Source organism: Indicator indicator, chromosome 22, assembly GCF_027791375.1.
Source record: "Indicator indicator isolate 239-I01 chromosome 22, UM_Iind_1.1, whole genome shotgun sequence".
NCBI classification, from domain to species: Eukaryota; Metazoa; Chordata; class Aves; order Piciformes; family Indicatoridae; genus Indicator; species Indicator indicator.
In genome coordinates, this window is record NC_072031.1 from 14,752,353 (window position 1) to 14,822,437 (window position 70,085).

Sequence of the window (70,085 nt, forward strand, 5' to 3'; positions counted from 1 at the left end):
AAAATTGCAGAGGTTGGGTTCAGTCTCACCCACCCAGGCTCCAACAATTTTTTTTTTTGCCATTAATATGTAATAAATGCAGACTTGTTCTGTGGCTTGAGGAGGTGGGGCAAAGGAAAGGGGGGTGAAAATGAAGTGAAACAAACTGGATCCAGGGAGAGCTGTTCTTTGAAGAGCTTTTCTCTTTCACTTCTAGCAGTGGTTACTGTTACTGCAAGGAAGAGATTAAAACCCATCAGATGCAAAGGTGACCTTTCGAGCAAAGTACTTCCCTTACTCATATTGCAAAATAAAAACAGCTTCTTGGACAGGGCAGGGATGAATCACTCTCTGTTGACATCATTAAACTGGGCTTAGTTAAGCGGGGAAAAGCGTGAAACATGATCAGCTCTTTATAAGAGAGTGATGTCAGATGGCTGGGGCTCTGCGGAGAGCGGCATGCCAATGCCCAGCGTGTGGCAGGGCTGGCAGCATCGTCACTCAGTGTTGGTGACATGAGGAAAGAGCCTTGGCTCAGTGACCTGTTTGAGTAACTGCCTCTGCCTTGGGGTCCCTCGTTGCCCCGTGTGGCAAGAAACTGGCTGCTTGCAGAGTCGGAAACCTTTGCACTGGGAGTCGGGGAGAATGGGGTAATAAAGGGATCCAGTCAAGAGGCCACTCGTAGGACTGGGGAGCTGGGCTCAGGTCTGGGTTTGAGAGTATTTGGTTTTGCTGAGGAAGCAAAGGCCAACCCACAGGTCTTGGTTTAAAAAGATTTTTATTAATTTGTAGAAAAAATAAAACATCAAAGTTTCACCCACTGTAGAAACACTTGAAGATTTTTGTTTTGTTCATGTCAGTGACAAACAAATACCTACATAAAGTGCCTATTATTGTCTTATTTAAAAAAACCCTTCCCACTCTCCCCCCCCCACCCTCCCCCAAATCTTGCAAATCAGACAAGACAAATGTAAACAAGAGTTAAGGTTTTTCTTTTTTTGGTCCATCAGGGCTGTAACTCAGCAACGTCTTTGCAACAGCTCAGGAGTGTCTTCTGCACGTGCTTTGCAGACACAGACAAACACAGGACACAGCGCCAGAGTCCGTGTACAGCTTCTCAAGTGAAAAAAAACACAACCAAAATGACGGAAAAACCAAACCCAAAGCCCCAAGCAGGTGCTAGCAGGACTCTGCCCTCCCTCCTGAAGGCAGTGCCCAAGGCTGGATGGTGGTTTGGGAGGGGAAGAACCACCAAGGTCCATGCCCTCCACACTCATCCTGCCACCAACCTGCCCAGTAGCTCACTCTTTCCCTGTCTCTCTGCCCAGAGGAGGCTGGTCCCAGTGGCACCCCCTTCCTGCCCTCCAAAGCCTCCTTCTTGCTCCCAACATTCCACCCTGGGGGAAGGAGGTGATGAAAGCAATCCCTTGGGAGGAGGGAGGCTGGGGAAGAGGTGACCCTCCCTTTCTGCCTGGGTGGGCACCTGCCCACCCTTCTTGCCTGCCCAAAGTCAATTCAGAAATGAGCATCTTTCCCCCTCCCTTCTTTCTTTCTTTCTTTCCTTCCTTCCTTCCTTCCTGGTGAGCGGATGGCTCCTAGCTGATCACGCAGCGGTCCTTCTCCTTGCTGTGCCCCCCGCCGATGGCTTTCTCCCGGATGTACATGAGGTCGCTGTGGACACTGGGTCGCCGGGCAAAGGGGGCCACGATGCCGTACGCCTCCTCGCTGCTGCCCCGGCCCCCTTCTTTCAGCAGCTTTTTGCCCTTCAGTGCCTTCTTGTGCAGGATGTCGCAGTACTGGACCGAGACCTTGCGGTGCAGGTCAGGGCTCATCTCGCTGGGCAGCTTGGCCATGGCGAAGAGGGCCTGGAACATCTGGTCCAAGCTGCTGTTCTTCTTGGCTGAGATCTCAAAGTAGGCACATTTTTTGGGGTCCCCTCCCACCAGCTGCTCGATCTCCCGGGGTTCTACCTCCCGGTAAAAGTCCCGGTCCCCCTTGTTGCCACAGATGACCAGGGGCACCTCTATGTTCTCCTTGGTTTTGTTCTTCAGGCATGACTTGGTCTCCAGGATTTGCTGCTTCAGGCGCTGCACCTCCTCAAAGGAGTCTCGATTGTCCAGACTGAAAACGAGGATGAAGACATCTCCTGGGGACAAAGAGGAATCATGAGATGGCTGCAGGGACAGCAGCACACCAAGACCCACTGACTAAGCCATGTAGAGACTTAGGGAGGGCACAGCACCTGAGTCCTACATCCTTCTGCCCACCCAGTGCTGAGAGCAAAGTTGCCCACTCCGTGCACATACCAAATCCCACCTCCCTCCTCCTGGGACTGGAGAACATCCCCAGACTGGGTGAGAACACCTGAAAACTGTCACAAGACACCCACCCCACCCCGCTTCCTCCCTCCTGGCACTCAAGAACCAAGTACCTGTGAGGATGGAGAGCCGGCGCATAGCTGGGAAGGGGTGGTTGCCCGACGTGTCCAGGATGTCGAGCTGGTAGACCTCCCCACGGATGCTGTAGAACTTGCGGTGGAAGTCCTCGATGGTCGGTGTGTACTGCTCCTCGAAGCGGCCGGTGAGGAAGCGTGAGACGATGGCCGTCTTGCCCACCTTGGAGGAGCCCAGGATGACCATGCGGTAGCAGTTCTTGGCGGGGATGCTCAGCTCGGCCTCGCTGGGACACATCTTCTTGATCATCGCTGCCAGTTTCATTGAAGCCGGCGAAGGGGCAGCTCGTGCCCAGAGGAAGGAGAACGAGGATTAGTTTGAGGAAGGCAGTGTCAGCCCGGCTCTCAGCCCCTCTACCCTCGCAGGAAAGGCCGGTGTGAGCTCTGCACGGCCGCCGCCGCGTTATATGGAGGCGGCAGCGACCGCCCCTCGGCGCGTCACGGCCCCGGGGCTGAGTCAGTGCCCGCTCCCAGTCACCGCCCCGGACGGGGTCTGGGTGCTGCACAGCACAGCTCCGTTCGCAGCCCGGGCTGGGCTCCCGCTCCTTTCGCAGCCCGGTTTGCACTGCTGGCGCTCGGCACGCTAGTACCGTCGGCAGCCCGGTTTGTGCTCCCGATGCTGCGCAGCCCAGCCCCGTTCTCACTCCCGGTGCTGCACAGCCCTGTCCCGTTCGCAGCCTCATTCGCACTCCCGGTGCTTGGCAGATTAGTCCTGTTCACAGGACTCGGTACGGGCTCTCAGTTTCGTTCGCAGCCCGGTTTGTACTCCTGCTACTGCACAGTCCCGTCCCCTTTGCAGCTCGGTTCGCACTCTCGGGGCTTGGCAGCCTAGTCCAAGTCGCAGCCCGGTCCGGGCTCCCAGTCTCGTTCACCGCCCAGTTTGCACTCCCGGTGCTGCCCAGCTCGGTCCCGTTCACAACCCAGTTCTCATTCCCTACGCTTGGCAGCCTAGTCCGGTTCGCAGCCCGGTCCGGGCTCCCACTCCCGTTCGCCACCTGGTTTGTACTCCCGGTGCTGCGCTGCCTGGTCCCGTTCGCAGCCGGGGCCGGGCTCCCTATCCCGTTTCCAACCCGGCCCCCTAGCTTAGCCCGAGACCCCGGTGCTTTGTATGTGCCCCTTTCGCAGCCCGCCGCGGGCTCCCCGTCCCGTTCGCAGCCCGGTGATGGCTTCGGTGCCCTGCAGCCAGGTTCGGGGCTCCCGGCAACCTTTTACCAGCATCGCTGCCCCGGGAGTAGAGACCCAAGACGGAAGGTCCCGGGGGGCCCTGGGCCCAGAGCGAGGGGTAGCGAAAGGGGATCCCCAGACCCGGGGCGCGGGGTACTAGGGCAGGGAGTTCCGGGGGGGACCCAGACCCCGGGTACAGAGCGCGGTGCCGCTGCAGCACCGACTCCTCCCGCTAGTGGGCAGCGCGGGCAGGGCCGGGCCGGGACCTGCGGTGCAACCCCGGGCAGCGCTGGACAAGCTTGGACTGGGGACAGGCAGGGACGGGGTCCTGCAGCCCCTATGGGGCCGTGGGAGGCTGCCCGAAGGAGGAGGATGATGAAGGAATGCAAGTGCAGAGCAGGCAGCAGCTCCTGCGATGGGCAGGGGGTGTGGTGCTGCTTCGTACCAGAGTTCTGGGCTTGTTGGTGGCTGAGTTGCTGAATATCCCTGGAGGTGACCTAGGCAGCTCCCCCAGCCCCAGACACAGCAGGGCTGCACCCGGGCCATGGTCCTGGGGCTTATGGGAGAGCTGCTGTGCTGAGGGGTCTCTAGGCCATCAGTGATGGAGAGACATGTCCCAAGGAAAGCCAAACTTCTCTTTTATGACAAAGTTTGAATCAAAAAAAGACCTTGAGAAGACCAATTAGGAAAAATAAAAGCAAAAAGTAATGCTTAAATAAGGTTCAGGCTAGGAGAAGGCTCACCTCCAACACCAAGAGGGACCTCAGGGACAGCAGGAACACAAACATTTGTGGAGCACGGTGCCTTTCATCAGCACTGCTCAGGAAATGGATGCTGCTGAGCTTTTCATCTCCCCCGAGTGTGGTCTCATCCTTCATTTAAGCCCAGCAGCAGAGGCACAAGGATGCTGTGGGCAGAGAAAGTGGGGCAGTTTCACATGCTTTATCGATCTGTGTGTGAGACAGCAAAGAAGTTTAATAGCTGATTACAAAGCACAAATGTATCACCTCAAAATAACAGAAAGATCACTTTATTGAGGTAGCTGTTGGGAAACAATGGGGGCAGTAGGAAGTGTCATTGTCTGGGGGACAGACACATCAAATATCTTGATTGGTGTTTGTTGTTAACGGTAAAAGTATTAATAGTGCTAAGAACAGGTAAAAATAGCCTGCTCAAAGCTTCCTCTTGGGTTAACAGTCTTCAGCAATGGAAAATCCATTTGCTTCCTTTAAAAGGCTCTTTGGGCACAGCAGAGGCAGAGCACAGCACTAAGCAGATGTGCCACCAAACCCCATGGGCTCGGCTCAGGGGTGCAGAGTGCAACAGGAGCCATCCTGCCAGGACTCTGGGAACAAGGACAGGGATCCCGTGTGGGTGGAGGAGAGCTGATGGCTGCAGGAGCTCCTAGGGAGAGGATGTGGGTGCTGCCAGCTGCTATTCCAGTGCCCAGCTCCTCGCAGAGTCACGCAGAGCCTGAGGAGAGGAGTATTATGAAGCATTAGGCTGAGTCCCCCAAGACTGTCTAGAAATTCATCTCATGGTGAAAGCAGAGCACATTTGCTGGGAGCTGGCTGCTGGTGACTGATGATAAAAGATCCACCTCGCTGCGAGGCAAAATCTTCCCACGGTTGTGACTGTTCAAAATCACCACCTCTCTCTGACCTGCCTGCAAATAGCCCAAGTCCTAGGCGGGGGCAGGTAAAATACCATTTCCCCCACGGCTGCAGTACAGCTAGCACAGAGTTTGACCCTGCCATCTGTGGGGTGTTTTGCTACTCACCCTGTTTTGGGGAGGATTCAGGCTTTTTGCTCACTCATGCAGCTGCTTGAGCACAAACCCCAGACGCTGCAGACACCTTTAATGGAATCGAACATCTTCAGCACAGATCAATCCCTGGCTTCTTGTTATTTTTCTCCTCACTGCACCCTCCTGGGCTTACCAGCTCTGTGCTGTGAACAGAACCTGCCCAGCAGCCATGAGCAAGTGGCTGAGGAAAGGAAATTCCACAAAAGCCAGACAAACATCCTGATGACAGAACACCAGGCTCCCCAGGGCCCAGCTTGGACGAACTGTGCAGGCAGCAAAATAGAACTTGGAGCAGCAGCACCAGCCTCTGCAAAATGTAGGAAGCAAAATGTACCCAGGGGCAGGAGCATGCATCAGGCTGCCTGAGCCAGGGGCAGGCGATCAGGAAGATACTTGGAAATTACATCAGAACATGACTTTGAATTCAGAGCCTGCTGCGGAGCTATGGCCACTCCAGGGCTGAGCCAGGTCGCAGCTCCCAGCTGGGTCCTCTGGGTCCAAGTGGTGAAAACGCCACAACTGGAAGAGCCATTCTGTGAGTTTCCTATCTTGGCACACACAGACACCACCCCTCCCCCCCCCCCCCAGCCTTTCCTGGGCCCTGGAGAAGAGCACATCCAACATGAGCTCATTATTGTGGCTGTTAAGATGCTTCATGTCCAAGGGCTTGTGCCCTGTGCAGCAGCACATGGCGTTCCCTGGCTCTGGACAGGGGCTTTGCACACAGAGCCAAACTCATTCCCCAGCCCAGCTTTCCTGGCTCCCCAGTTCCCACTTTCCTGCCCCAGGACAGGGACCTGTGCTTCAGATATGGACTCTCTCCCTGTCTGGTGTACTGCACCCCAGTGTGCTGCTCATCACCCTCCTCACAAATAACCAGCATGGGCTGCATGCTTCCCCACACTGCTGGTGAGCATCAGAGGCTTATGAGACCCCAAATCCTGTCCTGCCTGCTCTCCTGGGATGGGAGAAGGAGTGAGGGGTTGGAGGAAGAGGGGAGCAGCTGGCTAAGGAAGGGAGGTTTAGCTATAGCTCTTGCTTTTTGCCCTGGGGAAAAGCATCTGATTAAATCAAGATGCAGCATGCAAGGTTGCTATTCATTCCCTATATTATTAGTTTGTCTCATTTTATTAAATCTCCTTTAAGGCTTTTCAAAAGCAGAATGGAATTCACAACATATAATTTTTCCCAGATGAGATAGGCTGCAGAAGTGGGCTGCTGTCACTGGGGACCGGGGAAGGGTGGGTTTATTTGTTTCCTTCCCCCACCCCTTACTTCTTTAGCAACACTTTTCATGTCTCTTGACTCCTTTTAGCATTTGGGATTTGATTAACAGAGAATCTGAAAGCCTGAGACGTGTCTCAAATCCCCAGTTCCTTGAGTCATCCAGACAAGGAATGATGAGAGCTCCATTGGAGATGCCATTCCTGTGCCCAGGAGCAGGATCGTGCCATGCTGTGGCCTCCACACTCTCTGTGCCCATTCTCCTTCTCTCACCTTTGGGGCTGTGTTTGCTGTGACAAACCCACCCACACCCACGGCAGGAGCTGGCTGCCCTCAGCCAGCCAAGGACATGGTGAGAGATGGGGTTTGGTGGCACCACTCCGCAGGGGCTTGGTTTTGCTTGCCAGCCACACTGGGGATGGTTCCCCACTCTCCCAGCATGGAAACGTCTCCAAGCAGCGTGCTGAAGTGACATTAATCCATCACAGAATCACAGCCTGGTTTGGACTGGAAGGGACAACCACAATTCATCCAGTCCAACCCCCTTGCAGTCAGCAGGGACATCTGAGCAGCTTGCTCACAGCACCAAACAGCCTGACCTGGAATGATTCCTGGGATGGGACATCTACCACCTCTCTGGGCAGCCTGGGACAGGGTCTCAGCACCCTCAGTGTGCAAAATCTCTTCCTTCTCTCTAATCTGAATCTCCCTCTTTCAGTTTAAACCATCACCCCTCGTCTTCTCACAACAGGCTCTGCTGAAAAGTCTCTCCTCATCTTTCTTATCAGTCCCTTTAAGTACACAGGCCATAAGAAGGTCTCCCTGGAGCTTGCTCTTCTCCAGGCTGAACAACCCCAACTCTCTCAGCCTGGACTCACAGCAGAGGGCTCCCAGCCCTCCCATCGTTACTGTGGCATGCTCTGTCCCCACTCCCACAGGTCCCTGTCTCTCCTGTGCTGAGGACTCCAGAGCTGGACACACAGCCCATCACCATGGGGCACAATTGGGTCAGGAGCTCCCTACAAAGCCAAATTGGAGTTCGAACCCTGGGAACACCCTGCTCCCAGTCCCTGCCATCTTATGCCATTCTCTCACCTGTGGTTCACTCAGAGCCAGCAGCATCCTGCCAGCATCTGTCATGGACAAAGGTGTTTGCATGTCCCCAAACTCCAGCACCTTCTGCTCTGTTCCAAAGAGCAGCAGCTTCCCTGGGATTAGAGGGAAATGTCACCTGTAACCTGAGATGGGCAACGGCTGAGCTTGGAATATAGGGCATGGGGGGAAAGGGAGGCTTGGTGACCCCGGTGGACATGTTGCTGCAGGTTTCAGGAGGGTTCCCATGGAAATAACAGTGGCTGCCAGGGTTATAGGACAAGAAGAAAAAGCCCAGGAGGAGGCAGGGAGCCAGGCAGCAGCAGGCTGGAGCTGGAAGAAGGATGCTCAGCTGGTGCTGAGTGCTCAGAGCCTGGAGGTGTTTCATGTCTAGGTCCCATACCTGACCCTGCTGCTTTGGCTGTGGAGTCTGAAGGGTTTGAGGCTGTGACTGGAGGTGTTTGGCTGTGAGCTGGACAAGAGCTGAGCCTTGCTGGGTGCCGATGCCCAAACCAAGGAGTCTTGAGGCTCCTACAGATGCTCAGTGCCGGTGCAGCATCAAAGCAGAGCTGCAGGCAGAGAACTGCCAACATCTTGCTGGGGGGCTCTGACTGCTTTGCCTCCCTCCTGCAACCCCAGTTTGGAAAGGAGCTGTGCTCCATAAACAGTTCCCCTCTGAAGAGCAGGCAGCACGGAAAAAGCAGCACATTCCTAAGATTTTTTTGGAAATAAGATCCAAGGAGGACGCAGCAGAGCGTGGCCAGCTCCCCACGCTGTCCTGAGGCAGCTCTGCTCTGCAAGTTAAAGCAAACAGCCTCAGAATGCATCCTGGCACATGGCAGGGGCTCCGTGCGTAAGGGCCCACGAGGTGGAGGGTGGAGATGGGCCAGGTTGGGTTGGAGGGTGCCACTGTGCTGTCCCTGGCAGGGGTGATGTGAAGGGCATGGGGTGCTGCTGCCCTCCTGGCACTGGGCCACATTTTGCTGCATCCCCTGGGAACCCATGGAATGGGTGCTGCCTGCATTCATCTGCAGATCCCAAAGCAGGAGCTTGCCAGTGGTGCCCATATGGCTCAAGCCCGGCTCTGCTGAGGCAGGGTGGTTCTGGTCAATGGATGGCAGACAAATCCATCTTCCCTGCCCACCCACTGCCTGCGTGGAGCTTCAGCCCCAGCACTGGGATGGGTGCAGGAGGCACCACAGAATCACAGAATTGTCAGGGTTGGAAGGGACCCCAAGGGTCATCCAGTTCCATCCCCCCTGCCATGGGCAGGGACACCCTAATGGGGAACCTGTTCCCGTGTCTCACCACCCTCATGATGAAGAATTTCTTTCTAACACCCAATCTGAATCTATCCATTTCTAGTTTTGCTCCATTCCCCCCCAGTCCTATCACTTCCTGACACCCTAGAAAGTCCCTCCCCAGCTTTCTTGTAGCCCCCTTCAGATACTGGAAGGCTACAATAAGGTCTCCTCAGAGCCTTCTCCCCTCCAGACTGAACAGCCCCAACTCTCTCATTCTGTCCTCATAGCAGAGGAGCTCCAGCCCTCTGCTCGTCCTTGTGGACACATTCCAGATCCTTTTTGTGATAGAGGCTCCAGCACTGGACACAGTACTCCAGGTGGTGTCTCACCAGAGTGGAGCAGAGTGGAGCAGAGGGGAAGAATCACCTCCCTTGCCCTGCTGACCATGCCTCTCTTGATGCAGCCCAGGCTCTGGTCAGCTCTCTGGGCTGCAGGTGCACACTGAGCTCATGTTGAGCTGCTTATCCACCAGAGCCCTGAGCCCCCATTTCCCCAACGAGCAGAAGTGCAGCCTCAGCACGCTGGGCCTGGCCAGAGCCCAGGGGGAATGGTGATTTCTCCATGGCCCTGCCGAGGTGACACGAGCAGCCCGGATTGCGCCATGTGTTTATGCCCTGCTCCTGGTTTGTTTGCCACGTAAGGGCTGGGGGCTGTCCCTCCCTGGGGTGAAGGCAGTGCAGCAAACATGGGTGCAGGGTTATGGATGGTCACAAAGCAGGGTAAGGCCTTTGGGATGTGTCCTCAGTTCTGGATGTCCACAGCATCCCATTGCCTTCAGGGAGGGGACTGCAGTATGCACCCTCCTCCGTGTCCCAGACTGTCCCTGGATGAAGCAGCCCGTGCTGGATCTGCAACACCTGCTCCTTGCTGGGGTGGTTTGGGTTTGTATGGGTGATCTTCCCCCCCCCAAATAAATGTCTCACAGCATCATAGAGTTGTTTGGCTGGCAAAGCCCTGTAAGATCCTCGAGTCCAACCATTCTCTGACTCTACCAAGTCTGGTGCTAAACCATGGCCCTCAGCACATCTCTGCCTCTTCTAAACACCTCCAGGTATGGGGATTCAACCACCCCCCCCGGGGAGCCTGGTCTAGTGTTTGAGAACCCTTTCAGTGAAGAAGTTTTTTCTAATCCCCAATCTAAACCTCCCCTGGTACAACTCGAGGCCATTTTCTCTCATCATGCTGTTTCAGGGAGGGGGGAAGAAAGTGCTGGGGAGCTGTGGCTGAGCAGAAAAAAAAACAGGTGGAGCATGAGGGTGGGCACAGCTGGGAGCTGCACAGCTGGGACAGGGTGACTGAGGCAGTGTGGTGTGATGGGCTTGGTGACCTGGTCAGCCCTGCCAGGCAGGGTTGAGATTTAACCAGTTTCTCCCTTCCTGGTGTTTGTTCTGGAGAAATGCTCCCAAACATCAAGGGAGGTGTGACCTGCAGCATCTGCACACAGCCTCACATGAGGCAGCTCCCAAGGCTGCAAACAAACGCCCCTGCCAACCTCAGATGGGCCCAACAAGCCCCACACTGGATTCTGAAGCCATGGAACTCTGAAAAGAGAGGCATGACCACGTTTCCAGGAATCCTGCTTGGTGCTCAATGCATCCCAGAAAGCCAGAGGGACACAGGGACCCCCCTTGGTGCTCGACACCTCCTCAAGAGCATGGTGTTGGAGCTGTAGCTGGCTGGTTCTGGGGGTCCACGGTGAAGGTCTCTCCTTTGGAAGCAGCAGGAGTTCCTCAATGTGACCTCGATGCTGTAGGGTCCAGTGCAGGATATGGCCCAGCCACAGCCAGGCAGTGGCCCTGGAGATGGGAAGGGGGAAAATAGCTCTGACACCACCAGCACTTCATGTTCATGCTGAAGGTTTCATCCCCACCCTCTGTAATCTCAAATTCTTGGAAATATTATGTAATTGGAGAAGAATCTATGTTTTTTTTTCTTTAAAACCAGGGAGGAAGAGTCCCTTAATCTCTTGTTGTTAAATACTAGAAAACAATATGAGTAAAGCTCTCTCTGTGCTTTCCTCCCCACAGTACCAGGAATGGCAACAAGTAAGGGCCGAGCCCTCCACTCAAAGGAGAAAGATAGGCTTGGATCCTGCAAAACATCACCTCCCAGCTCTTGGTTTTACTTCAGGGAACAGCAGATGCCTCTGAAACGTCAAACTCCAGCTTAAGAGCAGCCAGAACCAGTTCTGCGAACGCAGAGACACGTTAATCTGCACTGGCTGCTGCAGGAAGAGCTACCAAGAACAAGGATGTATCTGGCTCCACTCCAGCAAAACCCTTGTGCAATATAAAGCTGACACGGAGTGGCTGGGCAGTGGGAAAGGTTGGGTGGAGCAAGGGATCAAGAAGGGTTTGAAATGATGGATGGAGCTGGGAGCAGTCCATGAAGCTAGTGCAGCACCAAACTCCTGTGCTTTTGGGCTGCTGTGGGCACAGGAGGGGAAGCAGCTCTGTCACTGGGCTTTATGGTGACACTCATCTGAGGAAGCTGATCCAGGCTGGGATCTGGGAGAGGTTGGGTTTGAAATGGTGGAGCAAGGGATCAAGAAGGATTTGAAATGGTGGATGGAGCTGGGAGCAGTCCATGAAGCTAGTGCAGCACCAAACTCCTGTGCTTTTGGGCTGCTGTGGGCACAGGAGGGGAAGCAGCTCTGTCACTGGGCTTTATGGTGACACTCATCTGAGGAAGCTGATCCAGGCTGGGATCTGGGAAAGGTTGGGTTTGAAATGGTGGAGCAAGGGATCAAGAAGGATTTGAAATGGTGGATCGAGAGTTAAGGAGTCCATGAAGCTGGTGCAGCTTTTGGGATGCTGTGGTCACAGGAGGTGAAGCAGCTCTATCCCTGAGGTTTATGGTGACACTCATGGGAGGGACATGAGCCTGGCTGTGGGGACAGGGCAAGGCATATATGGTCCTCAGGCTGGGAATGAGCCAGCAGGACCCCAGCCCTTGCTGCACTCTCCTGAAGAGCAAGCCTTCCTGAGCAGGCACGTGTCTCTTCAGCAAATGCTGATTCCACCTATCAACACACCTGAATTTATTTACATCAGAGACTTTGAGCTGGGACTGGCAACTCTGACATAAATTGTCTGAATAATGCAACGTCTCCTCTCCTTGCTGGTTGCTATGGGTACGGGGCTGTTTTAGCCTCTGTCTATAAACATTAACCATGAAGGGGATGTGGAAACATAGCTAAAAATAAAATACTATGCCCAAGTCTTTTAAAAGGAAGGTCGTTGGGATGGTGATAAAAGAAGAGCACAACACATCCTCGTGTGAAGGCTATGAAAGGGTGAAACACAAACGCAGCATCCAGAGCCCGGCAGAAGAAAACGAAGGCTGGACTGAAAAGAAACCAACTTTTAATTCCTGCTGAGTGATGCCCAAAGGGTGAATTACAACATGCAAAAGCAAAAGGAAACCAAACTGTTCTGTGGAGGTGATGCTGAGAAAAAGGACCCTCTGCAGAGGGGACGATGTGATGCTCAGCTGTGGCACTGCATCCTGACACCAGCAGAGGAGCTGGCAGCAGTGCAGTTCCCTTCTCTCCAGCGCCGCTACTGGAGGCTTTATGGTGGTTTTTGTTTGGTCATTTACAGCTTATTTCCCAAACTGTTCTGGGAACCTGTAAACACTAAGCCTAGGTCTGGAGCATCACCCCCTGGCAGCTTCCTTTTCAGGGCAGGATCCAGCACTGGGCTCTACAGGACTTGTCACGGCTGGTGGCAGGGGCAGAGGGGATAATCTCTACCTGTCTGCTGCCCGGTGCAGAAGGCAGGGGCAGCACTTTCCCTCCCTCCCACCCACTGCCCCTTCAAGGCAGTGAAAATAGCTGGAAGGCACTGACTGGGTCATGGGGAAGGTGGGCAGGACCCACACATGCCCCTGGGGAAAGGGAGGGGCTGTGTGTGTGCAGAGGGGACCAGGGATGGGATACCTGCACAGTCTGGATAGGGATTGACTCTTCCCCTTGGTCCTCTCTATGCTGGGGTTTCCCCACAAGACAACTACCATTCCTCCATCCCCCTTGAACAGTGGTTTAGGTCATACATTCACATCTGAGTGCTTTTCAATGACCTTTCTTGGGGCCTTTTCAAATGGTGTAGAGATGCTACAGGGCTCTGCATGGGTGGAAAATGGCAGTGGTGGACAGGGAGGTTTGCCTCTCCCAGAAAAGAGGTTTTACTGTTGGGTTCACAGCAATTTCACCTCTTCCTTCTCCAGCCCTTTCTGAATGTCCCAGAACTTCCCAAACATTCTTTATTGCCTGCTTCCCGAGGCTCTTGCACAGCATCTTCAGATGATCTTCAGGATCAGATGGAGCTGGAGCTTATGCTCAGAGCTTGCTTACAGAAGGCCCCTGGTGCCTCCATTGTTACTCTGCTTGTTCTCCAGTCCAGGGCTGGAGCTGGGTTGCTTTTTGCCCTGCAGATCTCCAATGTGTAGGAGGAGTGGTCAGGAGGTCCCACACCATGTGGCTCCTGGGAGAGCATTGCCTTTGTGGCAGGAGCTGCAGTGATCCAACAATGGGGACAGAGACCTGGGGACAGGGACCTCCTGCTCCCGTGGGCTGCAGTGAGGAGGTGCTGCCATGCTCAGGCTGTTCCTCTGATGGCTTCCAGAACTGCAGGGTGCTCAGTGGGCTCATTAAGGGTTGCTGGGATAATTAGCGGGACACATCTCAGTAGGAAAACAGGCAAACTGGACAGTGTGGGGACCACAGAAGCACGTTGTGCCGAGGTATCCGAGACACTGCTTTCTGAAAGGCAGAGACAAAAGCCTGCTAGGGACCACAGTGGTGTCACAGCATCTCTGCTTGGGGGGAGACTACAGGGATGCCAAAAACCTCCCCACCTGCCAGTGGGCAGAGTATTCCAGGGGGACACTGAACCCCAGGGAAAGGAGCTTTGGCAGGAACTTAAGCTTTGGCCCGCCCAAGCCCAAGTTTCTGGGTTGAGCTGGTGCAGCCCATGTGCAGCATGCTCCCAGCTCAGGCCTGGAGCAGGGGTGTCTGATTTCCCTGCAGGGTGGTGGGGCACACACGCCCTCTTGCACCATCCCTGCTGCTCTCTGGAGGACTTGCCATGGCCATTATCTGGTTTTTCCTGCCTGATTTAGACTAAACCTGGAGCCTCAAAGCTCCCCAGCAGTTTTCCCTCACGCTGACTCTCAAGTATGAAATCAAACCAATATGGGGCCTGCTGGCTGGGTGCCAAGAGGCAGACAGGACCACCATGGTGTAAAACCTTCCCACCTGGGTTTTTGTGGAGGTTTGAACCTCAAATCCTTTGAAAAGTGCAGGAAGGGCTCTGGAGCAGCTGGGCAGGGCAGGAATGAGCTGGGAGGGTGGGTGGTGCTCCTGTCCCCATCTAATGTGCTGGCAGGTTGGGGAGCCTGGCAAAGCATCTCCTCTTGCTGAGACACCCATCAGCAAACATACCTCTTGCTACTTGTTCTTTGTTCCCTTCTGCTTCTGTCGATATATTTCCTCTGTGAAAGGCCTGTGGTTGGGAGAATGGGGATTTGGGGAGAGAGAGAGAGCAGAGACACAAGAATGGGGAAGAGAATGGAGGAATAATTACTATTAAGACTGGTGCATGCTCTCCTTTGGGCCCAGAAACTCTGCCCTTCAAGGCCTGGCACAACCCAACTATTCCTGTGCCATGGTAATCCTCAGCTCACTCTCTCTGGGCCATGCAGCAGCTCCAAGCTACTCCCACCTGGGACCATCCTTGAGTGGGATGAGGCTCAGTACACCACACATGCACTGGCCTCATCTTTGCATCTCTTCCTCCCTTGCAAACACAAAAGACCTTTCACTGATGAAGTACAACTGCTGCTTATGGGAATTGTTGTGGGCCACTCTGTCTTGGGCTGCTGAGCTATTGTGGTGCAAAATATCAGAGAAGCCCATCCAAGGAACTATAAAATGCAAGCTTTTCTGCAGGGTCTCTTCAGACCACACAATGAGTCCTCTCAGTGCCTTCCTTATTGTTCTTGTAAAGGCAGAAACAGGCCCCCAAAAGAAAGAAAAGATCTCATTTTGGATAAAAATAAACAAGAGCATCAATGTTCCTAGAACTCAGCAAATAGTTTCAGAGAAGAATGTGCCCATTATCAAAACAATTGAAAAACAATCCTCTGTTTTCCTGCTTCCCAACTGAATTAATTGAAAAAAAAAAAAATCTCTATTCCAGCAGTTCCCTGAAACCTGGGGAGTTAAACCTGTTAGAAATAATTAGAAGCTCTCCAGCTCTGCAGAGCTACTCACCCCTCGTACAGCACGGCGATTGTGTAGGAAATTGCCACTACAGCTGTCAGCAAAAGGCCAGCTGGGCTTGCATGCCTGGTTTGAAAGAGGAGGAAAAGCTCAGGTAAGTGCTTGGGCTTATGCAAGGCCTGGCTGAGAAAGTGAAATGAGACGCTGGGCTCGGTGAGAGCTCCCTCCTGCTCGTTAAACAGAAGCGAAGGGAAGGGTGGGGTTTGTTGGTTACTTAACTGTCTTGGACAGATGTTACTTGGCAAAGACTCTCCCCCAGCCTACTTCGGCAGCTTCTTTTAACTCTGCTCCCTGCATGTCCCTTCTAAGGGAGCTTCGGCTTTGATGCTAAATCCTGAGATTAGCTGGCTGTTCAACAGCTGAGCAGCTGCTGACGTACAGCTGTGGCTCCCAGCCAGAGCTATAAGGGGAATGCCTGATGTGCATGGCAAGGAAGGGCCACCCAGGGTGCAGGAGACACCTGGCAGAGGCAGTGGCATACGGCACCGGAGCCATTGACACAGCGGCTGAGCCACGGCAGGGCCAGGGAGGGAGAGACAGGGGAAGGTCCAGGTGTGACCTGCAAAGGGTGCTGGCTGTGTTCAAGTTTAAACCCATCTCAAGATGAGTCACAGATGACATCGGGTTGGAAAGGACCCTTAAAGGTCATCTTGTCCAACATCTCCGCAGTCAGCAGGGACACCTCCAACTAGATCAGGATGCCCAGGGCCACATCAAATCTGATCTTGAGTGTCTCCAGGGATGGGCCCTCAACCACATCCTTGGGCAACCTGTTCCAGTATTTCACCACTCTCATTGTAAAGCACTTCCTCCTTATGTCCAGCCTAAATATACCCTGCTCTGGTTTAAATGTCCAATCACCTGGCCAAGCTCAGCTGAACGGTGTCCTTCAGCAAGGGGACTGATGCTGCCCATCACACTGCACTGTCTGGTTACACGCAGAGATGCTTAAGGTGCTGTAGATCAGAGAATTGTTTTGGTTGGAAGAGACTTTTAAGATCATCGAGTCCAATCATTAACCTAGCACTGCCAGGTCAGGCCATCACTAAACCTCAGCACCACATCTACACAGCTTTTCAATCCCTCCATCAACAGGGATTCCACCACTGCCTTGGGCAGCCTGTTCCAGGCCTTGACAACACTTTCCATGAAGAAATTGTTCCTCATGTCCAACCTGGCACAACTCAAACCTGTTTTCTTTTGTCCTGTCACTTGTTCCTTGGGAGAAGAGACTGATCCCCACCTACCTCTGACCTCCTTTCAGGGAACTGTAGAGAGGAAGAAGACCTCCCATGGGCCTCCTTTTTTCCAGGCTAAACAACTTGAGTTCTCTCAACCTCTCCTCACCAGAGTTCTGCTCTAGACCCTTCACCAGCTTTGTTGCTCTTCTTTGGACATGCTCCAACAATGTCCTTTTGTAGTGAGGGCCCCACTACTACAACTATGCAATGGGAGTGACTGTTCCTTTTAGCATCAAAGAATCAGGACCCAAACATCTCCATCTCCTCCTGCTCCAAAGAGAGATGTCAGCATAGGCTGCAAACCTGCATCACCCACACGAAGACACTTCTTTGATGCTCGGCCCAAAAGTGTCTGAGGCAGATTCTAGTGAAGGCAGCGAGGGCTTTGCTAAGGCACCAGGACTTCAGACCATGGCTTACAGTCCCCAAACCAGGGATGTTGACACCATCCTGTGGTGACAGCAGCCACACCAACAGACATTCCTCACTTGCCAGCCCAGCAGCCATGAGGGTCCTGGTTCCATCTTTTCCCAGCAAGGAACTGGAGCAGGCACTAGCCCCTCCAAAACACCCTTTCTGCATCCTGTGCCTCCTGCTAATGGCTGCAGGTGTTGCCCTTAATTAGGATACTGCTGATTGCCTTTAATTGCTGGTCACAGCTCAGCTCTGAGAGGGAGGAGAGCTGGCTGTCAGCAAGGAAAAAAAGGACTTAGCTGGCCCTTGTTGAAGGAAAGCATTCTGCAAGACTTGTGCCTGCTGGGAAAACAGAAGGAGAAACCAAACTATCTAAACCTCATACTGGACCCAATTTCAGGTACCACCTGGCCTAATGAGTTCCTGGAGAGGCCCACACAAATCTTCACCTTTTCTCTCTTTCCCTTTTGCAGAAAGTTTTTCCCTCATTAGGAAGCATCAGGCAACTTCTTCCTCTCCCAACCCCCTGCTATTACATGCTTAGTCATGTCTCCTCCTTGATTCCTATCAAAGAGAACAAATTTGCATGATTGTTTGTTGACAGCAAGACCTCTAATTGCATCATTTGGCTGCGGCTGCAGCTCTGATTTACACAGCCTGTTGCCATGAGTTGAAACACTTCCCTACCAGAGATACACAAAGCTGTCCCCAAACAGCTAATGCTCCATTTGTCTTCTGGGAGAAATGAGGCTGCTTGAAGTGGGTGATGAGAAGCATGGGACGAGTCGTTTCTCTCCTAAGAGCTCGACCTACTTATTAGGCAATGGCTCATGTTGTAGCACAGTCAACTGAGTCTCAGGCAGGAAGGTTTTGTGCTCTTGCTAGGACTTTTCTTAGGTAGAAATCTGTCCATCCCCAACCCTTGCTGCAGCTCCCCGTGGCTGTGGGTTGTCTGCCAGAGCAAGCTTGCACCATTCCCTGCTGGTCTGGCTGGTGCTGCGTGCTGGATGTGGGACACCTGCTTTGCCCTTTCCTCCTGCTGCTCCTGGTTTTGGGGTGATAAGCAGAGGTGCCTTCTCCAGTGTATCTTCCAGAGCTGGGGAGAGCTGCAACATCCTGCAAGGGGGAAAAGAGTGGCTCTTGCCCCACACCATGTTTTTGAGGCTGGACTGCAGTCAGAGGCTGCCTGGTGTGCTGCCAGGCTCACTTAGTGGTGTGGTATGTGCCCTTACAGATGGAAACCCATCAGTCCTTTGGGCTCAGATGCTGTGATTTGGAGACTGCTACAAGGGAGGACAAACAATGCTCCTGGGTCTGTGCAAAACTAGACAGCAAACACATTCCTCCAGCTGCTACAGAGTCAGGATGTTAGTTCTGGCCTCTGAGGGCAGACACCTAACATCTTCTGAAAGCCCTGAGACCTCAGAAGAGACTCCTCACGCCTGCTGAGCAATCTGAGCTGAGATGCCAGAGGAAAGAAAGAGTCCAAACCACCACGTGAAGGGCTGTGCAGAGCTTCCCCAGGGCAGGCAGGTGGTGTCTTGGTGCCACTTCACACAGCTCCAGCAATTTGTTAACAGCAATTATTTGTCATGCCTTGCTGCCCTTTATGGTGGCAGCCTTTTAATGAGAAAAAGGAGGTGACCACACTGTTGTCTCAAGCTGCTTTTGCCCGGGATTGCAGTGGAAGACCAAACAACATGCACCTGGTACAAGGTATGAGCATGCAAAAGGGACAGAAGCAGCTCAGGAGGGTTGCCTGAGGTTCTAGTAAAGACCTTGATATTGATTTTAAACAAATAAAAATGTCCTTACAATTCCTCCTGGTGAAATTCCTTGGTTTGTGGAATGAGGGGTGGTAATGTTAGTCATCTCTGGTTGTGGTGTGGGACAGAGGGAATTCATCCTGACCCAGTTCTGCCCCACTCCTCCCAGCAATATCCACACTGCCATCACGCTGCTGCTGACTCCACAGCCAACTCTAACACCGAACAACGCCCCAGGCCCATTTGGACCCAATCCAGTGCCATAGGTCTGCCAGGAAGGCAAACAGCCTTCTGTAGCCAGCCCTGACAGCACCAGGCAGGGAATTTCAAGTGCAGAAGGAAGAGCAGCAAGGCTCAGTGGAGACAGGAGAGAAACCATCAGTTTACTTATCACCAGGGGCAGAAAGAACAGAACATATGGCTATAAAGGTGACCAGAAAGTGGCAAAGCACTTCTTTTCTCCCACCAAAGCAGGAGAGAGGTGGTCACACTCAGGAGCACCAATGGAAAATATCTAGTGATATCATCCCCCAAGGCTTGACAGGCTCCTGATGGGACACAGCCGGGGTTTTTCCTCCCGAGCAAATAAATAAAATGTGATATTAAATGAAAACCACATCAAACTTGTTACAGAGAATAGAGAATATTGCTCATTTGCTGCTAAATTACAGCCTATTCATTTCCTGCTAAGTAGGCTATTAAGCTCTGTTGTATCCCGGGAGGAGCCTTCTGGAAGTGTCGCCACCATTCAGCAGGGGGGGAAAGGGTGCCTTGGCTTGTTTTGTTTACTTCAGAGGTAATTCCAGGGTCACACTGATCCCCAGTATCAGTGCCCTGCCCCTGCTGAGTGACACCTGGTGTGAATTCCGCCCAAATGTTGATTTTTCCACGTGCAGAGCCTGCCAAGGACCTCACTCAGCTGTAGAGCATTTTGCTGATTCTTCCTTTCCCCCAGTGCTTGGCCACGACTTATTTTGCTACAATCAATGCTGCAAGTGTTTTATGGCAGCAGCAGATTCTGCACATACAAAAAGAGTGGGGAAGTGAGGAGGAGTCAGGGCGTGTTGCACTCTCCTTGCCATTTTATTGCTGACTGCCATCCCCGGGAGGTTGTTTTGCCCCCTGATGCAGCCTGTGCCCAGCACAGACCCCGAGTTTACCCTACTGGTGCTGTTTTGCAGGGGCAGGTACTCACATCAGGGACCAGCCCAAGTAGACAGCCGTGCTGCCCCAGTACATGGGATTATCCAGGACATTGAAGGGGAAGCTGGTCACTTTTGCATCCATCAAGATGCCAAAGTAATCACCTGAAAAGCAAAGAAGAAGAACTGCTGGTTAGGCTCCGTGAAGCTGGGAGCTGTGAGGGGCTTTGGCAGGCTGATGTTCATTCTCCCTGTGTCACATCCCTGCTAGGGGTGAGGAAGGAAGGTGAATGAGGTGGTTTCACTGCTGGTTTCCAGGCTAAGAAAACAGCAGCAAAGAGGTTGGCTGTTTACTCAGTGTCTATCAGCCTTTCCCAGAATGGCTCTTTGCCCATGAGGAAGGTTTCTGCATTGCAATGAGGCTACAGCAGCCATGTCCCTCATCAGCAGACAGCTCTCCAGGTCCCAACTGGTTGATTCTGGCTTTCTCATTTGAGAGCTGCCCACCTGATGCCACTGGATGAGGAAACAAGCACACAGGATCAAATCCATTAAATGGGGAAATAAGCCCAGCACCCTGTAATGGTGTTTTGAGATGTTGTAATCATGCCCTCCACCAGCAAATGCCCTCATTCAGTGTCACCCTTATCTCCTGGTTCAGAGAATTTCTCAGAATTTGAGAAAATAGCAGCCCTGCCTACAAAATGCTCAATTATCAGCATGATGATGATGATGAGAAAAGATGATTGTCATCTGTAACCAGGAAAGCTTTCAGAACAGTCAGCAACCAACCAGCTTCCTACTACCTCAGAGAAATCCTTCTACCCTCCTGAAAGGAGCCTAGAAAAGAAATGACAGGCAAGGAGACGTTGTGCAGCTTGTGAGTGGCATTTCAAGGGGGGAGAAAACGTTGGCATGCAGATCTCTGACTTCTCTTGGTCTTACAAGTGAGACCACAAAGCCCAGCAAGGACTGAGAAGGGCCTGGGAGTACTGGTTGAGAGCCACTTGAACATGAGCCAGCAGTGTGCCCAGGTGGCATGGAAGTCCAACAGCATCTTGGCCTGGATCTGGAATAGTGTGGCCAGCAGCAGCAGTGATGGAATTCTGCCCTGTACTGGGCACTGGTGAGGCCTCACCTCGAGCACTGTGTGCAGCTCTGGGCCCCTCACTTCAGGAAGGATCTTGAGGTGCTGGAGCAGGTCCAGAGGAGAGCAACCAGACTGGGGAGGGGGCTGGAGGGAAAGTCATATGAGGAGAGGCTGAGGGAGCTGGGGGTGTTCAGCCTGGAGAAGAGGAGACTCAGAGGGGACCTTAGCACTCTCTACAACTACCTAAAAGGAAGCTGTAGTCAGGTGGGGGTCAGGCTCTTCTTCCAGGCAACCAGTGACAGGACAAGAGAGCACGGCCTGAAGCTGTGCCAGGGGAGGTTTAGGTTGGATATTAGGAAGCACTTCCTCACAGAAAGGCTGATCAGGCACTGGGATGGATTGCCCAGGGAGGTGGTGGAGTTGCCATCACTGGAGGTCTTTAAGAAAAGATTGGATGTGGCACTTGGTGGCAGGGTTTAGCTGATGTGGTGGTGTTGGGTCATAGGCTGGGCTTGATGATCACAGAGGTCTTTTCCAGCCTCAAGAATTCTGTGATTATAATTTTGCTTCATGTCCTCTGCCCAAGACCTGTGTCAGTAATAAGCGAGGAGCAGTGCTGGTCCATCAGCCCAAGAAGCTGCCACAGCCCTGGGCCATGTTGCCAGCTTTGCTGCCAGCACTTTCCCTAACCTTGGGCAAGTACTCCTCCGTCCCTCCCGGTGCTATTGTGCACCGATCATGAGATCAGTCTTTCTTATAGCCCAGAGGGTGATGAGGATTAATGTATGGTGAGAAAGTACTCAGAAATCCAGATAAAAGGCATTACAGGAGTGCAAACCATTCAAGGTTATTATTATTACCTAGATCGTGGTGTAATTTCTTTGACCTCACTGGGTGCAAAAACATTTATTTCTAAGGATAAACAGCGCCTGCCCAATTAGACAATGCTTTGGGGCTTTAACTGCAGGCCTCTAAGTGAGATAATTGCCCGGTATTCATACTATATGTTCTCACAGTTACTTGGCAATGCATCTCTCAGATTGTTCCGCTAGAAAGAACACATCACCCCCTGCCACAGCCCATTTCCCTGCATTCTTATGTGTCAGAATGCTTCATTATACCCTGCCCGCCCTCGCCGCTGGGCTGAACACCTTCGCTTCCCCTGCTTGCACAAAGCCCTGGGTTCGTGGGGCTGGCAGGGGTTTATCTGAGCCTGGCACTGGTGGGGCAGTAGGACCCTCTGGGTGGGCTTCTGCAAGCTAGCAGGGGGGAGCACGCTGTCCCCCAGGGCATGAGCTTTTCTGAAGTAAACTCTGCCTCGGAACCCACACAATTAAACGAACGTGAGCACCAGAGAACACCTGCAGTGTTTTTATAGTCAGGCAGGTGCCAAGAGAAAGGACTCTGCTTTGGTTTGCACAGCATCATCCTGGGCATCTCCTGTGCCTTCACGAAGCCCTCAAATCAAGAATCATAGAATCATAGAATTGTTAGGGTTGGAAGGGACCTCAAGGATCATCCAGTTCCATCCCCCTGCCATGGGCAGGGACACCTCACACTAGAGCAGGCTGCTCAGAGCCACATCCAGCCTGGCCTTAGAAACCTCCAGGGATGAGGTTTCTGAGAATCAGCTCCTTGTCAGGCTGAGGAACTCTGGCATCTATCTGGGTTATAATCAGCTCCTTGTCAGCCTAAGGGACTCTGGCATCTAATTTGGGTTATCTTTTGCTGGAGGTCAGTGTAACTGACAGCAGACACTTCAGATGGCAGCAGTGAAAAGCCATTTGATGCACTCCACAAGCTCCCCCATGGTCCCTGGAACTTGACCTGGGCTGAAGCACCACCTCTGCTGCCCTCTGGAAAGCCACTGGCTTCACTGTCACCCAGTGTCAGACTTGGGTCAAATCAGGTTTGCTTGAAATCTTGGTCAGTGCTGGAAGGCACCACTCCTGGGCACGAGCCAGATGGGCTCAGACAGGCAGAGCTGCCTCTCCGTGCCCTGGGCCTCTGGGAAGCCAAGGCCTTGCTAGGAAATAGGACAAATGGCCAGTGCTGAACTGATCCCAGATCCCTGTGAGGGCATGGTGTGGAGACTGGATGCTGGGAGGAGATGGCTCTGCAACGCAGAAGTCCGCCTGGGCACAGAGCTGCATCCAGCTGCTACTTACAGAGGCTGGGGTGGGTGCAGGAGGTTGGGGTTGTTGCAGAACCATTGAATTGTCACTCAGGTGGCTCCTGCTGCACTGTTCAGCTCCCACTTCAGAGACAAAGTGCTCTGCAGCCACTCCAAAGCTGAAATATGCTGTTAAAAAGGAATCTAATGGGCAGCCCTGGTGCAGGCTCCATGCTCTTCCTAGTTCAGCCCTCACTGCTGCAGGAAAACCCAAAAGGGAAATGTCAAACGCTGTTCCGAGAAGTTTTTTAAGTGCTTGGGTGTCAGAGGCTGTCTCAAAGCTTCTCCAGAGCTCATGTATTGATTCTAAGAAGAAGCTGGATGATGTGACATCCCCTTCTTGCCAAAGCAGCATTGCCCTTTGCTACCTGCAGTCAGAAGTGCTGTTGTTTCTGTGGGGTCCTGCTCCTCCTGCAGTACCAGCACATCACTGAACCCTGTATGAAGAAGGATGTTGGGAATACCACTTCCAGGTGAGTCCCAAGCAAGAGAACACCTCAGGTGAGATTCTCAGAGACTTGGCCCTTGTCTTCCCCATTGCTGGGTAAGAAGCCATGCTGAACAGCATTCTCCATGGAGAGTTTGCTGACTTGGACTCACAGAGGCTTGCAATGGAGCTGAGAATCTGCTATCAGTCCAAGGATGGATGATGTTCTGCAGGGCTCCAGCTGGGCCATGATTCTGTGGCACAGAGATTCCCAGCCAGGCTGGCTGCACCAGAACATGGTCTTGGCTTCTCCTCATCCTGACTCAGTTCTGCCCCAGCTAGCAGAAAGAGCTGGCTTCACTCCCTGCTGCTTCATGCAAGGCTTGGAGGCACAAAGCCTCAACTTGGTGGCAGGGAGAGCCTCCACCAGCAGAGAGGATGAAGCAGAAATGCCCCATATGGGCCACCAGTGCCTGTCTGTTCCCTGCCCTGGGGCATACAGGAGCCAATGGCCATACAGAGCAGAGGGAACAGGGCCAGTCTCAGCGCTTACGCTGAGCCTGACTCACTTGTTTGTTTTTCCCCAGTGGTTCAAGTCCAGTGGATCCTCCTGGTCAGATGAATCAGGCTTTACGTAAACAACCCCAGACCTGGCTGAACTTCAGGAGCATTCAAGCAGCTCTTGCTGGCAAGGTACTCCTGTGCTCAGCCTCCCTGGACATGACTCTGCAGGCACAGCACCACTCCTGGGGTCTGTGGGCGACTCTGGAGGATGCTTGGTGCCTGGAGCTGGGGGACGGGAGTGTAACACAGGGCCAGGAGCAGGGTTACACAGCTGAAGGGTGAAGCCACATGCTGAGGACCACTGAGCCCACACTTCCTGGTGGCAGGATCTTGGCCAACTCAACACATTTCTTTGCAACTCCACTTGAAACCAGAAAGGTTTATTGCCTCCCTCTCTTCTTCCTGGCGACGCCGCAGGAGCTAATTGAATTTGGTTTGTAAAGCACTTGCAAAAGCACAGCCTAAATGCAGTGTCAAAGCTGGGGCTGTGATTATTCCAGCCAGCAGGAGCTGCCCCTTTCCTTAGATATTTATTGTTCCTGTCTCTATTTTATTTTTATGAATTCCACACATACTGGCATGTTTTTAAAGTCAACAGTGCTAACGGAATTACTCTCCAAATGTGAAAGCAGGCACGATGGAAAATGCCTTCTGCCAGAAAGTGGCAGATAAAAGAATCTGTCAGCCAGTGGCAGGTTTATTACAGAGCAAACAAGATCCTGCCTCAGTGCGGGTGTCAAGGGTGGGGGCTCAGAGCAAGGCTGCTGGCTGGCTTCTGCCTGCTGTGCTGGTGCTGACCTGCTTGTGGGGTCTGCACTTGGGGTCCTTTCTGGACTGCCAGATGATCACCAGCCTGGATGCTGAAGGTGATGGGACTGGCTGTAATAAAAGCTCTGCACCATCTCCTTGCTGTGAGGTAACCACATGGTTACATCATGCTTTGGAGCAAAGCCAAGACCAAATCTAAGAGCCCTGAAGGCAAGGGCAAGGAAATTCTGACAGGACTTTGCCCTAGCAAAAGACCCCTGCAAGGATTAAAGTGCATTTAATGGTTAAGCTGTTGACTTTTTAAGTGCTTACCCAGGAATGTTCCAATGAATCCTAGTGCTAAGAAGCTGGAGATGACAAACAAGGACCCTACAGCCAAGATGGCCAAGCCTGAGTAATAGACCCAGTGGCAGTCCAAGCCCTCCAGCTTTGGCTGGCTCTTCATGGCTTCTGTGAAGCTGTTGGAGAGACAACAAAGGCTGTTAAAAGCAGGGACTCATTACTGTAACACCACCCACCTTTCCCTGAGAGATGTGGAGCTTTGGCAGAGGATGCTGCTGAGGGCGGCCCTTTCCTAAGTTCCTTTTTCTGCCTCCCAATGGGAGAAGCGAGGTACCAAACCCTTGTGAGCAATCAGAGTGTGAGCTGGGGCAGCTTTTTCTACCTGCAACCCTTGCTCACCCCTGGAAATACCAACCCCACTGAGCTGCAGCATCAAAGCTTTCACCTTGCTCACCAAACCCCAGGTTTCACTGTGACCAGGAGCTCTGGGAAAAGACAGCCTTGCAAATGCCGGAGGCTGCAGTGCCTCAGCACAGGACTTGAAGGCTTGGGAACAATCAGCTGGGTTATCTCATGCTCCCACCCCCGTTCCTCTCCATCAAAATATTTTGCAGCCTTCATGCGTTAGCCACGTGCCCAGGAGTGATTCATGGCTGAAGCCTGACAAGCAGGAGGAGGATTGGAACAGCAAAAGGAAAATACTAGAGACATTTTCAAGTGTGAACACAGCTTCTCAGCTCCAGGCTTGTTCAGGCACTTCAGGTCTGACCTTCCAAACACAGGGTTTGTGAGTGGAAAAATTGTGATCCCTCCCTTGAGCCCCTTGAACTTTGCCCAGAGAGGGGCTGGGCAGGCCCAGCATTTCACATAGCTCTGGTACAAATGTATGACTAGGAGGGAGACAAGAGAGTGATTAAAAAAATGCCCATTAATAACAGTGAGAGGGGATAACAGACCTGCAGAGCTGTACACAGCGTTTCACCACATGTTGCTGACACATGAGGTAGGAAAGTTGGAGCCTTTTTTTTTAATGAGCACCCTGGAGGCTGAAATTCAAGTGCAACAACAGCTCTCCATGCCTCTAGCCACAGCTGCTGGGCCAAGAGAGCTGCTTCTGCCTGTGCTCCTGGGCTCCTCAGCTGGAAAGTGCTTCCATGACGTTACCTGCAGGGCTCAGGATAGATTTTTTTTTGCCAGTGCCCAGCTTCCCCAAGCACTGCAAATGCCTGGCTTTTTTTTTCTGTTAGAATCATTTTGGTTGGAAAAGACTTTTAAGATCATCAAGTCCAACCATTATCTAACTCTACACTGCTCAAATGAAAGCTGAGAGGTGTAGTCCTGCTTGCCTGGTCGATGGACAAGTGGCTTCAAGCACACCTTTCAAAGGCTCAAAACCCAGATAGCAAGTAACATGCACCAAGCAAAGCCCAGGATGGTATTTAAACCCTGTGGTTTACAGACCTGGATGATGTATTTTGTTTTCCTTGGAGCTCATTCCTACTAAATTTTCTACTGTAGGGGAGTTTTTAGGATCATTTAATCTTCACTTTGGACTGGAGCAAGGAAACAAAACACAGGATAAATGTAGCACACTGCTTTGCTCTCCACACTGGAAATTACCAGGAAATTCCCTTTCCCAGGAAGCCAAGAGCAGGCAGCATGGCCTTGGGCAATGTAATTGCCCACAGCACCCAGAACACCAACCTGAGCTCACCAGGCTCATGCTGGTTTAGCTTAAAATCCTTACTAGTGGGACACACAAATCTGGCTGCAACATGAGGCAGCAGCAGAACCCTCTGCATCGTTTCCCTGGTATTTATTTTTAAATTAAAGAAGTCTTCCCTATGAGGAATCCCAAATCTGCTGCTGAGGTTTGTTAGGAAAACAATCCTCCTGCATGGATGTAGCTGTCTGAGCACTCCTGGCCTGGCCATGCTCTCAAAGGACACTGTGAGATCCCCAGGGATACTTGCTCCTACAGAGGAAGATGATAATGCCTTTTCAGAGCTCTGAGGGTTTGACTCTGCACCTGGCCAGGATCTCTCCACAGGGCACCAGCACCAAGAAGGGACATCACAGCAATCAAACACGCTGCTGTTGATCCCTGGGGAAGCAGGGCTTGGAGAGTAGCACTGCACTGGCCCTCGCTTCAATCCCAACCCACAGTAAAGACAGCACAGAATCATAGAATGGGTTGGGTTGGAAGGGATGTAAAGATGATCTAGTTCCAACCCCCAGGCCATAGGCAGGGTCACCTTCTACTAGCCCAGGTTGCTCAAAGGCCCATACAACCTGGCCCTGAACACTTCCAGGGATGGGGCATACACAACCTTTCTGGACAACTTGTTCCAGTGTCTCACCACCCTCACAGTGAAGACTTTCTTCTTAATATCTAATCTACATCTCAGTCTGAAACCATTGCCCTTCATCCTATCACTACACTCTCTGATGAAAAGTCCCTCCCCAGCTTTCTATAGGCTCCCTTCAAGTACTGAGAGACCGCAATGAGGTGTCTGTGGAGCCTTTTCTCCTCCAGGCTGAACCCTAACCAAGATGGCAGAGCAAGGAGAGGTGGAACAAGAGCAGTGCTCAGAGCCTGCCTCTTGTTCAAGATGAGCTGGATTCATGCTCTCTTACATCCTTGAGGCTCCTCTAGCTGATGCCAGTGACCTGACTTGGCCTTGGAGCACAAGAAGAACAAAGGTGGCTTCAAGAGCATGAACTGGTTGACTGCGAATCAGCCTTGGAGGTTTTGCAAGCAGCACGTGACGTGGTTTGTTTTGGCAAAGCTGTCTCCCCTGCTCCAGCAGATCCCATCCCTCCTTTTCATGGTCGGCTAGGCCTGCATTAGTTATCCTCATCAGCATGTCTGCCTTGGTCCCCTGCTGCCTGGCTTAGAGCGAGAGAGGGAGGTGTTTGCAGGGAGATAATGGACTGCCTTTCCCTCTAGTAATGTTTTCTATCTTCCTAACCACACTCTCTATTTGCATTAAACATGATGCACACAGGAGTCTTCAGAATTGGTAAATAAACCTTTTAAGCATTTAGGATGCGGGGCCACGAGGAGCGGCACCGAGTCGTCAATTACTTTGGCATCCACGATCACTCCTTGGCGGCAGGGGAGCCTCACCCTCCCTGGCAAGGGGAGGACAAGGTGTTGGGCATCTCCCTTGCTAAGGGAGGGAATGGTGCAGCCAATCTGTCATGAAACCAGTCCCTTCCTCCATGTGTCCCTGAGTCACGTTTGGTACAGAATTTATTTCTGTCTGCACAACAAGGCAGCGGGCCCAGCTCGGTACCCAAGAGGACACCAATTACAGCCACGCTTTGTCCCTCCCAGTACCTGGAAATGCTTTATGTGCTGAGTGGAGTGATTGCCATGGTGAAGAGCAACCCTCTTACCAGTGCAGGGGAGGGGTGGGAGGCTGCGACCTACTTTAATCACCCAGCTGCAATCACGAGGATGTCTGCCAGTGGGGGGAAAGGGGAGACCTGGAAGGTGCCCCCAGATTTGGCACATGGAAATTGGGAAAATGGGGCTTCCTCTCACATCTGCCCATGCTTGCCAGCATCAAGGATGATACCAGAGGTGCATGTTCTCCACCCTAGCAGGGAAAAATCCAAATTTGCCAGCTCTGCTCTGGCCAAATTCACAGACTCATGGAATGCTTTGGGTTGGAAAGGAACTTTGGAGGTCATCTAGTCTAACTCACCTGCAGTCAGCAGGGACATCTTCCACTAGAGCAAGCTGCTCAGGGCCCTTCCAACATGACCTGGAATGCTTCCAGGGATGAGGCTTCTACCACTTCTCTGGGCAACTCAAGGCAGCATCTCACCACTGTCAGCATAAAAATTGATTTCCTTATCTAGTTTGAATCTCCTCTCTTTTAGTTCACCACATAATAAACCACATGAACTGGAAAACAACTTGAAATGGAACTAAAGCAGGGGATGGAGGTTTCATGCTGGTGGACTCACAGAAAGAAAGTCAGAACGAGGGAAATGAGCTGCAGATCCTCTTGCTGGGACATGGAGGGGACAAGAGGCCAGATTTCCACAAACAGGCTCTGATTTATTCAACCAGAGAATGATGATTGCAACACAAGAAAAGTTATCAACCCACATCCCAAAATACCTCCCCAAAGGCTGCATGGAGCATGAAGCAAACCTGGAAATACTCTGCTAGGAGAGAAATGGAGCTTTTTAGGTCTCTGGGCCTCTCTCAGTGGCCCTCCAGGAGCACATTTTGTAATCCCTTTCCTGCAAAGGAGGGCAAAGATCTCGTCCAACAAACTGGGTCGCAGCTGGGAGCAGCCCAGCAGCACTCCCATTGCCTGATCCCAAATATCAGCCTGGAAATTGGGGCTGGCAAATGCAATTGGGGCACAATTGGGCCAAGGGCTGGCAGGCAGTGAGGAAGCAGCGGTGGTGCAGGCAGGCAGGGCTGGGGAGGCAGCAGACACCGCTGCAAGGTGCCAGTTCTCCAGGCAGGACGTCAGCCTGGCCCTTGTGCCTGAGGGGTTTTGTTCCTCTCACTAAAAGGAGGCAAACTAAAAGGGGTGAAAGCATCGGGCGGTGCCCAGCAGCAGGTCTGCAACAAAAGATCCTTGTTCATTGCAAACAAGCAACTCAAATGGCCCTGCTGGTATCTCTGGCAACTGTTAGCCAGGTCATCATCTTCACAGCTTCTTTTGCCAGTAATGACTCTGCTTTTCTGCTACCACCACTGTGCATCTTATTTAGGTCACTTGGGGGCTGTGGCAGCTTCTCCCCCTGCTTTGCATCTCAGCTGCTCAGTTTCCTCATCCGGGCGCCAGGCAGCTCTGTTGGTGAAGGAGCAACCTGCTGTTGGCTGACTGGGGCTTTTCCCAGACAGCCATCAGAGATTGCTGGCAGCGTGGCTTGGAGGGGACATCATCTCCTTCAGGCCATGCTTGATTCCCATCACCAAACTTGGTCACTTCTGCCCAGAAGGCCACAGGGTTCTTGGATCGATGCTGTTTACACCCTGCTCGCCCATGGCACTCACAGCATTAAATAATGGGGAGGAGAAAGCCGAGAGGCACTACCAGGAAATGACGACAGAAGGGGTGGGGGTTGGAAGGGACCTCTGGACACTGTCTAGTCCAACCCCCCTGCCAGAGTAGATTCACCCACAGCAGGCTGCACAGGACAGCATCCAGGCAGGTTTTGAATGACTCCAGAGATGGAGACTCCACCACATCTCTGGGCAGCCTGTTCCAGTGTTCTACCACCCTCAAAGTAAAGCAGTTCCTCTTCACAGTTAGATGGAGCTTCTGATGTTCAAGTTTGTGTCCACTACCTCTTGCCCTGTCATTGGACCTAGGACTCACCCCTGGGGGACACCACTTGCTACGGACCTCGTGCTCTGCTCTGTGCCACTGCCCAGAATCCTCTGACCTCTATCTTTCAGGCAATTTTCAGGCTCCCAGAATGAGTTGACAAACAGCCCCTTCCCCATGCAAAATCACATCCCAGGCTTGATTAATTTTCCTGGAAGCATCAGCTCCAAGCAAGAAGCCCATCCATGAAGGAAGTAATACCCAGTGGGTGGTATTAAGGAAGGATTTTGTGCCAGCTAGCAGTGAAGTACCCAATGAGCACCTTGACAGAGGCATTGCAGGGCTCTCTCCCACTTGAGGCTGTGGGTGTCCCTAGACCCTCCCATCTGCCAACCCCCCCATTCAGGGTGTGCATGTGGGTGCTGCCTTTACAGCTCAGACAAACACCCAGCAGGGTGGCCAGAAGACAGCCTGCATTTGCCAGCCACCAGCCACAGCCCCTGCCACTGCCCTCAAGCTACATTCACTGCTCCCCTCAGTGCTGTTTTCCCCTTGCCCTCCACAGCTTGTGCTGCATCCCACTTCTGCACTCCATGCACACCATGCTGCACCCAACAGCCACAAAGAGCTCTTAAGGTGGGAAGCTCAGCAGCTCTCTGCATACAAAGCCACCTGCCCTGAGGTAGGGAGTTTGCCAAGGTGTGAAAAAGGCTGGGAGGCAGCACCAGCAGCTAATCGTGGAGCTAATGCAGGGAAAGATATCAACAACATGATAAGGCAGGAGAGAGCAAGGCTGGATCTCAGTCTGGAGGACAGTGAAGGTTGTCACGTCCCACGTCACACAGATAAGTCAGAAACCACTGGGGTAGTGCAGGCAATGAGGATGGTTCAAAAGTTCAGGAATTGTTTTCACAGATAAGAGCCTTGGTGATGGAAGTTTCCCACTTCTTTGCAGCAAGAACATGACTGTAATGAAAATAATCATCGTACAGAAGCAATTAAGGATGCTTGTCTTGTGCAGTTGACTAAGCAGGTCCCCCCTGGTCACAGGTCACTCTGGATTGCTTCTCAAAAGTGAGCCAAGGCTAATAATGAAGCTCAGAGATGGGAAGCACCTAATTGCTTAATTGAGCACAAGGCATTTCTCCTCTTATACCCTTTGGAGCAAAGCCTGCATGAGATCATCATGGTGCTGAACAGCGGACAGGACCGTGGCAGAGATCCCAGTGCTGAACTGAGGACAGGACCACAGCAGAGACTCCAGTGCTTAACTGGGGACAAGACCACAGAAGGGGCTCTGGTGTTGAACTGGTGACTGGACCACAGCAGAGGCCCTGGCACTGAACTGTGGATTGGATCATGGCAGAGGCCCTGGTGCTGAACTGGAGACAGAACCATGGCAGAGATCCTGATATTGAACCGGGGATAGCATCACAGCAGAAAGCTCAGAGCTGAACTGGGGACAGGACCACAGCAGAGACCCTGGTGCTGAACTGGAGACAGAACCATGGCAGAGATCCTGATACTGAACTGGGGACAGCACCACAGCAGAAAGCTCAGTGCTGAACTGGGGACAGGATCACAGTGGAGAGCCCTGCGTGGGAGGGGCAATGAAGCAGCCGAGCAGCTCAGCTCCCAGGTGCTTTCAGCCTTGTTGCCAACCCACTCACAAAGTTTCTGTCTGCTCTGCCCTCCCCTCCACCCCCAGCTTGGAGCCTTTCAAAAATCCAGTTGCAGAAAGGAAGCAGGTTCTTAGACACAAAAGAGACATCCCGTGGGCTTCAATTGCTCTCTGGCAGCCCCCACCTACAGAAAAAGTCCCCATAGCACACAGAGAGGAGTTTTGAAGGCTGGATTACAGCACTGGGGGTGGAGGGCCCCTTCGAGCTGCTTTTTTGCTTGCTCTCAGCAGCCAACAGGCTCTGCACAAGCAGCCTGGACCCGCCGAGGCGTGTGGCACAGCTTGTGCTGTGCTGGCTGCACTGCCTGCATGGGGCCCAGGAGTGGAAAGCCTGCTTCCATCCCTGTGCTTGAGTACAAGTAACTCAGAAAATAGAACAGAGGGAGAAGGGAAATAGCAAGAGTGGGTGAGACACGTCCCTCCTAGCACCACTGGCCACCAAGATCAGCAAATCATAGAATTGTTTGGCTTGGAAAAGACCTCTAAGGTCATCAAGTCCATCCAGCAACCTAACACCACTGTGGCCATCAAACCATGTCCTCAAGTGCCATGGCTGCACATTTCTTGAACACCCCCTGGGATGGTAACTCTACCACCTCCCCAGGCAGCCTGTTCCAATGTCTGGCCACTCTTCCAGTAAAGAAATTTTCCCTAATATCCAATATTCCTAATATCCAATCCATGATGGTAGTGAGATGACAGTGCCAGTGTCATATGACTATGAACCAGTATGACCCAACCATGTTAAACCTCGTGAGCAAAATAAACTTTGCACTGCAACCATTTGAAATGGCCTTGGCCCATCAGATGGGCTGGCAAGTGTAGCAGGCTGGTACCTCATCCAAGCTCTGCATGGGGTGAGCTGACCCATCTTCTAGAGTCTTTCCTCCAAAATCAAGATCCAGTTGGGTGTTTTTCCACCCCCTGGGTTGACCTTGCTGTTTCCTCAGCCTGACTTATGGGCTGCACAGGCAGAGCCGACCCACAACAAGCCCCACAGCACTCACAAACTCATGACACAGAGCAGAGCCAGCATGGCCAGAGATGCCAGCCCTGGTAAGGCACAGAGGGGTCTGCAGGTGAATGTAGTGCTAGGGCTCCCCTCTTTGGTTCTCGCAGCCGTTCCCCATCTGTGCCTTGCTGTGACCCAGCGAGCCACGCTGACCCAGGAGCCAGCAGAACCACTGGGAACAAAGAGTGTCCTTCCATCAGCTGTGTTTTTAACTAAAGGCAGGCTCAAGGCTTTGCACTGCTTCCCAGACAACATTTGTGCAAGAAACCAGCTGAGACATTTCGCATTCTGTTGTGTCACTGAGCCATCAGCACACACCTGCCCTCTGCACTGCCTGCACTCAATTACAGTCCTATTCACTGCACGCCTCCTTACAGCTTCTGCAAGAAGCAGTAGCCAGGTCAAATGCAGAAGGGCAGGAGCAGGTCTTGGTGTCACTTCCAGGAAGGCAAAGCTCTTAAATACATGTGCAAATTCCAACCTGAGATCCCTTCGCCTGGGAAATTACCCAAAGCATTAAACAAGCCATTAGCTCTGACCCTGGCATAATTGAATCTGGGAATTCAGTAAGAGATTCTCTCTCTCCTAACGACGTGGAAGATAAAACCTACCAGATCGTGGATAAATGGCTGGCATTGAGGAAATCTTCTGCAGTAAAGCTCTCTGCTGCACTCAGAACGTCAAAGGACATATTCCCATGGTGTGCAGTGCATCAGTCATACAATACTCTTAGCTAGTGCAGGTGGTATTTAAAGGGATTGCAGATAAGAGTTTCAAGAGACTGCTTGCTAAGTGCACAGATAATCCTGCTCTTCTACACAGGAAGCTGCAGCTCCTTAAAAGCAGGTTTAATTTTGTTTGTGATTTTTCTGAGAAAATTAAAGGATCTGGCTGTTACATATGATCCATCCTGTGCAGAGAGCCCTCCTGTCACCTGGGATGCTGGAGAAGCTGCCCTCAGAGAGCAGAGGGAAGAAACTTGAAACCTGCTACACTCAACAGCTCTTGACACTGAAGGTTTTGGCCATGCTGCTGCATCCCTCATCTTTATTACAAGCCCTGGAGTAAACTTGCTGCTGGCTGAAGGTATCCAACCATGTAAAAGCAAAATGCTGGGGCTGGATGGAATCATGAAACCATTAAGGTTAGAACAGACCTCTAAGATCATCAAATCCAACCACAGAATCATAGAATTATAGCATGGTTTGGGTTGGAAGGGACCTCCAAAGGTCACCTAGTCTAACCCCCCTTGCAGTCAGCAGGGCCATCTGCAACTAGATCAGGTTGCTCAGAGCCTTGTTGAGCCTCACTTTGAATAGGTTCAGGGATGGGGCCTCAACTACCTCCCAGGGCGACCTGTTCCAGTGTTCCATCACCCTCATGGTAAAGAAGTTGTTCCTAACATTCAATCTAAATCTGCTCTTCTGTCATTTCAAACCACTGCCCCTTGTCCTATCACTGCAGACCTTTGCAAACAGTCCCTCTGCAGCCTTCTTGTAGCCCCTTCAGGTACTGAAAGGCTGCTATTAGGTCTCCCCAGAGCCTTCTCTTCTCCAGGCTGAACAACCCCAGCTCCTTCAGTCTGTCTTGTAGCAGAGATGCTCCAGCCCCCTGATCACTTTTGTTGCCTTCATCTAAACCCACTCCATCAGGTCCAGGTCCTTGCAGTGGTGAGGGCTCCAGAGCTGGAGGCAGTACTCCAGGTGAGGTCTTACTAGAGCACAGTGGCAGTATCACCTCTCTCCTGCTGGCCATGCTGCTTTTCATCAGCCCTCAACCCAATGCTGCCAAGAAGACTCAGCCATGTCCTGAAGTGCCACATCTGCATGGTTTTTGAACACCTCCAGCACTGAAGAGCAAACATCCCTCATCCCCCCCACCTAGGGACATTTCTTTGCAGCAATACACAGCGGCAGGGGCAGCTCCTTACCAATGGCTCCGCACGCAGTTAAGCATCAGGATGACGATGCCCAGGCAGTAGCAGGCAGCATGTGCAGAGCCGAAGAGTCGGCTGAGCGCTCGTGTCTTGTGCTCCCATCTGGCTACCTGAAGAGACAACAGAAAACAAAATGAGTGGTTGGAGGTGCCTGGGGATGTGCTGCCCACCCCAGCAGTGTGAATCCCACAGCCTTGGCCCCCACAATGGCTTTGTGTGAGAGGAAAGTGGAGGCCACTGATGGGACATGGTCCCTCGCTACAAGAAGGGCATTGAAGTGCTAGAGCATGTCCAAAGAAGAGCAACAAACATAGTGAAGGGTCTAGAGAACAAGGTGAGGAGTGTCTGAGGGAACTGGGGTTGTTCAATGTGGAGATATGGAGGCTGAGGGGTGACCTGCTCACTCTCTACAACTCCCTGAAAGGAGGTTGGAGCCAGATGGGGGTCAGTCTCTTCTGACAAGCGATAGGACAAGAGGAAATGGCCTCAAGTTGGGCCAGAGGAGGTTTAGGTTGGCCATGAGAAAGAATTTCTTCCCTGAAAGGGTTCCCAAGGCCTGGCACAGGCTGCCCAGGGCAGTGGTGGAGTCCCCATCCCTGGAGGGCTTAAAAAGCCATGTAGATGTGGTGCTGTCAGACAGGGTTTAGCGGTGACCTAGCAGTGCTGGGTTTAAGGTTAGACTCCAAGGTCGTAAGGGTCTCTTCCAATCAAAACAATTCTATGATTCTGCAGCTTAAATGAAGCCTGGGGATGATAGCTCTTTGCCCTACTCATGCTAGCCCCTGCTAGTGTTTTCATTAGGTGTATCCTTGCATACCAGGCAAGGATACCAGCCAGTAGCACTGAAGCACAGGCTCATGGCAAAAAACAGCCCACACAACAATGGGGTTGGACAACAAGGCTGAGATCATTGCTAAGGCTGTCCCCAGGCAACCAAAGCCAACAGACCCCTGGTGTGGAGCACAGCATTGCTCTCCTGAAAGGACACTAGATCCTTGAGTAGAGGATGAACCACAGGGACACCCAGTTCTCATTATCTATCTCTGTCATCTCCTGAGGGATCGCATTTGGCAAGAACAACCCTGTGAACATCCAGAAAAGTTCACAAGTCCTCCCCCAGGCTCCCCTCAGACACGACCTGCCAGCTTGGCTTCCACTTGTGCAGGCTGAATGAGCTGGCCTTCGTTAGCACTCAGCCATTGCAGTCATTAAGGGCTCATCTGCACTCCTCATCCATCCCCACATGGCTGTCTCAGCACAACCCATCCAGCACCTCAGTGAAGGTCAAGACTCACACAAACGCAGACAGCATCTCCAGAGAGGCAGCAGCATCAAAAGGCTGGTTCTTTCTTTCTCTGGCTGCCATCTGAAGCTTCATGTCCGGTGGAAACTGGTGGGCCCCTGCCCAAAACACCTTGCAGCTGAGATGTCCCCTCAGGTGTCCCCTCAGATGTCCCTTCAGGTGTCCCCTTGCCCTAGAAGGCTGCAGCTGCTCCCAAAATCCACAGCACTGGATCCACCCAACTCACCAAATCCGGGACCCTCACTCCCAAGCTGATGCAAATCATAGAACAGTTTGGGTTGGAAAAGACCTTTAAGATCATCAGGTCCTTACAGCTCCTCTGTTTTTCTGCCATTCCCATATCCCTCAAAGAGCTGTGGCTGCATTTATCTCCTCTTTCAGGCTCCACTTTCAGGCACCACGCCTGGAGTTTGGATCAGACCCTGAACTCCAGCCGAGTAGAGGACACATGGGCAATGAAGCAGGAGGTGGGAGTCAGCAGAACCTCTCAGCACCAATTTGCTTCTCAGACACGGCTGGCACTTCATTAGCTTCAGATGCACTTCACTCCCTCGCATGGAGCCTGGGCAGCTTTTAGGGGGCACCTGCAACCCAGCTATTCAGCCGCTCCGAATGTAGTTGGTAATTTATTGGCTCTGTCTGAGCAGAGGAAGGCAGCTCTGCAGGTCCCCCTGTCCTCCCAGGCTGATGCAGAAGCATAAAGTGCTGCTGGTGGAGGGGGACCGCAGCCTTCAGGAAGGGAGAACGATAAAAAACCTCTGATAAGCAGGGTACTGATTTCACATGCTGAGAGCTGATTCAATTAGTTATGCAATGATTGCTCTGAAATTACAAATCCACTCATGACAGAGAGAGCTGCTTCACTGCCTTTTCCTGGCTGGTATAAATAGTTTGTATTCTAAATTGAATTTAAAACACCGTGCGTCACGCTGCTGCTAAAATGGGAGCTGCTGTTTGAGGGCTGAGAGAGCGGAAAACAAAGTATAGGCTGAGCTACCACCTTTGGAAAGTAAAAAAGAAGTGACCATACAGGTGACTGAGTCACAGATGGAAAAATGCAGCCATGTGCCAGTAATCTGTGCCAGCTTCTTAATTCCCTGGAAATTATTCTGGCGGCGTTTGCACGGATGGCAGCTCCTGGCTTGCTTCGAGAGCTTCACAAAGCATCTCACCCAGCAGCAGGGATGAAGCTAAAAGAGATGGAAGCACTGCCAGGATCAGAGGGGAGAACTTCCTGTGCTGTTGGGAGCCATCAAGGTAGCTTCATAGTTACCCTCACCTTTAGAAAGGTTCATCTGGGTGGCCATGGGGTGCAGTGAGGCAAAGGGATGCGTTGGGATTACTCCCAGCATAGCCCAGCTCATGCTGCATCATGTTGCTGCTGACTCCCTGGCTGAGACTGAGATGCCAAGTTTTATTTAGCTGTCAGAGCCTTCAGATGGGATCCTGGGCGCTGTGTGGAGCCCACACGGGGCTCATCCCGAGGAAAGCGGAGCGGGAGCCTGCGTGGGGCTGGAAGCAGAGGCACTCGCCAGGCCCCGCGGCAGTATTTCAGCAACAATTAATTTGTTCCCATTCTGGTTCTATTCCTTGAACAACTAATTAGTTCTGGCTCAGTTCTAATTTTCTAATTTTAGTCATTTCTAGCTAATATTAGCTCCCTTCCGACCTGTGGCTATGCAGCTGCCTTGATGGTTCCACAAAATCATAAACCGACATACTATTATTATTTACTGTGTGATGGGTGTGAAATGCTTCCAGTATTCTCCTCAACCATGTGCAAGATGCAGCAGGGCTGAGACCAGAGGGCTGCAGCCATTCCCAGGGTGCTGTCTGCCCTCCCAGTTCTAGCTGGCACTATGCTGCCCAGGGGTGAGCACAGCATGGAGGAGAAAAGCCCCATACCACGTCTGAGTGTCCTGGTAAGGGAGGGAAGGGAGTTTTTTTATTTGTCTTCCAACTTCTGAGATTGGGAAGAGAGTTTATACAAAGTTTTCTGACTTCCCCAAGGGTCACAGCAATTCAAGGCTTATTTTCCAAAGCTCCCAGCCCTCTGCTTTCACTTTAGAATACTTGGTGAGGGCTGTAAGTAATTTTTTTAACGTTTCCCCCAATGCTCCTTATTGAAATAAATCAAAGGGCGGACGTGGCTGCAAAGCCAGGGAGTGCTCTTGGGTCCCATGTTCTGCCTTTGGCAGGCCATTTCAGCACTCATCAGGGGCTGATGTTCCCAGAGATCATCTCCTCCTCGACGTAAATTCAGGGCTGATTTCTACGTACCAAGACCCAGCCACCTCCCCTCCCACCTGAGCCAGCACATAAACAAACCCGAGAGCACCCCCACGCATCCTCCCTGCCTGCCCTGATGCAAAATGGAAAAGCTCCAGGTTTTCTTTTTTTATTTTGTTTTTTTTTTTTTTCTGGGGGGGGGGAAGGAAGGTGCAGGCAAACCTCCCCCAGCCACCTCCAGAAGGGCCACAAAGAAGCATTTGAAAATCAATTTCATCCCCATGAACCTGTCTCTGCAGCTGATCAATGGGAGATGCTCTTTGCAACTCTGGGTGTGTGGCAGACCATTGCCTCTCATTAATATTTAGTATTTGTTTCAAGGAAATTGATTCTTTCTGTCTGCCATCCAGGGAAGCTGGTTTTTGAGCATGCTGTACTTGAATTTGCTCAACCCCAGTTCTGAAATAGAGATTTTGTGATGTCTCACATAACTCCATTTCCACATCTGGCTTGCCCCAGAGATGGGGAATGAAAGCAGACAGCACAAAGGCTCAGCTCGGAGGGATGTTTTGCGTTTCGATGCTAATCACCTGGTCCATGTCCTCACATCTCCCCTCCTATCTGAACAAGACCATATGGGTACCAGTGAATTTAGTCTGATGGTGAGGCTGGGATGGATCAGCAGCTCCCTTTAATCCAAGGGACACTTAGGCACTGGAGGATTGAGGTGGGTAGCTGCTTCCCATCTCTGGCCCTGGAGATGTTCAAGATCAGACTTGATGCGGCTCTGGGCAGCCTGATTTAGCTGGAAGTATCCTTGCTCACTGCAGGGGTTTGGACAAGATGACCTTAGAGGGTGCCTTCCAACCCAATGCAATCTGTGAATCTGTGAGATGCTTTGCCCACTTCTGGGGATGCTCTTGCCCTGGCCAAATGGTTGGCATGAAAATGTTTGGTGCCCAAGTCTGGGCTGTAGAAAGGGTGACAGTGAATAGGATGTGCTACCTTCACCACACCTGTCTCAGTATTTGTCATAGTGAAGGATTTTGCCTTACCATTTGGTGTCTAGGAAACAGCTCACCAAGGGAGCCAAAAGTCAGGAATTCCATGAAGAGCCCAAAGGAAGAACAACCACTTCCTGGAGAACGTTTGCACCTCAGTCCCAAGAGGATGCACATGTTTAGGGTGAGCCCTAAATGCACAAATGATTCAGCTCAAACTCTAAAACCAACCTGAGAAAAGTCTTTAACCTTTTCCTTCAGCTTGGCATCGCCCTGGCCAGCTGTGGGGCAATGTCCTCCTGAGGGTGCTGGTGCAAAAGCCCTGACTCTGGACTTGGGTGGCTCCATGTGGCCATCTCCTATCAGAGATGTGACACACGTAGCTTGTAACACAATGCAAGGGCAGGAAACCTGGTGTTACTCTTATTCACCTACAAGGAGCAGAGGCACCGACCTGGGAAATGACAGAAAGGAAAATCCATTTTTCCTTTCTGATTCCCTGGAATCAGATGACATTCATTAAATGACTTTCTCTGCTCTCTGTCTCTGTTTGGATGCTGGAAAACAGCCTTGCATGCAGATATTACATTTATCCAAAAGACAAGGGAGGCACAGGATAACACCTGAGCATCCAAACTCTGCCTGTGGTGCTCCTGGGAGTGAGCAGGGAAGCAGAGCTGAAGCAGAGCTAAAGCAGAGCTGAAGCAGAGCCAAGACAGAGCAGGCTGCAGTGTAAATGCACATCCACAGCCCGCCTGTGAGCACTGAGGCTGTCTGACCTTTGCTGAGTGCCAGAGGAGCCAGCCTTTCTGGCTGCCCCAAGTGACCATGGAGGAAATGAGTGTGGCCTGCCCTTATCCTGCCTCACGAAGCACGCTCCAGCCCCTCTGCAGTCAGCAGATGGTTTATTGCCAGATTGCTGGTAGGGAAGAGCCAACAGCGCTGGTTGAACATCGTGGTCAGGTTGAAAGCTCCAGTCTGGGCTCCTGAGGCCACTCAAGGCAAACATCTGAATGCTTCTGCCACTCCTAGGTGAGAAAAATTCTGCCTTTTTAGGAGACTGCAAACCTCAGGAGACACAGAAGGGGAAATTGCAGGGCTGGTACCATGCACAGCAGCCCCGAGGGGTGTGTGGGGCAGTTCCTGCAGCACGAAGCCCTTGACACAGGCTGGCATGTGCCCATGTGCAGCCTCATCTGAAACAGCAGCTCGCTGTGTGCCCCCCTCAGCACCAGGCACGGGCACAGGCTTTCCAAAGGCATGTGCAGGAAACGCCCCAGGGACCAGCATGCCACTGGCAGCAAGAACACGATTAGCAGGAGCTCTGGGCAGCCAAGGTAGGAGAAAAAGAACAGAACAAACCACGGTTTAATTTGTACAAGCTGGTAATTATAGTTGCTATCTGTCTGAAATCTCTATTGAGTTTATTTAAATATGTTCTCCGTGAAGGCCATTCAGACAGGAATTATCAAGGTGTTGCAGCAGAGGAGATAATGCCATGCAGTTTTCAACAGATCAAGGGCTGATTAGGAGGAATTAATTAGCTGCTTAAACAGTCCTTGACTCGCTGCAGCAATTAGCCATCACCTCCCTGCAGTCACGTTCCCAGTGCAGCAGTGGTGCTGGGGACACGAAGCACCCATCAGCAGAGCTGCCTTCCCTGTGCTGCTGCTGAACACTGGGGCAGCCCCAAGTAGGCACATGGTCCCAGGAAAGTGCCCTAAAGCCACCAAGGTTTAGGTCCTGGCTGGGGTTTGGCAGCTGGGCAGTGATACTCTGGTCTGTGGTGACTCCCTCGTACTCAGCATGGTGCCTGGTTGCTACTGGTGCCTTTGCTGTGGCTCTCAACACGAGGCAGACAATGGATGTCTTCCCTTTCCAGCCCTTAGCAGGACAGTTCTTTGTGCATTCCCCCCCATCCATCATCTCTTATATGCTATGAGATATCAGTTCTCAGCTGTGCTCCACCACCAGAGCCATTTGATCCTTCAGAAACCTTAATCTCAGCACCACCTGGGCTTCCAAAAGCCCCCTCTCTGACCCAGCCTGCCTGCTGCAGTCCCTCCACCCCACAGCACTCCTCAGGGTCCCCTGCGGCTCACCCCTGTCCTTCCCAGTGCAGCCCATGGAGCAGGACCAAACTGCAGAGTGCAGCTGAGGTGGACATTGGCTCTGGGACAGGCTGGGAGCAGGTGGCACAGAACAAACACTAAACCATGGAAAGCCATCACTGATGAGCCTGCTGAAAGCAGGCTCAGCTGTCCCCAGCAGGACACTACCCAGAGGCAGGAGGAGAAGCCAGCACTCAGTACAGACACATAATCATAGAATTGTTTTGGTTGAAAGAGGCACTGAAGATCATTGAGTCCAACCTTTAACCCAGCACTGCCAGGTCATCACCAAACCACATCCCTCAGCACCACATCTACATGGCTTTGAAATCCCTTCAGTGATGGGGACTCCATCACTACCTTCAGCAGCCTGTGCCAGGGCTTGACAACCCTTTCAGGGAAGAAATTTTTCCTCATGTCCAACCCAAACCTCCTCTGGCACAACCTGAAGCCATTTCCCCTTACCCTGTCATCATTTGTTCTCTGGGAGAAGAGACCAACCCCCACCTGACTCCAACCTCCTTTCAGGGAGTTGTTGGGACTGAGAAGGTGTCTCCTGAGTCTCCTTTTCTCCAGGCTGAACAATCCCAGTTCCCTCAGCCACTCCTCACAAGATTTGTGCTCAAGACCCCTTCACCAGCTTCACTGCTCTCCTTCAGAAATGCTTCAAACCACCTTCTGTCCCCCCTGCCAGCAGAGCACCCCAGGGGAGCTGGTCACAGGCTGCCAGCTCCTGCCAGCACCCTGATGGGCTCCACTTTGTTTAATTGCTTCCTGCCTGCACTGGGCAAAGCTCTGGATTTCCCAATTCAGAGGCCGAGTGATTTCTCTGACGGCTTCTCAACTCGCAGGCACTCAATTACTGAGAGCCATGAGATGGTAATGAAGCCCGAAAGCTTTTTAGCAAATGATTAAAGCCCTGTGAAGTTCCCCCCACTAAGTACTGGCGCAGCAGCTCCCAGTTCATGCAATTAAAACACTGAAGCAATATTAGAAGAGACAGGCACAGTCTTAATGGTTTCATGTGAGCTGTAAGGCAATCCAGGCTGGAGACTTTGCCCACACAGTTTGTAAAGGTCTTTTTTATGCTAATGCACCAAGAAAAGATGCACCCAGAGCTGGATTGCTGCTGAACCACAGGCAGGAGGGACAATGGGTGACAACCTGGACATGGAGCTGAAGCAGGGCAGGGACTCCCATCAGAGCCTGGAGGCTCCTGGCACCCTGACTTGATGATGACAGACCTGACATGTGTCCTTAGAGATGGGGACATGCCAGCTCAGCAGCAAAAGCTCTCCCCGTGATGCCACACCAGTTAGTTTTTCCCCTTTCCCATTGGTACAATGGCAATAACAGCTGTCAGCAAGCTGCAGGCGAGCAGGACAGCTTAGCTCATCCGTGTCTGCCAAGGGCTTTCAGTTTGGAAAGGAAGGCACTGATTTGACTCGAGGAAGACTTTTCCATTGCCTTCCACAGGCTCTGGATGGAAAGATTGTTGTTTATTCCAGCCAAAAGCAACAGCAGCAGGGTTTTGGAGAGCTGGGGTGGTACGTAGAGTGTGGTGTGGAACAGCCAGCTGGAATGAAAGGGCTGCACACCCAGGTGACAGCTTCACGGAGGGAAAAACCACACATTCCAGGCTCTTGCAGAGGAACCAGAGGCTTGAAAAGCACAAAAAAGCTGCAAAAAAAAGGAGAACATCCAAGGGGCTGAAGAAGAGAACTATCTACAAGCAGAAAGGAGGGTGGGCTCCTCTCCAAAACCAAACAGCTGGCTGTGGAGCTGCAGTGCTGAGACAAGCTGGGGTGACAAACCCTCACTGCCTGCAATGACCATCACCCAAAGGAGCAAGTTAAGAGGACAAAAGGCAAGCTGAAGTGCCTCTTCTCGTGACTTTTCCCTGATGAAACCAGCACCAAGAGGGTCAACAGGGTCCAGTCTGAGTACTTTGACACAAAGAAAGGAGTAAAACGACTCCACTTCTTCAGAAGCGGAAAGATGACTGTGAAATAAGCCCAGCCTGCCTCCACCATGTATGAATTTAGCTTAAAAAATACCACCCCCCTGCATCACTCCCCAGCAGAAGTAATTGCACTGAAATGGCACAGATCACCTCAGCTAACAGCCTTGAGTTGGGGAAACAAAACAAGTCGGCAGGTAAACAGATAAGGGCCAGGTAAGGACTAGGTACGTGTTGCCTCAAAGCCATCCCTTGAGATTACCTCCACAAGAGTCTTTACCTTGAATCCACTCATGATAAACAGCTAGATAATAATAATTTCATTTCTCTAATAGTGTTTATGTGATTTGTCAAAGTACCATCTCATTAGATGGCTGCAATGAAAACAAGCTCCTACTTAACGTATGCCAGGGTAGCCTGGGTCCCTCCATGTTCCATGAGCCACATCCTCTCCTCTTCAATAAAAACAAAAATGACACGGAATATGGGCTGCCTTTGCTAGCAATTTCCAACACAAAATCTGAACAGCTTCTCCTCAAGGCAAGGAGCTCATGATTTATGTCCAAAGTGCTGAAAGCTGAGGGCAGGGGATTTCGAGTCACCCAGAATGAGCTGTGTTAATTCATTTTGAGCGCAGGCACAAGAAGCCCTTACGAGCAACTCCTCCAGAGCAATGGGGAAGGGAGATGTGCTCCAGCCACAGGGAACCAGCCTGCACAGCCCAAACTGACTCTTCCAGCCAACAAAACCCATGGAAAAAAGTATTTGTGAGATAATGATTTCTCCAGAGTTCAGCATGGGATAAGGAAGGACCTTTCCAGGTCCAGTCTGGGATGCGGTGGGGATGGCCAAGCACCAGGAATGACACAGGATGCACAGAGGAATGGGGAGCAGTCAGGACCCACCCAGCTCCTCCAGCCAATAACACAACCAAATAAAATAATCTATTGACACTAGGGAAAGGCAGAGGCTCCGACTGCACAAGGATTGGGGCTCAGCTCAGGCCCAGGGCAGAGGGAAGTGCTGCTGGATGAGCATCTCACACACAGAACAGGGAAATATTTTGCCCAGTGTTTTGCCAGATTGTTTTTCCTCATTTTCCATGCCCGGATGACTTGGCCCACCCACAGCCTCCCATTGCACACATCCCGAAAACCACAAACCTCTTATTTTCCTACATTCTTCTGAAGCTTGGAGCATTTTCCCTGAGCAAAACAGGTCTGATTTTACTCAGGCAGCCCGCAGCAGGCACCTTCCCAAACCAACCAGAAGCAAAGGTGTGTGTGTGCTTGTGGGTCTCTTGGGTGAGCTAGACCATTCTCCTCACCTCACATCCTCTATTTGCTGATTTATTTTATTTTCCCTGTTACTCACGCACCACTAAAAAAAACAGAACTGAGGAGGAAAAGTGCATGAAGTGTTGTAGACACAGTAGCTTCGCTGAAAGAGGTCATCTACCCAAAAAGACCCATTTGCAAACAAAGTGATCCAACAATAGCACTGCCGATGTTTGCGCTGGCATCCATCCGGGAGGGTGAGCTCTGCTGTGCCGCGCTGTCCGGCACACGCAAACTCCTCTCCTTTAAGTCAATACAGGCAGGGGGAGGAGGGGTTAGAAAGCAGCCCTCTGGAAAAGGATTTGGGGGTGCTGCTGGATGAGAAGCTGGACAGGAGCAGGCAGTGTGAGCTTGCAGCCCAGAAGGCAAATGACATCCTGGGGCTGCATCAAAAGCAGAGTTGCCAGCAGATGCAGAGAGGTGATTCTGCCACTTTGCTCTGCCCTGGTGAGACCTCACCTGGAGTACGGTGTACAGGTCTGGAGCCCTCCATAGAGGAAGGACATGGACTTGATGGAGAGGGTCCAGAGGAGGGCCACAAAAATGATCAGGGGTTGGAGCACCTCTGCTACGAGGACAGGCTGAGGGAGCTGGGGGTGTTCAGCCTGGAGAAGAGAAGGCTCCAGGGAAACTAAGAGCAGCCTGCCAGGACCTGAAGGGGGAGAAGGATGGAGAGAGACTGTTTGCAAGTGCCTGTGGTGACAGGATGAGGGACAATGGCCTCAAACTGGAGAAGAGCAGATTTAGATTGGGTATCAGGAAGAAGTTTTTTACTATGAGGGTGGTGTAACACTGGAACAGGTTGCCCAGGGACGTGGTTGAAGCTCGATCCCTGGAGTTATTCAAGGTAAGACTCGACAAGGCCCTGGGCAACCTGATCTAGTTGGGGATGTCCCTGCTGACTGTGGGGGGGTCAGACTGGATGACCTTTGGAAGTTCCTTCTGGCCTGGACCATTCTATGATTCTACAACTCCTTCCTTTCTCTTTTCATGCCTCTGTTCCCTTCAGTTATTTCCAAATCAATCCCTGCAGATCCACCGTGCTGAGGTCAAGTCCTTCCGAATTTGCTGCTGACTTCAACGCCCTGGGTTAGGTTTTAAATGTAGGGACAAAGCTCTCCGTCTTGGTCACGAGGCATCTCTCCTGCTCTTCAAACCTCTAGCACCGTTGAAAGTAAGGTCAGTCTGATTAAAAGAGTTAGTCTAGGTGGAATAAAAATGGACATTCTTCAGCAAGTGCATCCTATGTAAGAAAAATCCTCTTATAGAACTTCACTGGCTGCAGGTAAAATGAAACCGAGGTTATCTAATGACTCTGACATTTCTTGCAGCCTCTGATTCACTGCAAAGTGACTGCATAAAGCTACACCAGAGGTGTCAGCTAATTCCAGCGCATTTTCACTCTCCTGTATGACATGTATTTGGTTGAAGATACCATATTCAGGTACCAATGTGAGCACCTAGCTCTGACATCATGTCCCCAGCCAGTTGGACCTCCAGATGCATGACCAGCAGGACTAGGGCAGTGATCATCCCCCTGTGCTTGGCATGGGTGAGGCCACAGCTTGAATACTGGCTTCAATTTTGGGCTCCTGGCAAGAGAGAAGGAGATGGTGAAAGGCTGGGGCAGTGATCAGTAAGCAGAGGTCTCTCAAAACAGAAATACATCAGCATAGGACCACACAGACCCATGTGGAGCAAGATAAAATCACCAAACCATCCCAGCACTGCCTGGGATCTCATATTTGATGTGAGGGTTTTCAGAGCTGGGCAGCATCTTTGCAGTTTGCTCTTGTTAATAGGTTTGCTTGGATTCCAGCTCAGCCCAGCTCATTAGCCACACCGCCGAATCCAACGCTAATTCTGGATCACTCCTGTTGCTACAAATAAATAATAAAATTGCCTCCATGCAGGGGTTGTTTTCTTCCTCTCTCGCCCCTAACGCAGGTCTGGTAGCATCTCACGTATCTGTTAATGAAGTCCATTAAACCCAGAGTTTCTCAGCAAGTAAAAATTACAAACATTAGACAGTGACTGACGAGAGACACAAGCACCATTTCTGCCCAGGTTGGCAATCACAGTACGCCAAGTACACGTCCCAGCAAGTCCAGCCTTGCTCTCCTGTTCTGTGGTACCCAATGTTCTTCATTAGCATCATCTCCCCTTTTTTTTTAATAGAGGAAGACAGCATCCTGCAGGAGGTTGCAATTACACACAACAATTAATCCAGGGAGAAACAATGACAGGTGTCACAGAGGCACAATTTGCAGCCGGGCTGTCAGAAGGTGAAGGGGGAGATGATTAGGGACATTTAAAAACCCTGCCTAAAATGGAAAAACAAAACAAGTGGAGGTGCAAGCAATGGCACAGGAGAGGAGGTGTGTACACTACTTTGTGATTTTTGATTTAAATAGCAAAGAAACACAACAATTATTCTTTTTTGGTCGTAATACCCCAATGACCAGGACCGGCAGGCTCAGACCAGGACTCCCTGTGCTATTTGCAAACAGCACACAAAGCCAGATTGGCTTCTCCCAGAGCTGCAGCCGTTCTCTTGCTGCCCTTTTGTGAAATTAGGGTTTAATTCTCTGGAATTAAGTCTGCTAATAAGGACTCCCAACACACCCATCCTCTGGACAGCATGTACTCACTCAGCACTCCCTCAAGGAGGGGGGGCACGAGGGAAGAAGGCGGTGGGGGTGGGGGGGGAAGAATAAAACCACCTCAGAGAACACAAAATGCAAGAGAAATCTAATCCCCCTTCGCAGAGGAGTGAGAGTTCGCTGGCAAAGAGGTACTGGCTGCACTGGGTGTACGCAGCGGAGCCCATTGGGGCTGGAGGGCCTCCTGCTGCTTGCCGGATCACGTTCCACGCTCCGTGTTAAGCCTCCCCTGGGAACATTTCCCACGATGCTGAGGACACACGTTTGCCACGCTGCTGTTGCGGCCAACAATAGAGAGGGACAGTCTGATCTTTGTGTGAGGCGGGCAGGTGCGCGCTCTGTTCCCCTCTCCTCGGGAAGGAGATGTTCGAACCCCGCAGCACAACAAGTAATAGCAGCCTGAAGGGTTAAATGCGATCAGCAAACCCCTTAGGCTCACTGCTGTTACCTCTTGGGCTTCCTGCGGGTGTTGATGGCTGTAACCACGTGCCCCATAGCATTTATTCGGCGTAAGGAATCACAGAATCATTGAATGGTTTGGGTTGGAAGAGACCTTAAAGATTACAGAGTTCTAACCCAAAAGCTGAGCAAACAATCAGTCACCCCCAGACCCAGTGATCTGGGCCCCCAAGGATGCTCCTTTCACCTTTTGCTGCCCCAAAGTCCAATACTGAGGCATACATGAGCGCTGCACGCAGTACTCAAATCCTCTTCCAGCCTTTTGCTCCATGCATTTCACACAGAATGACACACAGAAATGTTCAGGTTGGAAAAGACCCTCAGGATCACCAAGTCCAACCCAGAATCCTATTCTACAAGGTTCAACCCTAAACCATATCCCAAGCAATACATCTAAACTGCCCATTTGTACCAAAGCCCTGTATGAAGGTGGATGGGGAAGGCTGAGCAAGTCCTTCCAGCTACGAATCCTCACAGATCCACACCAGGGACCAAAGCCTGAAGGGTACAGGCAGGAAAGTTCTGTTCAGTTGGACGAGGCACTCGTTTGGGCTTCCGAGTACATCAGTCTCTGGAAAATGATTGCACAATGAAGTCTCCAAATGAAACAAAATCAGTGCTGCTCTCCAGCCTTGGGAATCAAATGAGTAAGCCTGCAGCCATTAAAATAACGTCCTGGTAAAAATAAACAGGAAAGGGCACTTAAGAGGAATGCGTGGCAGTTAAAAATACTATATCTTATCTGAGGTCATCCAGTTTTTAATAGGAGCAGCCACGTGTGCCCCAAGGCAATCTGATTTGGTATCACTCCAGTCCTGATACTGGTGTACACTCTCATCACAGATGGACAGATGAGTTGTTTCTTTCCCAGTTCAAAATCCTCCTCTGGATTCTGCAGACTGAGCATCTGCTGCCAGACTCACCACAGAAAACACAGCTCTGAGAGAAGAGGCAGGAATAGGAACATCCAACTACTACACGGTGGGATCTGGGGTCCATCCGCTTGTCACCCAACACGACTGATGAGGAGGATGTTCCGACTTTTTCTTTCTAAAAGGGGCATTTCTATAACAAAGGAGAGGCTGGAGCCAGAGGCAGTCACGCTGAGTACCAAGCAGGCACAGAGCTGATGCTGCAGAAAGGGCAGGAGGCGAGAAAAGTAGGCAGAAGGAGTACTGTAAAGGATCATAAAAGCTGCTTGTACATTTTCCTTCCCTGAAAATGTCTTTGTGCTTTTATGGCAAGGAGCTGCTACAATTACAGCTTCTTTTATCCATGGAGCACAAACCAGATAATGAGCAAACCTCCCTCTGCACAAAGGAGGCGACGAAGGCGTTTGGAGAGCCCTGACGGTCAGGCTTCCCTGCAGCAGCCGAAAGCAGAGAGAATTGCTAAACCACATCTCTATTTCACCCACTTCAGGGGTGTGAGCTTTCTTCCTTCCCAAAAGCACAGAAAGGATCACACCAAATATGAATAGGCCTACACAGATAGCGAGTGAAAACCCTTCAGCCAGACAATGCAGCAGCTCACCCACCCCAACTTGCAGAAGCAGCTCGTGGCTGCATCATGCCTGATCTGGAGGAGAAAAGCGAGGGAGAAAAAAGGTTTTGCAAGAGAAAAAAAAAATGAGCAAGATGAGTAGGTAATGCACCACAGAGGTTTGTGACTGCAATGACAGTCACAGAACTGAGGTTATTCAGTCTGGAGAAAAGGAGGCTGAGGAGAGACTTCGTTGTTCTCCCAACTCCCTGAAAAGAGGTTGGAGTGGGGTAGGTGTTGTTCTCTCTTCCCTAGTAACAAGTATGAGAGAAAATGTCCTCAAGTTGCACCAGGGGAGGTTTAGAATCATAGACTCAGAATCATAGAATTGTTTCAGTTGGAAAAGACCTCTAAGACCATTGAGTCCAACCTTCAGTCTAAGACCAGCCATGATCTTAAGTGATGTTCGTGAACACCTCCCTGGCCAGCCTGTTCCAATGCCTGACCACTCTTGCAGTAAACAAATGTTTCCTAATCTCCAATCTAAACCTACCTTGGCTCAATTTTAGGTTGGACATTGGGAAGAATTTGTTCACTGAAAGAGTTATTGGGCATTAGAACAGGCTTCCTAGGGAGGTGGTTGAATCCCCATCCCTGGAGGTGTTTAAAAGACACAGAGATGTGGTGCTGAGGGACATAGTTTAGCACTAGACCTGGCAGAGAGAGAGAATGGTTGAACTTGATGATCTTAAAGGCTTTTTCCAACCAAAACAATTCTATGATTCTGTGATGCTATGACACGTGAGAAAATCAAGAGCTCCTGCCAGCCTTCCTTTCCCTGATCCCAAAGGTTGCTGGGAGATTGGGGGAGTTTGATGAAGCCACAGGCAGCAGCACAGATGTGGAGCTTCCAGCTTTTCTGGCTACCAAATTCCTAATTTTCTAAGACACTTGTCTATCTCTCCATACACATCAGCAAGCATCTAGGTCCAGATGGCTTGGCAGGGAAAAGGAAAATCCAGCAGTAGCTCTATGTCCGCAGCTCATGTCCTCCTCCAGCATAACATATCAGCACCCACTTCCAAAAATCAACTGTTTTTCCCTGGATCAGGGTACAGGGGTTTTAAAGGTTTGTCAGGATGCCTTAAAAAGAGGAATTAAGGGAGACAACACAGGCAGGGAGGAGTGCAGCTATTTGTTTGCTTTAATTGAGGTGAGGCTCCTCATATTTACCAGGAACTGGTGCCCACTAAGCCCTGCTGCGATAAAGCTGCTGAAATATCTGGTTTCACATTCAAAAGAGCAAGGACGTGGGATGCTCCTGTCAAGTGCCATTTCCAGCTACTCATTCCACAGCATAGGTGGAACGGAGAAGGGGAGTTTTGCTTTTACTGATTTACTAATCTACTTTACTACCCATTTGCTACTGCCCTCGTGAGCAACTGGAGCTAAGTGTCCCCTTGGAGTTCATCAAGGGGGAAGAAAACAGGGAAAAGGAGAATGTATTTTCTTTGGGTTGCCAACCCTGTGTGCCACCAGCCTGCCACTAACTGGATCCAGCACCTCCATCGCGAAGCCCCAATGCCTGCCTCTCCACCATAAGTCTCCAGGCACATGGAAGATGCAATTGCATGGTGACGGAAGCCGGAGACTGAGTCTTCAGAAAAATACTTCCCAAAAGCACCCAGAAGACTGTGTGCCTCTGCAGATCTTCGTCAAAGCAGCCTATTTTGGGAGAGCCCATCCTGGGAATTGGGCAGGCTTCTGCTAAATGGTCTGAGCCATGGTACAGTGGGAAAGCACCCAGCTTACGTCTGTGACTGCGGCAGGAACGCAACCCAGGACGGCCCCGGACAGCCGATGGTGTCCCAGGGGAGGTGATGGATTTCCCAGCTCAGGGCTCCAGCACCTCCCAGCCCCAGGGCTACACACAAATACTACCAAAGCCCAGTGCCATGTGAGACTTCCATGCCTCCCAGACTGGGTAAATCATACTACTTCCTTTTTGGGCTCCAGCTACATTTTTTGCCTTGTCCCATGGGACACAGACTTGTCATTTCATAGAATAATATCTCTGGGCTGCACCTCATCAACAGGAGGAAGTGTTTATCAATGCTTATAAATAACTGAAGGGTGGGTGCCAAGAGGATGGGGCCTGGCTCTTTTCAGTGGTGCCTGGTGGCAATCAGGGGCACCAGGCACAAACTGGAACTCAGGAGTCCCTTTTGAACATGAGGAAAAAAGTCTTTGCTGTGAGGGTGCTGAAGTCCTAGAGCAGGCTGCCCAGAAAGATTGTGGAATCTGCTTCTCCGGAGAGATTCCAAACCTGCCCAGACATTGTGATCCTGGGCAACTTGCTGTGGGTGTCCCTGCATTAGCAGAGGGGTTGGACTGGATGATACCTGGAGATCCCTTCCAACCCTCACCATGTTTAGACTCTGGGATTTTGCGACCCTGTGTGTTCAGCAGCAGCATGGCAGGATAGGGATAGACCGGGCTGGAGAGGAAAGGCCCTCTCCCAGCTTGTAGGGTGGGCAGATAACTCCCTGACACATCTGGAAGCAAGACTTAAATTATTTCATCTTTTGTGCCTGTGCTGACATTTCAGCAAAGCTGCCAGCAGCCTGCGTTTATTTTTAAAACACTAAACAAGAGAAGCAGAGCAAATACAACAAACACCCTGGCTTTCCAGGGGAGCATTCTGCAGAAGCTAAAAAAAGGAGGTTGTTTTTGGATCAGCTTGGCGATGATCCACAGGGGACTGTGAGGTGAGAGACAAATTCTGACCTCGCTTGGTTTGGAGAAATGCTGAGCAGGCACCAGCTGGATCCCAAAGCCACTCTAGAGATGGGCATGGAAACATCACAGCCACCCCAGCACATCCTGCTTTGGCTGGTACCTGTGCATGGTGGCTGCTTGAATGGTTTGCAGGAGCACTGAGCTCCTACCTGGCTCAACACACAGATGAAACATCTACAGAAAAGATACTGAGTTGCTGCAGCACGTCCACAGAAGGGAAACAAAGCTGGTGAATGGTCTAGAGAACCGGTCTGGTGAGGAGCAGCTGAGAGAACTGGGCTTGTTTAGTCTGGAGACAAGACGACTGAGGGGAGACCTCATTGCTCTCTATATCTCCCTGAAAATACGTTGGAGTGAGGTGGGGGTCAGTCTCTTCTCCCTAGTATCAGGTGATAGAATGAGAGGAAATGAGGAAATGGCCTGAAATTACATCAGGGGAGGTGTAGGTCAGATATTGGGAACAATTTCTTCCCTGCAAGAGTGGTTAGGGATTGGAACAGACTGCCCCGGGAGGTGGTGGAGTCACCATCCCAGGAGGTGTTCAAGAAACCTGTGGACATGACACTTTGGGATGTAGTTTAATGGCCATGGTGGTCTGAAGTTGAAGGTTGGACTTGATGATCTTGGATGTCTTTTCCAATCGAAACAATTCTAGGATTCTACGATCTCGGCTCACAGCTGCCAGGCCAGGCAGGGCTCCATGATCCCCACCACTGCAGGCAGCTCAGCCTGCAAGGACATCATAAAAAGACATTTCACAGCTTCTTGAAGAGGATTCAGATGAAAACACCACCACCCCTAGCTGGGAGGCTGCAGGAAGCGGGGTTGGGATGAAGGATGTGGCTCTCTCTCAAGGTGATGGTGCTCCTAATTGTGTCACTCCAGCCGGCAGGCCGGAGGATGCGACCCAGTTTTGGTGTCTGTTATGCAGCTCACAGCGGTGCCAACAAGCTGGAAAAAGCTAAATTTAGGAGCTCCACAGTCACAGTTGGCCACACCTGGCCAGGACTCACTCTGAGGCGGATGGAGAATCGATGCCATCCACTCATCACGAGTTACAGCATCGCTGCAAAGCCTTCACTGCCTGAGTGGGAAGCGTTACCAAGTCACTTGGAAGAAAATTGCCACTAAATGCTGTTTGGGGGAGAAAAAAGAAGGAAAAAAAAAGGGAAAAAAAGGGAAAAAAAAAAAAAGGCAGCAAATCTCAAGCATTGTAGGAAATGAAAATGGCTATTGCTGCCTGGCAGAGAGTCCAATTACAACTAATGTGCGTTCTCTCCCTACACAAAGGATGAAAGGCATCAGAGCTGGTGGTGACATTTTCAGACCAGAGATGTAAGAGCCAATCCAAGCCTCCTTGCAAGCCCAGCTTTACCCCAATAAAGAAATGCTTTCTGCAGTCAATTGCCTTGCAGCGTGGCTTGAAGCCCTGCTATTGATCTAGCATCTGTTATAAGCAAATCATCATCATCGCTGTGCCGTGGCTTCTACAACAGGATCTGAAAGCACCTTCCAGAAGATGCTTCCAGAAGATGCTTCTGAAAGCACCTTCCACTGCTGCAGGCAGGCAGAGGTTTGCAGGCGACTCCATGAAACTCTCATATAATTAGAAGGCCAGAAAATACCAATAAATCACTTGGACTCCTTCATCTCCCAACCCTGTAGAGTTCAGCTAAGTGAAGTGCAATCCCTGTGAGGCTCTGCCTGCAGCTCCAGCCCTCACATAGCCATTTCATACCCTACAATCTCCTTTCCCCATCAGGCACATCAGGCCACCACTCAATCCTTGCCTTCTGCAAGACAGACAATGACAGCTACTGAAACACTCCAGCATCAGACACTGAAAACTGCTGAAAGCCCTCAGCATTTTTCTCCTGTCCCCACAAGGTTTCCTGGAGTTTGGCTCACTGAGGTCTGTATCCTGACAGCTCCTGAACTCCTGCCACATCCCAGCAGTGTGGAGTGGTTTTGGGCCAGGCACCTTCCTCCAAGTTTAGCAAGAAGTGGTCAGAGGGAGGTGAAATCAGGCTGCCAGCGCCTGCAAACTCCCCCCTCCCCACCGGTGCAAGCACTTTTTATCCACTTGGCAGATTCCTCCAGTCTCCAAAGAAGGAGGAAAGGATGGGAAATTAAAAATAAATGAACCAAGAGATACACATCCATCAGGAGCCAGGCGTTGTCAGCCCAGGTCCCTGTGCAACTACTTCTTTAATCAAAACCTCATGCAGTTTAAACACTTGACAGAAGCCTAGAACAGAGATCTTGTTACCCTGAACAGGAAAAGCTGCAACCTTGGAGGATAAAAATCACAGCTTGTCTGATGGGGTCTATTTTCTTTAAAATCAGGCTAAATTACGCTCAGCCCTTTCCTAACCATGACAGATTCCTGCAGGGGTGTCTGGAGGAGGTCATCAGAGGTGACAGGAAGACCAAGCTCTTGGGTGGTAGCTAAAGATTTGCCATTTTTACATCAGTCTGTGACGCCAGCTGTAAATTTTTAAGAGGCTCAAATCAAGAAAAAGGTTGCTGATGGATGTGCTCCCCACTTAAAACTCACTGATGTGCTGACCAGCGTCAGACTACCTGCCTCATGGCTATGCCACTTAGCTGTTCAGAAACCTTCCAGCTCTCTGAAAACTCCCCAAGTGCCAAGGCTCAGCCAGCTCTTTAAATCCTCCCTCATCAGGTTATCTGCCTCCCCTGGCTTGAAAATGTTTGTCCTCAAGGAATTGTTATTTAATATCTTCCCTAGTTACCAAAGAATGGGAAGTTTCTCCTCTCACTCTGCAGCTTTCCAAACACAGATGGGATTTATTGAGGTTCCTGCTGCTCTGACCTCATTAACATTTCATGGCATGGCTCCAGCAACACACCTACTCCTTGCCAGGTGCCCATCAACAGCCCCACAGCAGCTCAGGTCTGGCTGTGTTGAACATCCTTGGGGAGTTTTAAGTGACATCACCCCTAAAACAGCTCCAGTGCTGTGTTTTGGGGCCTTGCCTGCACTGTGTCTCATACAGGATCATGGCTCCCAGCAGCTCCTTTTGTAACAGCCATAGTGGGTGGGAAAAGAGACAACACAAGAAGGAGAGAGATTAAAAAACACAGAATAGTGCAGGAACACGTCCAAACTGTGCCATGGACAATGTAACCTGGGGGACCACCCAGAGACAAGTGAGATTTTAATTGGCACGGAGAGAGCGAAGCAGAAGAGGGGTTGCAAGTCCTCAGTTTGGTTGGGAAATGCAGCAGACAAGCCCAGGTGAGACATTCATGGTACCCCCTGGCACTTCCTGCAGGGAGGAGGGTGGGAATTGGAAGCTGAAGGCTATTTCTGGTGAGCTTTTCTCCCCTGTGGAGAACAGGAGGGAGCATTAGCACAGCCTGGCTGGAGCCCTGCAAATTGCCCCACTTAGGCTCTGCTCCTCTAAATTGCTCTCTTAACCAAAGCACATAAATTGACCTGATGAGCATCAGGGTCTTCTCTGGAGAGATGCTCCTGTACAGCTTCTGGAGTTTATGCTTCATCCCCAAACTCTAGAGGTTTTTAACCCAAAGAGATACACTTGGTGCTTACCAGGGTAAACACCTCACTATGCTGGAGGCCTGGAGATGTGTCTCTCCGTTTGCCAAGTACCACATGGAGCCAGGGCTTCCCCACCACACATTTATTTAGAGGCACTGCACAGCAGGGACAACCCGGCGCCAAACTTTGCAAGAAGCAGACCTGGCCAGAGTTCAGCAGAAACAGGGAATTAAGACACTGAACTAAATCAATGCATCCAAATTTCTATCCAAATCAGGAATTTCATGTACAGGAAGGTTTTTGACCAGGGTCCCACGTTACTTATTAAGCACAGAGAGCAGAGGATGCTTGGCACTGCACAGGAATCCAGGCTTTGCACTAAAGCTCTTGCAAGCCCAAAGTAATTCAGATGCAAAAGCGATCTCAGCTGTTGGGAAGGAGCTCAAACAGCAAAAGACAAAGGGAGCCTGTGCAGGAATGGAGAGAAGGAAAGAAGAGCTGCTGGCTAGGTGCAGGCAACACTGATCACATGGAAGGAAGGATTGGGAGGAAGTAAAGGAACCAGGTCACGGAAAATCCAGGAATGGCTGCAGCTACTCCTGCTAAAATGCACCCAATAGCAGGCACTTGCTCAAGGCTCCAGGTCCCACAGCCCTCCTGCAAAAATCTTCCAGGAGTGTCTGGTACAAGCCTGCACCAGGACTGGCAAAGCCTGAAAATCCCAGGGAGATGCTCAGGCACCTGGTCAGAGCAAGAGTATGGCAGAGGCACATGGACTGCAGGAGTCACCTGGCCCGTTACAGCCAGGGGAAACCTCTAGTGCCATGCTCACCTCCCTAGAGCTTTCCACCAACACACCAGCTCAGCTGCTCACTGCACACCCATGCAGAGATGCCTTCTGCTCCTGGGCACAGGCCCTGCACATCTTGCTTGCAGTGCCACCTGCTGCCAACAGCGCTTCAGAGGCTGGAAGGGGACAACAGCAATGCTGAGCAATGAACTTCCCACTGTCACATAAGCTCTCCCTGTGTCCTTTAGCAGCAGCCACATTGCTGATCCAAAAAGCAATGCTATTTCCCAAGCTGCAGGCATCCCACGGAGGGCAGCAGACGCTAATAAAGTGCAGGATATTTTTTCTTTCCCTTTAATGCAGTTTGTCACTGGAGCAGGTCTCTCCCCCCACCCCCCAGAGACCACATCCTGAATCTTGTTATTCGTTGATTCTTTATGCTGCATGATGACTGCACAGTCGAAATAATGTGGCATATTCTAGTTCCCATTTCAGACACCGTGAGACTTTTTAATAAGGAGTTGCATGGCAAATTAGGGAGGCTGCAACAAAGAGCTCCGACAGAGGTTTCCAAAGTGACTCACAGCCAGAAGAGCTTCACTTTTCCAAAGCCCAGCAGGAGACAATCTCAAGAGCCCCCACACTCAGAGAGAGCTGAGTCCTCCCTCTCTGGAAAAATAAGGCCTTTTTAAGGAGGCTTCTCCAGGGTGAGAGTCCCTGCAGGGAGGTTTGGCAGGTGGTTCTGGGAATCTTGGCTGAGACAACAGCCCATTGCCATGAGCACTCACAAGGAAAAGTTTCACCCCAGACCTTGGCTGTGCTGCTGAGGGTGCTGCATGGTGGGAGTCACCTCATGTTGCTGCCAGCCTGGGCTCCCAGCTTGTCACATTGGCCCTGCAATGCTCCAGCATGGGGCTGACAATGATTCTCCCTGCTCTTGAAACGAGGGAGCTAAAGGGCAGCAGAGACTTTCCCAGTGCTAAGGCACCTGCAGGGAGAGCAAGCATCACCCCTCCACAGGTATCCCTGCTCCTGCTTTGGGCTGGCTTGCTGCCAGCTCTGCAGCTCTTTGCCAAACTCTGAATCACAGAATCATAGCATCATAGCCTGGTTTGGGTTGGAAGGGACCTTTAAAGGACACCTAGTCCAACCTCCCTGCAGTGAGCAACTAGAGCGGGTTGTTCAGCATGATGGAGGAGGTATTTCTTGAGGTTAACTTTTGGCTGATTGGTTTTGCTTCCTGCCATCCACACAACCATCTGCCAACATATTTCAAGAGGAAACAGCAGGCAACGTACCCAGTAAAGCCACCACCAGGAGCTAATGCCATTTATACTGAGTCCCAGTCATGACCAGTGCCTAGCTGCTGGGGTGGGAAATGTGACAGAAGGTGGCTGAAGGACAGGTTTTATGTTCCCTCTCCCAAGCTGAGCTCCTAATTCCTTCTGCATCCTGAGCTGCCTCCTGCCTCCCCCTCCTCTGTGGCAACTGTCACAGAGACCCTCAGCTCCAGGCTGAGACATGGCTCTCTGCTCACCCACTTCTGACACCTAATAACTGAGCCTTGCTTGTCCCACCCAGCCAAGCAGATGTCCCCCAAAGAGGTTTTTCTTCCAGCATGGTCCAAAGGAAATCCCTAGCAAAGGAAAACTAAGCTTAATGGAGTGACTAGTGTGCAGGTGGTTCTTACCACATTCCAGAAGAATGGGTTGAAGGCAATGGAGAGGACAGCTGCAATGAAGCCAGAGTCGGTCACGTCCACGTAGCCAAAGAGCTGTGCCATGGCTCTCACATCCACCTGGGGGAGGGAGAGACAATTACTGAGGGTGTGAGCTCACGTGGGGGCCCAAACATGGGGCACTTTACCCTAAACCAAACACACCAGCTGCCCTGCAAGAGCAGACAGATCTCTTAATGGCCGCAAGCAACGTCGTCATGGCTTACACAGTGCTGTTGAGAAGGATGGGGGCTCCTCCAAACTGTCTCCCCACACACACCGAGGGCACCAGGCTCTCAGGGAGCCCCGTGTTTGCAGCTGTGCCCAGGGCACGGGCACTGTGAGGATGAGCACTGGTGCTACAGGCCAGCTGGCACCTGCTTTCAAGATGCAGGAAAAGCAGCACCATTTCCCAGTGTCCCTGGGGATGAAGGACTGTCCCAGGGATGCTGGTCTGTGTGGAAGTTCCAAGCAATGAACTGCATTGGCTTCAAACTTGTTTTCCACAAAGTCAGAGTGATGCAAATCCTCTTCACCATGAAAGGGAAGCACTTGTGTTGCAAGAAGCTGCAAAACACCTTCCTGTCTTAATGACAACAACAAGCCCTTAAAACTGCTGCTTCTCCCCTTTTCTACATGTAAGAAAGTGATATTTTTCCCAGGATAGCTCCCTGACATTGTCAACATTTTCACGTGCAAGAAGCCATGCTGCTTCTCCCTCCCCCTCCCTCTCCCTGCAGTGGTATTTGGATCAAAACCAGCTTTAGCCTCTTTTTTCCTCTTTTTCTTTCTTTCTTTTTTTTGTGTCCAAAAACTTTGAAAACAAAAGACAAAATAGCCTAGCCCAAGCTCTTCCCTTGCTTGAATCAAAATCAAGACAACATCAAGACGTGGAAGGCTTTTGTTTCCCAAACACAGCTGTGTTTGTAAGTACTTTGGATGCCAGGGTACAGGAAAGGCTCCAAAAGGCATTGGCTCCACTTCACCTGTCCAGGACAGAAATTCCCACTGGCTCTTCACAGGTTCTTTGAAGGAACCAGAGCTCAGCAGGATTCATGGAGAGGCACTGCTAAACCTGGTATCTTTCCTAGCCAAGAGCCAAGGCCCTGGGAATGGCTCCTGTGCTGTGCCAGGGCACATCCAGCCACTCTGGGTGCTTCCTGAACAGCTGCAGTCGTCTACTGCCCCAGGGAAATGGGGGGATCCTCACAGGGCTCTGGCTGCCTTCAAACCACCCCAGCCCCAGCTCCCCTGGGTTCTTCTATCCAAGCCCTCAGAACATAAGTGCTGCTGAGGAATGATGGCAACAGCCCCCAGGGCCTGATCCGGACGCATCTCCTTCTTTTCCCACTCTTCCCAGCCCTTCCTCCCCCTCCTTTCATGCCCTTCACTGTCACACCTCATCCCTTCAAACTGAGTGCTGTCAGGCAGTACCCTGGGCACTCAGACAGCTGCTGGCACCGAGGCTGAACTGTCTCATCCCACTTTTAATTGCAAACCCATGGGACCAGGACAGCTTCTCTCATTTCCTACAGCACTGAGCACACCCCAGCTAGAGATGAACAAAAGCTTCTTCCTGACCTACAAACTCCTGGCCGGCAACATCCTTAACATTGCACTCACCTTTTCTGCTCCCGACAACCAAATTCACTGCTGCCAGCGGGAGGCAGATTGCCCTGCGCCTAGCATGTGCTTTTAGGGATAAAAGGGAGGCCAATCAGGATGAGGTGCCTCTGCAAACTGCAGGGCACAGAATGTTCAACTTTGCCCCTTCGTCCTCAAGGGGTGAGAAATAACAGGTGAAAAATAACAGTGGCAAACGCTTGCCCACAACTGCAAAGTCGTGGAGTCTCTCTGGACACATTCAAAACCCACCTGGATGCATTCCTGTGCAGACTGCCCTGGGTGATCCTGCTTTGGCAGGGGGTTGGACCCGATGATCTCTGGAGGTCCCTTCCAACCTCTAATGTACTGTGATATGAAACTGTGATATGAAAGTGTGAGAGGGCAACACCTGCACAGGCACCTGGGGAAGACCTACATAGGCACCTGGATGAGAGCTGCATGGCCACCCGTGCAGGAGCTCCAGGGGCGCCTGGGTGAGCCAGTGGCAGCACCCAAGGGACTCCCATCTGGTGCCGCTGGAGCTCTTGCCATATGGCCACAACTTGCCACTGCGGTCTGGGGGCAGCAGGCTGGGGGCAGTGCAGGTGCCCTTCGGGCACGCTTATTGAGCATCCCCAAGGGCCACTGCACCTGCGGGCAGAGCTCAGGGGCTGTCTTGCTACCAGCTCTGCGGAGCCTCGCCATGGCACCGGGCGACGCCGCGATGGGTGGGGAGGTCCGGCCCGGGGCTGCCCCCGCAGCCGGACGGCAGCTCCTCAGGTCGGGCCTGCTCCCGGCGCTCCCCGCCCGCCTCGCGGCCCCGCCGGTACCTGGCCGTAGTCCAGGCCGCCCAGCCCTTCGCAGCAGTCCCGTGGGAACGGCCGGCCCCCGCCCGCCGCCGCCGCCCGCCGCCCCGCTCCCGGCCCGGGCCGCCCCGCCATGGCGCAGGGCCGGGGGTCGCCCGGCCACCGCCTCCGCCACCGCCTCCCCCGCCCGGGGCCGGCCGGTGGCGCTGACGGGAAGCGTCGTCACGCCTCCTCCGCCGCCGCTGACAGGGCCCCGACGCGGCGCGGGCGAGCCGGGCCTGGCGGCAAGGCCGGGCCGAGGCCTGAGGCACCGGCACCGGGCCTGAGGCACCGGGGAAGCACTGACCTCGCCGCGGAGCCCGGCCGCCTCCGTCGCGGGCTGCGAGCGTCTGGACTTCGACCCTGCCCGGTGAAACAACCGGGCCCCGGCGCGGGTCAGCCTCCAACCCCCCCGGAGCGGAGCGGGGCGGGCGGGACGGGGCTCCCCCCACTTACACCCGGGGTCGGGTCTTCGCCCCACCGGGCAGCACCGGGCGGGCGTGGGAGGGAGAAACACCGAACTGCGGAGAGCGGGCGGGAAAGCGAGGGCCTGCCGCAGGGCAGAGACGCCGCCTTGCCTGTCTCCTGCCCGTATCCCTGCCTGTGCCCCTGCCCTGCCTGCGCCTCTGTCCGTTGCCCTGCCTGCCCCCTTGCCTGCCCTTCTGCCCCTTCCATCTCTTGTCCCTCTCCCTGTCCCCCTTGCCTGTCCTGCACAGACCCTCTTCCTGTTCCTTGCCATCACCTGCCCATTGCCCTGCTTGTCTCCCTGCCCATTCCCCCTGCCCATCTTCCTGCCCACGTTCAGCGCTCACACCATGGTTAGGGTGAGCAAAACAGCCCCACTGATTTTCTAACTACAGTAATTAAATGTTGCTTGCTCAGTGTTATTCATTCCAGAGCAAAATGTAAAACCATCAAGTCTGCATCTATTCTGAGGACAGTTCATTGCAGCCTACTGCTTCCAGCAGGTGTAAAGTTGGGGTTGTTTGTTGTTTTTTTTTTTAATTGTTATTATTATTCCTACTAATATTTTTTTCTCTTCTTCACTCCTCTTTAGGACATTTCTCATTAACACACCTTGGGGACTACAGTCCTGCCTGTGCCTGGGAAATCAGGTAGTACAGACCTCTGAGGATCTCTGCAAGGACCATCTGCATTTGCAGACTCTCCTATGAGGGAAAATAAATTTTCTTCCACAAGGAGCTTGCCGTGAAGGAAGCCTCATGAATGAGCTGCACGTGTTCCTCCCAGAGGTCTCCTGGGAGCAAGGAAGGGACGGGATGTCCAAGCACTTGTGCCCTGGCAGGCAGCAAAACCTCACACAAGTGACAGCTGGTGTGAAGCCCCCATCCAGTAAAACAGCATTCATGGAGGCTGCGCTGCAGGAGACCCAGGGGATTCCAGCTATGGGCCCCACAGGAAACCATCTGCTGCTCCAAAGCCCTCACTGCAGCAGCACATCCCCACCTGCCCCTGCTGCAGGGTCAGCTCCTGTGCTCAGGGTGCTGGCACGGGGCTGGACCCTCTCGTGCTGCAGCCCCGCTACCACATTCACCAAATAAATTGCAGTGGTGGGTTGCTTTGGGGTGAGGCTCAGGCAAAGACGCCGGGGGAGGGAGCAGCATTCCCTGCGGATGATCTCCAGCTGCTTCCGGCCTCTTCTCCCTCGCGCCGGATAATTCTGCTGTGCCGAGTGTGTAATTATCGCCTCTGTCATCTCCCAGGCTGGGGCATGGGAGCAGATGGGAGGATGTTTATTTTTGTGAGTTCCACCAGCTGGGTGCTTGGGGCAGCGGGGAGGGTGAAGGAGACATGGTGGGGAAAGCAGTGATGGTTTTGTTCAGAGAGAAACAGTTCCCCAGAGAGAGAGAAAAAGTTCCCCAGAGAGAGAAACCTTCTCTGATCCATCCTTCCTCCTGCAAGGGGAGGATTTCATGGTGCTGCCAGCACTGCCAGCTGGGAAAGGACAAAGATGCTGTGGTGAGCTGGGAGGAGGAATGGGACAGAGAAAGGGGCGGTTGGTGAGGAGGTGCAGAGGATTGAGTTGTCTCCCTGGGTCCTTGCTCAGTGCCAGCAGAGCTAGGCTGTCCATACACATCTGTCCTGTCACCTCATATTGGGAGGCAGCCAGTAAAGGCGTCTGCTGCAGGACCCAGCACCCCACCACCAGCTCAGCTGTGTTTTGGGCAGGGAACCACACTGGTGCTCCCACGCTGTTCCACTGCCAAATCCCCTGGCCAGGGAACATTTTCCACGTAAGGGGGTGCAGGGTGTTTGTGGTGGCACCAGCCTCTGTCCCACCTCAGAAACATCCCAGCAGCTGTGAAGGAGACAAAGAGGGCTTTCTGCAGGGCCGCATTTTCCTTTGCGTCCCTATCCCTCCTCTTCCCATGGCCTGCCTTTTATTCAGCTTTCTGCTTCTGAGCACCGAGCTAAGGAAGAGGGCACTGCCCTCAAGCTTTCCCAACTCCCTTCTCAGCCTGAACACCCTCCAGCACCCTTTGAAATCCCACCCCAGACCCAGGAGGTCACCTATGAATATGGAGTTGCAAACTCTTGTGTGGGCAGTAAGCACTTAAAATCAGTCGTAAAGATGGGGGAAGGAGCAGGAGCTGGCTCACCAGTTGGCAGCTGTTCATGGCACATGGGGCTGGTGCAGCTGCCATTGCTTCTGACATCTGCTGCAGTGGCACTGGAGGCTTTCCATGCCTTCAGCACATTTGGGTGCAGCTCAGCATGGTCTGGTGAAGGGTGCTTGCTGGTGGTGAGGTAGCAGTATGCTGAGGCTCAGCAAGTTGCAGTTTGCTCAGGAGTGTTTCAAACACAAAGAGGCCCAGGGGACTCCCAGCTCATGGAAATCCAGGGCAGGGAATACCGTTGGGTGGCTTTTCTTTATAAATGGGACATTGGCTGGAAAACTGCAACCAGGTCAGCTTCAGCACAGAGGGACATCTGTGTCTATGACCAAGAAAAAACTTCCCAGGCAAAGGATTGGTTTTCTTGCTGAGAAAAAGCTCAAAAGGGGATAAAGCATCCACAGCTTCCACACTCCTCAGGTGTCTCTTGCTGCCATCCCCTGCAAAGCAGGACAAGCTCAGGAATGCCCACACTTGCCTGTAGCTCCTTTAACCCCCCTCTCACCCATCGCTACAGCCAGGCCAACTAGAATTTATGATTGTCCAAGCCTTGGTGGTCACCACAAAGGGCTGGTTTTGACTTGACAGTCCTGGTTTCTTGTATCTGATGTTGTAATCTGCCAGGTCCCACCCCAGCTGTGTCACTAGACAGAGGTCCCATGGGTGCAGCGTGGGGCTGGGGCTTTCATCCCAGTCTCTTGTGTCACGATCCACACATCCAAACCTGCCCTGAAATGAAGCTGACCACTAAGGCTTTAACCCTTGCAAACCTGCAAGGACTTGGACTTGGGTCACGTAGATCAAGGACAGAACATCAAAACACACAAAGCTAGAGAAAAGCAAACAACACTGGAGCCAGAGCTGAAACCTGGGGCAGAAGCAGCTAAACCACAGATCCTCCTCTCCTGTCCTGATAAACAGGTTGTCACCAGCGGTGCAGTGCTGCAATCCAGCCCTGCAGTCCTGGTGGAAATCTTCTGCTGTTTGTGCTGGAGGTTAGCTCTATTTATATTCTGATGAATGATTTACTGGAGTAATTGGCACGCAGCTCCCCTATTACAGATCATAAAGAATTAATCGCGAGATTTTCAATGCTCCCCTATCAATTTTATTAGGCTTGATTGAACGTGGTGGATTTGGAACATATGGTCTGTGAGGCAGGCTCTGCTCCCACTTACACCCTGCTTAATGCTGGGGACTCACTCTGCTGCTGATCCCTGTAAATCCAGAGAGGCAGCTGCTGCTGCTTTCCATGCCCCAACTGTTCCTCGCATTCCCTTAAATGCCCAGAGATGCAGAGAGCAACCAAGATCAGCTCCATGGACCTAAATTCTCCAGAAGCCTGAGATGCTCCCAAACTGCAAACCAGGCTGGGAAGAAGTTGCTTTGCTTCCAGCTCCTCCACATTAGCAGCATGAGCCAGAAATTGCAGCCAAATGCTCAGGAGCTTGAGATCTTGCCCCTAGAGCAGGTGTCAAACAATAACCCCTGTGAAGGGGACATGTCACAGCATGGGAGGCTTGTGGCTGCTGGAAGCTGAGGATGCCTGTGTTGGCATCAGGTGTCCTGCCAGACAGGTCTGCCAACAGGAGGTGCTCTCTGAAAAGTTAGCAACAAGAAATCATCCACAGGAGCAAGATGACACATCCCTGCCCCCAAGCAGCGTGTGGTGTGATTCCCTGGAGCAGAAACCTCCTGAAAAGCTGTGTCCTCTGTGTGGCTGCCCTCATGCAGAGAACCAGGAAAACCTCCAAAAGCTCCATGTGGAAGGCTCACAGTCCTTCCCAAACTTTTTTTTTTTTTTTTTTTTTTTTTTGCCTGTGGGTGTTGTTATCATGCTGGCTTATCTGTGGAGTCGTGATGCCGGGCAGGGCATGGGTACAGGGCCCTGCTCCAGCTCGTGGGCAGTGCTCACCCCTGGGGATGCTGTTCCCTCAGTGTTCCCAGTAACTACACGAGTTTCTCAGTCACTATTTACAGGAGGGAATGGGAACTTGGGGTATAGAGGGAGCTAGTTGCATAAGCCCAGCCTAACCTAAGAACCAGACTTGCAGAGCAACCAGTCTGGCACAGCCACAACCCATGTCCCCATCTGCTGTCTTGAGCAGCTGCATTCAAGGGCACCGAGATGTTATTGCCAGGAACTCTTGGCAGGAGCCAACGAGGAAACCTGCCTCCAGGGAGAGCTGATCTGGGGAGAGCAACCAGAAACACAGCACAGGCCAGAGCAGGATCTGCCCCTCCTGCAGGCAAAGGGGAATAACAACAGCCCCTTCACCTTCACACTCAAAACATTCTGTGTGTACAGTTTGTGTGCTCCTGGTTTGGGAGCAATGTGGGCAGGACTTTGCACATGGGTCTTGACAAGCATCACTGGAACAACCCCTGGTATCAGCACAGGTTGGAGAATGAAAGGATTGAGAACAGCTCTGTGGAGAAGAACTTGGGGTTACTGGTGGGTGAAAAGCTGGGCATGAGCTGGCAGTGTGTGCTTGCAGCTCAGACCCACCTGTGACCTGGGCTGATCCCCAGCAGCGTGGGCAGCAGGTAGAGGGAGATTCTGCCCCTCTGCTGTGCTCTGCTGAGAGCTCACCTGCAGTGCTGGGGCCAGCTCTGGAGTCCTCAGCACAGGAGAGACAGGGACCTGTTGGAGCAGGGCCACAGGAGGCCACAGCAATGATGGGAGGGCTGGAAGGGCTCTGCTGTGAGGCCAGGCTGAGAGAATTGGGGTTATTCAGCCTGGAGAAGAGAAGGCTCCAGGGAGACCTTCTTGTGGTTTTTCAGTGGCCCTGTTGTGGCAGGACAAGGGGTGTAGAAGAAGATTCAGCCTAGATTGAAGGAAGATTTTTTTTTTATGCTTAAGGTGGCAAGACCCTGGCCCAGGTTGCCCAGAGAGGTGGTAAAAGCCCCATCTCTGGAACCCTTCCAGGTCAGATTGGTTGGGGCTCTGAGCAGCCTGTCTAGTTGCAGATGTCCCCGCTGACTGCAGAGGAGTTGGACTGGATGACCTTTAAGGGTCTCTTCCAACCCAAACCACTCTCTGATTCCATGCTCATATGATGTGTCCTCTGATCACCTGGGGCTGCTTCCACTCTGTCCTGCCTGTGCTGCCTGCACTCAAACCAGGTTCCAAGGCCTTTCTGTGTCTATGCTTCTGGGTCAAAGCCCCTCATGAATATCCCAGGCTCTGGCATCCCCCCAGCCAACTCCAGGCACACCTCACCTCACTCCAGCTACACAGGGTCTCGCCTCAGTGCTCTGCCCTGGCAAAAGCCACATCTGGCATTGCTTTGACCCAGGGCATCGTGCCCTTGTCACACATCAGTGAGGAGAACTGCTGAGGGAGGGGACAGACACGGAGGCACTAAGGGGCATCTTTCCAGCCTCAGCCTATTCCCAGGGAGCTCCAGTGCCCCATGGAGCTGAGTGTATGATGGATGATGTGGGTAGGAGCAGGCTCCCTCCAAAGGAAGCCACATTGCAGGAAGAGCTTCCTGGCATCTGCTCTCTGAGCCCAGTGGAGACAACATTTAGAGAAGGATTCAGAACAGCTTCCCCATTCCCCGAGGCTGCCTTCATCACCAGCATGTCTCTAATGAAGCCAAGGCTTTACTTTCTGGGATCAATGAATCCACTGATCGTGACCTGTCTGCTAAGTGGGAAATCAGGTCTCTCCCTCCCCGAACTCGTCTGAGCTGGGCTCAAGCAGCAGGCTCTGTCCCCAGGGCACTCCATGGTGCTTAATTGCAAAGCCTGTGTCTGATTAGAGAGCAGCAGTGAGGGCGTGCAGGTGCCCTTGCTACCGCAGCCCAGCAAAGCAGTGGCTGCTCACCCAGCCTGGGAGATGGCTGCAAGGAGGGAGGAGGTTTGGGGGCTCCAGAAGGGTGGAAATCCCTCTGGCTTTCTCTTCTTCAAAAGGTCCCGACTCTGCACAGCTGGCTGGAGGGTTTACTGCCAATCTGCTCTCCCCCCGAAGCCCTAAATCCCCCAAACCACTCAAATCCCTCCAAAGTACCTTTCCTGGGGACAGATGCTTTAAGAGAAGCTGAGGCTTCCCAAAGCAGGAGGCAGCTGGAAAAGTCACTGCTACTGCATCCCCTGGTCACAAGCATATGCCATGTCTGAGGTGGGAAACAGCCCCCATTGCCCCCTGGGTCCTTCCAAAGAGGCTGGAAAGCTTTTCCTAACCTCTCTGCACCTACAAACCACCCTCTGCACTCCCAGCACCTTTGTGCATATGGTGCAAACTGCAGAGGGCTGAAACAGCCTCCGAAACACCTCCCTGCACATCATCAGCCCAAGGACATGAGGCATTGCTCCAGACACATGTAATTAGTGTGTCCCCATCAGCGGAGCAGCCAGGTTTTGGGTGGTGAGACATCAAAATGCCCACCTTATTCTTGCTGCAGCAGGGAAGATGAAGGGAGCTGAGTCACAGTGCACAGCACCACCTTCATGGCCATCTCTCAGCACCTCCATGGCCATCTTACATCCCTCGCTTTGGCTTTTCCCAGGCAATCAGCCTTGCTCTCAAATGTGACACTCAGTAGGGTTGTGGAGAGGAAAAAGCCCTCCTCAAGGACTCAGCAGGGGACACAGCCTGGCAGTGGGGGCTGCTTCCTGCCCTGCTGATGGTCCTCACAGCAGGTTCCCAGTCCCAGTGCTCAGTGCTGTGGGGAGCTGGGCTTGAGGCTTATTTGGGGCATCAGCCCTTCCCTGAGCAGTCTCTGAAAGCTGCAGGGATGGCCTCTGCCTCCAGGCTCAAACCACCCAGGAAGCTCCTGGGGAAGGGCTGACTTGAAGGTCACAGACACAAACACACACTTGTGGGGGCCAGGGAAGAGGTTTTCCAGAGGTCATGCAGGTTTATCCTGAGGAAGCACAAAGCCAGCTATAAATACCTCCTCAGAGCAACACTCCCCCTCTGCTTTGATGTTTTGCTGTTATTTATTTCAAACCCAATCCTGCTGCTGTTATTTTTATCTTTTCTTCTTCTCCCCCTTCTGCTTTTTGTCGCTGTTTGTGAGCTGTATCCCAGAAGCATCTCAAAAGGAAGATGGAAAGAAAGTTGAGTCACTGGGAATGAGGTTGGGGACTCTGGGAAGAAGGTTGAGAAGCCCAGGAAGAAGATCAAGGACCCTGGGAAGAGGTTAGGGACCCCAGGAAGAAGGGCAGGGACCCTGGGAAGAAGGCTAGGGACCTTGGTATGACAGAGTCCCCATGACCAGTAAGCCCCCTGGCTCCCAGCAGGAATTTCCTCCCTCAGTCCCAGTGATATATGACAGGCAAGAGCTCTGCCCTTGTGTCCCATCAGTGAGGGACAGAGGAACCCCCAGAGCAGGGAGCTCCTCTGCTCTGGCAATTGTGGTGCCCCAGGCTGGACTGACCTTAAAAGTAGAAGGGGTGTAGAAGCCCAGCAGAACCTTTCCCACCTTCTCCCTGGTGCCCCCCAGGGCTTTCTGCTCCACTTCCACCCAACCTTTGGCCAGAAACTTTTCTCTGCTGGGATGAACTGGTTCCAGTCAGCTTCAACCTGGGAGCTCTGCCAGCTCCCAGCAAGCCCAGCTCCCTGTGCTGGTCACAAGGTGGCAAGTCCCTGCAGAGCTAATATGGTGGGCAACCAAAAGTGCTCCCCACCACGGGAATGGGGATAATGGGGTCTCCTGTTGCTCTGCAGCCACTGAGTTTTGTGGAATTGGCAGGAAATTTGTTTCCTGTGATACCAAAACCCTGCCAGAGCCAAGGGAAAGCAGGCAAGCGGCTCAGAAATTAATGAAAGTGGAGGCGCCGTGAGTAGTCACAGATGAGCTTAATTCCCTTAAATGAATTAAAACTCCATCACTCCTCACCACCATGAGCCCCAGGCTCCAAATTGCTGCAGCAGAATGGGAGGGTGAGCCATGAGCACCAGCAAACCCCACCAACCATCTCTGCATCAGGCATGGGGTGCAGGGACCTCCTGCCTTGGCCCCTGGTCACTCCCAAATTGTGCATCCAGGTTTCCCTGCCATGTCCCTTCCTGTAAGAAGAGTGGGAGCTGGGGGGCATTGCTGGGTGCCCTTGCTGGGTGCTGATTGAAGTTGTTTCAGCAAGAAGAAGCTGCTGGAGCCAACTTGTTAATTCTCTTCCTTCACCCTTTCAGCAAGATGAAGAACCCTGAGCAAAAACTGAGCTTTGCATTGTAGGAAACAGAGCCTGAAACAAAAGGTCTGAGATTTCCCCACCTAATCCAAAGCAGACAGTTTGCCTGGTTTAAGGTTTGAGGTGTTTAATCCCCTTATGGCTAAAGACAAGCTGCTGTCCCCACTCTCTCCTCCTTCTCACACTTGGAGAACTGTGAGAAGTTTCCAAGTTTGATCTGGAAGCATCTAAAAACCCAGATGTCCCCTTTGCCAGGGTGCCTGCCTGCACATTGCCCACTTGCCAAGACTTGGTTTTTTTATGCACATCCCCATAAAAAAGACAATTGCTGGGCTCTGGGTCGCTGCCTGGTTCGCTGCTGAGGCTCCACGCCAGCT

General features: G+C 52.0%; 2 protein-coding genes across 2 annotated transcripts; both read right to left on the minus strand.

Moving 5' to 3' along the window:
- Nucleotides 1–1,574: 1,574 nt before the first annotated feature.
- Nucleotides 1,575–2,696, minus strand: RASD1 (ras related dexamethasone induced 1). Its single transcript, XM_054391229.1, has 2 exons — nucleotides 2,411–2,696; nucleotides 1,575–2,125 (listed from the first exon to the last, which is right to left on the minus strand). Exons 1-2 carry the CDS (start codon nucleotides 2,694–2,696, stop codon nucleotides 1,575–1,577), a joined length of 837 nt encoding a protein of 278 aa, XP_054247204.1.
- Nucleotides 2,697–14,471: 11,775 nt separating this feature from the next.
- On the minus strand, nucleotides 14,472–58,562 carry PEMT (phosphatidylethanolamine N-methyltransferase). The gene is made up of 6 exons (XM_054391224.1): nucleotides 58,455–58,562; nucleotides 35,099–35,214; nucleotides 25,203–25,348; nucleotides 19,922–20,033; nucleotides 15,297–15,371; nucleotides 14,472–14,526 (listed from the first exon to the last, which is right to left on the minus strand). The coding sequence occupies exons 1-6, from the start codon at nucleotides 58,545–58,547 to the stop codon at nucleotides 14,472–14,474; spliced, it is 597 nt and encodes a 198-aa protein (XP_054247199.1). The 5' UTR covers nucleotides 58,548–58,562.
- Between the last annotated feature and the right edge of the window lie 11,523 nt (nucleotides 58,563–70,085).

What these genes read in the sequence shown, in the direction of transcription:
- PEMT (XM_054391224.1), bottom strand. Translation starts at nt 58,547, where the DNA reads ATGGCACAGCTCTTTGGCTACGTGGACGTGACCGACTCTGGCTTCATT. An exon ending in ACCCATTCTTCTGGAATGTG is followed by an intron (nt 35,215 to 58,454) that starts GTAAGAACCACC and finishes TTGTCTCTTCAG; the next exon opens with GTAGCCAGATGGGAGCACAA. An exon ending in AACTGCGTGCGGAGCCATTG is followed by an intron (nt 25,349 to 35,098) that starts GTAAGGAGCTGC and finishes TCTCTCCAACAG; the next exon opens with CTTCACAGAAGCCATGAAGA.
- RASD1 (XM_054391229.1), bottom strand. Translation starts at nt 2,696, where the DNA reads ATGAAACTGGCAGCGATGATCAAGAAGATGTGTCCCAGCGAGGCCGAG. An exon ending in CCGGCTCTCCATCCTCACAG is followed by an intron (nt 2,126 to 2,410) that starts GTACTTGGTTCT and finishes CTTTGTCCCCAG; the next exon opens with GAGATGTCTTCATCCTCGTT.